The sequence below is a fragment of the Ambystoma mexicanum genome, chromosome 7p (genome assembly GCF_040938575.1).
Source record: "Ambystoma mexicanum isolate Mex_15411 chromosome 7p, UKY_AmexF1_1, whole genome shotgun sequence".
In the NCBI taxonomy this organism is placed as follows: Eukaryota; Metazoa; Chordata; class Amphibia; order Caudata; family Ambystomatidae; genus Ambystoma; species Ambystoma mexicanum.
In genome coordinates this window covers 15,295,773-15,361,871 of record NC_090939.1, presented here as the reverse complement: position 1 = coordinate 15,361,871, position 66,099 = coordinate 15,295,773, and positions in this window count along the sequence as shown.

The window sequence follows — 66,099 nt, the reverse complement described above, 5'->3', positions numbered from 1 at the left end:
CTTAAGTGCCTTCTGGCTCTGCTGCTGGAGCACCTTCTGCCTCCGCTGCTTGAGCACCTTCCAGCTCCGCTGCTGGAGTGCCTTCTGGCTCCACTGCTTGCGCCTTCCGGCTCCGCTGCTTGAGCACCTTCTGGCTCTGCTGCTTGAGCACCTTCTGGCTCTGCTTCTGGAGCGCATACTAGCTCTGCTGCTGGAGCACCTTTTGGCTGTGCTGGTGGAGCACCTTCTGGCTCCGCTGCTGGAGGGATTTCTGTTTCTGTTGCTTGAGCACCTTCTGGCTCTACTGCTTGAGTGCCTTCTGGCTCCGCTTCTTAAGCACCTTCTGGCTCCACTGCTGGAGTGCCTTCTGGCTCCGCTGCTTGAGCACCTTCTGGCTCCACTGCTTGAGCGCCTTCTGGCTCCGTTGCTTGAGCACCTTCTGGCTCCGCTGCTGGAGCGCCTTCTAGCTCTGCTGCTGGAGCACCTTTTGGCTCTGCTGCTGCAGCACCTTCTGGCTCCGCTGCTTGAGTGCCTTCTGGCACTGCTGCTGGAGTGCCTTCTAGCTCCGCTGCTGGAACGCCTTCTGGCTCCGCTGCTTGAGGACCTTCTGGCTCCGCTGCTGGAGCGCCTTCTGGCTCTGCTGCTTGAGCGCCTTCTGGCTCTGCTGCTAGAGCAGCTTCTGGCTCGACTACTTGAGCGCCTTCTGGCTCTGCTGCTTGGGCGCCTTCTGGTTCCGCTGCTTAAGTGCCTTCTGGCTCTGCTGCTGGAGCACCTTCTGCCTCTGCTGCTTGAGCGCCTTCCAGCTCCGCTGCTGGAGTGCCTTCTGGCTCCGCTGCTTGAGCCTTCCGGCTCTGCTGCTTGAGCACCTTCTGGCTCTGCTGCTTGAGCACCTTCTGGCTCTGCTGCTGGAGCGCATACTAGCTCCGCTGCTGGAGCACCTTTTGGCTGTGCTGCTGGAGGGACATCTGGCAGCGCTGCTGGAGCACCTTCTGGCTCTGCTGCTGGAGTGCCTTCTGGCTCCGCTGCTGGAGGGACATCTGGCAGCGCTGCTGGAGCACCTTCTGGCTCTGCTGCTGGAGTGCCTTCTGGCTCCGCTGCTGGAGCGCCTTCTGGCTCAGCTGCTTGAGCACCTTCTGGCTCTGCTGCTTGAGTGCCTTCTGGCTCCGCTGTTTCAGCACCTTCTGGCTCCGCTGCTGGAGCGCCTTCTAGCTCTGCTGCTGGAGCACCTTTTGGCTCCGCTGCTGCAGCACCTTCTGGCTCCGCTGCTTGAGTGTCTTCTGGCACCGCTGCTGGAGTACGTTCTAGCTCTGCTGCTGGAGCGCCTTCTGGCTCCGCTGCTTGAGGACCTTCTGGCTCTGCTGCTGGAGCGCCTTCTGGCTCGGCTGCTGGAGCACCTTCTGGCTCTGCTGGTTGAGCGCCTTCTGGCTCTGCTGCTTGGGCGCCTTCTGGCTCCGCTGCTTAAGTGCCTTCTGGCTCTGCTGCTGGAGCACCTTCTGCCTCCGCTGCTTGAGCGCCTTCCAGCTCTGCTGCTGGAGTGCCTTCTGGCTCCGCTGCTTGTGCCTTCCGGCTCCGCTGCTTGAGCACCTTCTGGCTCTGCTGCTTGAGCACCTTCTGGCTCTGCTGCTGGAGCGCATACTAGCTCCGCTGCTGGAGCACCTTTTGGCTGTGCTGGTGGAGCACCTTCTGGCTCCGCTGCTGGAGGGCCTTCTGGCAGCGCTGCTGGAGCACCGTCTAGCTCTGCTGCTGGAGAGCCTTCTGGCTCCGCTGAAGGAGCGCCTTCTGGCTCTGCTGCTTGACCACCTCTTGGCTCCACTGCTAGAGCGCCTTCTGGCTCTGCTGCTTGAGCGCCTTCTGGCTCGACTGCTGGAGAACCTTCTGGATCTGCTGCTTGAGCACCTTCTGGCTCTGCTGCTTGAGCGCCTTCTGTCTTCGATGCTTGAGTGCCTTCTGGCTCTGCTGCTGGAGCGCCTTTTAGTTCCGCTGCTGGAGCGCCTTCTAGTGCCACTGTTGGAGCACCTTCTGGCTCTGCTGCTGGAGCACCTGCTGGCTCCGCTGCTGGAGCACCTTCTGGCTCTGATGCTTGAGCACCTTCTGGCTCCGCTGCTGGAAAGCCTTCTGGCTCCACTGCTGGAGCGCCTTCTGGCTCAGCTGCTTGAGCTCCTTCTGGCTCTGCTGCTTGAGTGCCTTCTGGCTCCGCTGTTTGAGCACCTTCTGGCTCCGCTGCTGGAGCGCATTCTAGCTCTGCTGCTGGAGCACCTTTTGGCTCCGCTGCTGCAGCACCTTCTGGCTCCGCTGCTTGAGTGTCTTCTGGCACCGCTGCTGGAGTACGTTCTAGCTCCGCTGCTGGAGCATCTTCTAGTTCTGCTGCTGGAGCGCCTTCTGGCTCCGCTGCTTGAGGACCTTCTGGCTCCGCTGCTGGAGCGCCTTCTGGCTCTGCTGCTTGAGCGCCTTCTGGCTCAGCTGCTGGAGCACCTTCTGGCTCTGCTGCTTGAGCGCCTTCTAGCTCTGCTGCTTGAGCGCCTTCTGGCTCCGATACTTGAGAGCCTTCTGGCTCGGCTGCTGGAGCACCTTCTGGCTCTGCTGCTTGAGCGCCTTCTGGCTCCGCTGCTGGAAAGCCTTCTGCCTCCACTGCTTGAGCGCCTTCTGGCTCAGCTGCTAGAGCACCTTCTGGCTCCGCTGCTTGAGTGCCTTCTGGCTCCGCTGCTTGAGCACCTTCTGGCTCCGCTGCTGCAGCGCCTTCTAGCTCTGCTGCTGGAGCACCCTTTGGCTCCGCTGCTGCAGCACCTTCTGGCTCTGCTGCTGGAGCGCCTTCTAGCTCTGCTGCTGGAGCACCTTTTGGCTCCGCAGCTGCAGCACCTTCTGGCTCCGCTGCTTGAGTGTCTTCTGGCACCGCTGCTGGAGTACGTTCTAGCTCCGCTGCTGGAGCGCCTTCTGGCTCCGCTGCTTGAGCACCTTCTGGCTCCGCTGCTGGAGCGCCTTCTAGCTCTGCTGCTCGAGCACCTTTTGGCTCTGCTGCTGCAGCACCTTCTGGCTCCGCTGCTTGAGTGCCTTCTGGCACTGCTGCTGGAGTGCCTTCTAGCTCCGCTGCTGGAGCGCCTTCTGGCTCCGCTGCTTGAGGACCTTCTGGCTCCGCTCCTGGAGCGCCTTCTGGCTCTGCTGCTTGAGCGCCTTCTGGCTCGGCTGCTGGAGCACCTTCTGGCTCTGCTGCTTGAGCGCCTTCTGGCTCTGCTGCTTGGGCGACTTCTGGCTCCGCTGCTTAAGTGCCTTCTGGCTCTGCTGCTGGAGCACCTTCTGCCTCCGCTGCTTGAGCGCCTTCCAGCTCCGCTGCTGGAGTGCCTTCTGGCTCCGCTGCTTGCGCCTTCCAGCTCCGCTGCTTGAGCACCTTCTGGCTCTGCTGCTTGAGCACCTTCTGGCTCTGCTGCTGGAGCGCATACTAGCTCCGCTGCTGGAGCACCTTTTGGCTGTGCTGGTGGAGCACCTTCTGGCTCCGCTGCTGGAGGACCTTCTGGCAGCGAAGCTGGAGCATCTTCTAGCTCTGCTGCTGGAGTGCCTTCTGGCTCCGCTGCTGGAGCGCCTTCTGGCTCTGCTGCTTGCCCACCTCTTGGCTCCACTGCTAGAGCACCTTCTGGCTCTGCTGCTTGAGCGCCTTCTGGCTTTGATGCTTGAGCGCCTTCTGGCTCCGCTGCTGGAGCGCCTTTTAGTTTGGCTGCTTGAGCACCTTCTGGCTCTGCTGCTGGAGCACCTGCTGGCTCCACTGCTGGACCGCCTTCTGGCTCTGCTGCTTGAGCGCCTTCTGGCTCCGCTGCTGGAAAGCCTTCTGCCTCCACGGCTTGAGCGCCTTCTGGCTCAGCTGCTTGAGCACCTTCTGGCTCCGCTGCTTGAGTGCCTTCTGGCTCCGCTGCTTGAGCACCTTCTGGCTCCGCTGCTGCAGCGCCTTCTAGCTCTGCTGCTGGAGCTCCCTTTGGCTCCGCTGCTGCAGCACCTTCTGGCTCCGCTGCTGGAGCGCCTTCTAGCTCTGCTGCTGGAGCACCTTTTGGCTCCGCTGCTGCAGCACCTTCTGGCTCCGCTGCTTGAGTGTCTTCTGGCACCGCTGCTGGAGTACGTTCTAGCTCCGCTGCTGGAGCGCCTTCTGGCTCCGCTGCTTGAGTGCCTTCTGGCACTGCTGCTGGAGTGCCTTCTAGCTCCGCTGCTGGAGCGCCTTCTGGCTCCGCTGCTTGAGGACCTTCTGGCTCCGCTCCTGGAGCGCCTTCTGGCTCTGCTGCTTGAGCGCCTTCTGGCTCGTCTGCTGGAGCACCTTCTGGCTCTGCCGCTTGAGCGCCTTCTGGCTCTGCTGCTTGGGCGCCTTCTGGCTCCGCTGCTTCAGTGCCTTCTGGCTCTGCTGCTGGAGCACCTTCTGCCTCCGCTGCTTGAGCGCCTTCCAGCTCCGCTGCTGGAGTGCCTTCTGGCTCCGCTGCTTGCGCCTTCCGGCTCCGCTGCTTGAGCACCTTCTGGCTCTGCTGCTTGAGCACCTTCTGGCTCTGCTGCTGGAGCGCATACTAGCTCCGCTGCTGGAGCACCTTTTGGCTGTGCTGGTGGAGCACCTTCTGGCTCCGCTGCTGGAGGGCCTTCTGGCAGCGCTGCTGGAGCACCTTCTAGCTCTGCTGCTGGAGTGCCTTCTGGCTCCGCTGCTGGAGCGCCTTCTGGCTCTGCTGCTTGACCACCTCTTGGCTCCACTGCTAGAGCGCCTTCTGGCTCTGCTGCTTGAGCGCCTTCTGGCTCGACTGCTGGAGAACCTTCTGGCTCTGCTGCTTGAGCACCTTCTGGCTCTGCTGCTTGAGCGCCTTCTGTCTTCGATGCTTGAGTGCCTTCTGGCTCCGCTGCTGGAGCGCCTTTTAGTTCCGCTGCTGGAGCGCCTTCTAGCGCCACTGTTGGAGCACCTTCTGGCTCTGCTGCTGGAGCACCTTCTGGCTCTGCTGCTCTAGTGGCTTCTGGCTCCGCTGTTTGAGCACCTTCTGGCTCCGCTGCTGGAGCGCCTTCTAGCTCTGCTGCTGGAGCACCTTTTGGCTCCGCTGCTGCAGCACCTTCTGGCTCCGCTGCTTGAGTGTCTTCTGGCACCGCTGCTGGAGTACGTTCTAGCTCTGCTGCTGGAGCGCCTTCTGGCTCCGCTGCTTAAGTGCCTTCTGGCTCTGCTGCTGGAGCACCTTCTGCCTCCGCTGCTTGAGCGCCTTCCAGCTCCGCTGCTGGAGTGCCTTCTGGCTCCACTGCTTGCGCCTTCCGGCTCCGCTGCTTGAGCACCTTCTGGCTCTGCTGCTTGAGCACCTTCTGGCTCTGCTGCTGGAGCGCATACTAGCTCTGCTGCTGGAGCACCTTTTGGCTGTGCTGGTGGAGCACCTTCTGGCTCCGCTGCTGGAGGGCTTTCTGGTTCTGTTGCTTGAGCACCTTCTGGCTCTACTGCTTGAGTGCCTTCTGGCTCCGCTTCTTAAGCACCTTCTGGCTCCACTGCTGGAGTGCCTTCTGGCTCCGCTGCTTGAGCACCTTCTGGCTCCGCTGCTTGAGCGCCTTCTGGCTCCGCTGCTTGAGCACCTTCTGGCTCCGCTGCTGGAGCGCCTTCTAGCTCTGCTGCTGGAGCACCTTTTGGCTCTGCTGCTGCAGCACCTTCTGGCTCCGCTGCTTGAGTGCCTTCTGGCACTGCTGCTGGAGTGCCTTCTAGCTCCGCTGCTGGAGCGCCTTCTGGCTCCGCTGCTTGAGGACCTTCTGGCTCCGCTGCTGGAGCGCCTTCTGGCTCTGCTGCTTGAGCGCCTTCTGGCTCGGCTGCTGGAGCAGCTTCTGGCTCTGCTGCTTGAGCGCCTTCTGTCTCTGCTGCTTGGGCGCCTTCTGGTTCCGCTGCTTAAGTGCCTTCTGGCTCTGCTGCTGGAGCACCTTCTGCCTCCGCTGCTTGAGCGCCTTCCAGCTCCGCTGCTGGAGTGCCTTCTGGCTCCGCTGCTTGCGCCTTCCGGCTCCGCTGCTTGAGCACCTTCTGGCTCTGCTGCTTGAGCACCTTCTGGCTCTGCTGCTGGAGCGCATAATAGCTCCGCTGCTGGAGCACCTTTTGGCTGTGCTGGTGGAGCACCTTCTGGCTCTGCTGCTGGAGGGCCATCTGGCAGCGCTGCTGGAGCACCTTCTAGCTCTGCTGCTGGAGTGCCTTCTGGCTCCGCTGCTGGAGCACCTTCTGGCTCTGCTGCTTGACCACCTCTTGGCTCCACTGCTGGAGCACCTTCTGGCTCTGCTGCTTGAGCACCTTCTGGCTCGACTGCTGGAGAACCTTCTGGCTCTGCTGTTTGAGCACCTTCTGGCTCTGCTGCTTGAGCGCCTTCTGTCTTCGATGCTTGAGTGCCTTCTGGCTCCGCTGCTGGAGCGCCTTTTAGTTCCGCTGCTGGAGTGCCTTCTAGCACCACTGTTGGAGCACCTTCTGGCTCTGCTGCTGGAGCACCTGCTGGCTCCGCTGCTGGAGCACCTTCTGGCTCTGCTGCTTGAGCACCTTCTGGCTCCACTGCTGGAGCGCCTTCTGGCTCAGCTGCTTGAGCACCTTCTGGCTCTGCTGCTTGAGTGCCTTCTGGCTCCGCTGTTTGAGCACTTTCTGGCTCCGCTGCTGGAGCGCCTGCTAGCTCTGCTGCTGGAGCACCTTTTGGCTCTGCTGCTGCAGCACCTTCTGGCTCCGCTGCTTGAATGTCTTCTGGCACCGCTGCTGGAGTACGTTCTAGCTCTGCTGCTGGAGCGCCTTCTGGCTCCGCTGCTTGAGGACCTTCTGGCTCTGCTGCTGGAGCGCCTTCTGGCTCGGCTGCTGGAGCACCTTCTGGCTATGCTGCTTGAGCGCCTTCTGGCTCTGCTGCTTGGGCGCCTTCTGGCTCCGCTGCTTAAGTGCCTTCTGGCTCTGCTGCTGGAGCACCTTCTGCCTCCGCTGCTTGAGCGCCTTCCAGCTCTGCTGCTGGAGTGCCTTCTGGCTCTGCTGCTTGCGCCTTCCGGCTCCGCTGCTTGAGCACCTTCTGGCTCTGCTGCTTGAGCACCTTCTGGCTCTGCTGCTGGAGCGCATACTAGCTCCGCTGCTGGAGCACCTTTTGGCTGTGCTGGTGGAGCACCTTCTGGCTCCGCTGCTGGAGGGCCTTCTGGCAGCGCTGCTGGAGCACCTTCTAGCTCTGCTGCTGGAGAGCCTTCTGGCTCCGCTGAAGGAGCGCCTTCTGGCTCTGCTGCTTGACCACCTTTTGGCTCCACTGCTAGAGCGCCTTCTGGCTCTGCTGCTTGAGCGCCTTCTGGCTCGACTGCTGGAGAACTTTCTGGATCTGCTGCTTGAGCACCTTCTGGCTCTGCTGCTTGAGCGCCTTCTGTCTTCGATGCTTGAGTGCCTTCTGGCTCTGCTGCTGGAGCGCCTTTTAGTTCCGCTGCTGGAGCGCCTTCTAGCGCCACTGTTGGAGCACCTTCTGGCTCTGCTGCTGGAGCACCTGCTGGCTCCGCTGCTGGAGCACCTTCTGGCTCTGCTGCTTGAGCACCTTCTGGCTCCGCTGCTGGAAAGCCTTCTGGCTCCACTGCTGGAGCGCCTTCTGGCTCAGCTGCTTGAGCTCCTTCTGGCTCTGCTGCTTGAGTGCCTTCTGGCTCCGCTGTTTGAGCACCTTCTGGCTCCGCTGCTGGAGCGCCTTCTAGCTCTGCTGCTGGAGCACCTTTTGGCTCTGCTGCTGCAGCACCTTCTGGCTCCGCTGCTTGAGTGTCTTCTGGCACCGCTGCTGGAGTACGTTCTAGCTCCGCTGCTGGAGCGCCTTCTGGCTCCGCTACTTGAGGACATTCTGGCTCTGCTGCTGGAGCGCCTTCTGGCTCTGCTGCTTGAGCGCCTTCTGGCTCGGCTGCTGGAGCACCTTCTGGCTCTGCTGCTTGAGCGCCTTCTGGCTCTGCTGCTTGAGCGCCTTCTGGCTCCGATACTTGAGAGCCTTCTGGCTCGGCTGCTGGAGCACCTTCTGGCTCTGCTGCTTGTGCGCCTTCTGGCTCCGCTGTTGGAGCACCTTCTGGCTCTGCTGCTTGAGCACCTTCTGGCTCTGCTGCTGGAGCACCTTCTGGCTCCGCTGCTTGGGTGCCTTCTGGCTCCGCTGCTGGAGCGCCTTCCGTCTCCACTGCTTGAGCACCTTCCGGCTCTGCTGCTGGAGCGCCTTATGGCACCGCTGCTTGAGCGCCTTCTGGCTCTGCTGCTGGAGCACCTTCTGGCTCCGCTGCTTGAGCGTTTTCTGGCTCTGCTGCTTGAGCTCCTTCTGGCTCCACTGCTGGAGCACCTTCTAGCTCCGCTGCTGGAGCACCTTTTGGCTGTGCTGCTGGAGCACCTTCTGGCTCTGCTGCTTGAGCGCCTACTAGCTCCGCTGCTGGAGCACCTTTTGGCTGTGCTGGCGGAGCACCTTCTGGCTCCGCTGCTGGAGGGCCTTCTGGCACCGCTGCTGGAGCATCTTCTAGCTCTGCTGCTGGAGTGCCTTCTGGCTCCGCTGCTGGAGCGCCTTCTGGCTCTGCTGCTTGCCCACCTCTTGGCTCCACTGCTAGAGCACCTTCTGGCTCTGCTGCTTGAGCGCCTTCTGGCTTTGATGCTTGAGCGCCTTCTGGCTCCGCTGCTGGAGCGTCTTTTAGTTCGGCTGCTTGAGCGCCTTCTGGCTCTGCTGCTGGAGCACCTGCTGGCTCCACTGCTGGACCCCCTTCTGGCTCTGCTGCTTGAGCGCCTTCTGGCTCCGCTGCTGGAAAGCCTTCTGCCTCCACTGCTTGAGCACCTTCTGGCTCAGCTGCTTGAGTACCTTCTGGCTCCGCTGCTTGAGTGCCTTCTGGCTCCGCTGCTTGAGCACCTTCTGGCTCCGCTGCTGCAGCGCCTTCTAGCTCTGCTGCTGGAGCACCCTTTGGCTCCGCTGCTGCAGCACCTTCTGGCTCCGCTGCTGGAGTGCCTTCTAGCACTGCTGCTGGAGTACCTTCTATCTCTGCTGTTGGAGCGCCATCTGGCTCCGCTGCTTGAGCACCTTCTGGCTCCGCTGCTGGAGTGCCTTCTGGCTCTGCTGCTTGAGCGCCTTCTGGCTCGGCTGCTGGAGCGCCTTCTAGCTCTGCTGCTTGAGCGCCTTCTGGCTCTGATGCTTGAGAGCCTTCTGGCTCCGCTGCTGGAGCACCTTCTGGCTCTGCTGCTTGAGCGCCTTCTGGCTCTGCCGTTGGAGCACCTTCTGGCTCCGCTGCTTGGGCACCTTCTGGCTCCGCTGCTCGAGCACCTTCTGGCTCTGCTGCTTGAGCGCCTTCTGGCTCCGATGCTTGAGAGCCTTCTGGCTCTGCTGCAGGAGCACCTTCTGGCTCTGCTGCTTGAGCGCCTTCTGGCTCTGCTATTGGAGCACCCTTTGGCTCCGCTGCTTGAGCACCTACTAGCTCCGCTGCTGGAGTGCCTTCTAGCACTGCTGCTGGAGTGCCTTCTATCTCTGCTGTTGGAGCGCCTTCTGGCTCCGCTGCTTGAGCACCTTCTGGCTCCGCTGCTGTAGTGCCTTATGGCTCTGCTGCTTGAGCGCCTTCTGGCTCTGCTGCTGGAGCACCTTCTGGCTCCGCTGTTTGAGCGTTTTCTGGCTCTGCTGCTTGAGCTCCTTCTGGCTCCGCTGCTGGAGCACCTTCCAGCTCCGCTGCTGGAGCACCTTTTGGCTGTGCTGTTGGAGCACTTTCTGGCTCCGCTACTTGAGCGCCTACTAGCTCTGCTGCTGGAGCACCTTTTGGCTGTGCTGGCGGAGCACCTTCTGGCTCCGCTGCTGGAGGGCCTTCTGGCACCGCTGCTGGAGCACCTTCTAGCTCTGCTGCTGGAGTGCCTTCTGGCTCCGCTGCTGGAACGCCTTCTGGCTCTGCTGCTTGACCACCTCTTGGCTCCACTGCTAGAGCACCTTCTGGCTCTGCTGCTTGAGCGCCTTCTGGCTTTGATGCTTGAGCGCCTTCTGGCTCCGCTGCTGGAGCACCTTTTAGTTCCGCTGCTGGAGCGCCTTCTAGCTCTCCTGTTGGAGCACCTTCTGGCTCTGCTGCTGGAGCACCTGCTGGCTCCGCTGCTGGAGTGCCTTCTGGCTCTGCTGCTGGAGCGCCTTCTGGCTCTGCTGCTTGAGCACCTTCTGCCTCTGCTGCTGGAGCGCCTTCTGGTTCTGTTGCTTGAGCACCTTCTGGCTCTACTGCTTGAGCGCCTTCTGGCTCCGCTTCTTAAGCACCTTCTGGCTCCACTGCTGAAGTGCCTTCTGGCTCCGCTGCTTGAGCACCTTCTGGCTCCGCTGCTTGAGCGCCTTCTGGCTCCGCTGCTTGAGCGCCTTCTGGCTCTGCTGCTGGAGCGCCTTCTGGCTCCGCTGCTTGAGCTCCTTCTGCCTCCGCTGCTGGAGCGCCGTCTGGCTCCGCTGCTTGGGCGCCTTCTGGCTCCGCTGCTGGAGCGCCTTCTGGCTCCGCTGCTGGAGCGCCTTCTGGCTCCACTGCTTGAGCGCCTTCTGGCTCCGCTGCTGGAGCAACTTCTGGCTCTGCTGCTGGAGCACCTTCTGGCTCCTCTGCTGGAGTGCCTTCTGGCTCCGCTGCTGGATCACCTTCTGGCTCTGCTGCTGGAGCACCTTCTGGCTCTGCTGCTGGAGCACCTTCTGGCTCCGCTGCTTGAGCACCTTCTGGCTCTGCTGCTGGAGCGCCTTCTAGCTCTGCTGCTTGAGCGCCTTCTGGCTCCGCTGCTTACGCACCTTCTGGCTCCGCTGCTTGAGCACCTTCTGGCTCAGCTCCTTGAGCGCCTTCTGGCTCTGCTGCTGGAGCGCCTTCTGGTTGTGCTGCTTGAGCACCTTCTGGCTCCGCTGCTGGAGCGCCTTCTGGCTCTGCTGCTTGGGCGCCTTCTGCCTCTGCTGCTTAAGTGCCTTCTGGCTCTGCTGCTGGAGCACCTTCTGCCTCCGCTGCTTGAGCACCTTCCAGCTCCGCTGCTGGAGTGCCTTCTGGCTCCGCTGCTTGCGCCTTCCGGCTCCGCTGCTTGAGCACCTTCTGGCTCTGCTGCTTGAGCACCTTCTGGCTCTGCTGCTGGAGCGCATAGTAGCTCTGCTGCTGGAGCACCTTTTGGCTTTGCTGGTGGAGCACCTTCTGGCTCCGCTGCTGGAGGGCCTTCTGGCAGCGCTGCTGGAGCACCTTCTAGCTCTGCTGCTGGAGTGCCTTCTGGCTCCGCTGCTAGAGCGCCTTCTGGCTCTGCTGCTTGACCACCTCTTGGCTCCACTGCTAGAGCGCCTTCTGGCTTGACTGCTGGAGCACCTTCTGGCTCTGCTGCTTGAGTGCCTTCTGGCTCCGCTGCTTGAGCACCTTCTGGCTCCGCTGCTGCAGCGCCTTCTAGCTCTGCTGCTGGAGCACCTTTTGGCTTTGCTGGTGGAGCACCTTCTGGCTCCGCTGCTGGAGGGCCTTCTGGCAGCGCTGCTTGAGCACCTTCTAGCTCTGCTGCTGGAATGCCTTCTGGCTCCGCTGCTAGAGCGCCTTCTGGCTCTGCTGCTTGACCACCTCTTGGCTCCACTGCTAGAGCGCCTTCTGGCTCTGCTGCTTGAGCGCCTTCTGGCTTGACTGCTGGAGCACCTTCTGGCTCTGCTGCTTGAGCACCTTCTGGCTCTGCTGCTTGAGCGCCTTCTGGCTTCGATGCTAGGGCGCCTTCTGGCTCCGCTGCTGGAGCGCCTTTTAGTTCCGCTGCTGGAGCGCCTTCTAGCTCCGCTGTTGGAGCACCTTCTGGCTCTGCTGCTGGAGCACCTGCTGGCTCCGCTGCTGGAGCACCTTCTGGCTCTGCTGCTTGAGCACCTTCTGGCTCCGCTGCTTGAGTGCCTTCTGGCTCTGCTGTTTGAGCACCTTCTGGCTCCGCTGCTGGAGCGCCTTCTAGCTCTGCTGCTGGAGCACCTTTTGGCTCTGCTGCTTGAGCGCCTTCTGGCTCGGCTGCTGGAGCACCTTCTAGCTCTGCCTCTTGAGCGCCTTCTGGCTCTGCTGCTTGAGCGCCTGCTGGCTCCGATACTTGAGAGCCTTCTGGCTCCGCTGCTGGAGCACCTTCTGGCTCTGCTGCTTGAGCGCCTCTGGCTCCGCTGTTGGAGCACCTTCTGGCTCTGCTGCTTGAGCGCCTTCTGGCTCTGCTGCTGGAGCACCTTCTGGCTCCGCTGCTTGGGCGCCTTCTGGCTCCGCTGCTGGAGCGCCTTCCGGCTCCGCTGCTGGAGCGCCTTATGGCTCTGCTGCTTGAGCGCCTTCTGGCTCTGCTGCTGGAGCACCTTCTGGCTCCGCTGTTTGAGCGTTTTCTGGCTCTGCTGCTTGAGCTCCTTCTGGCTCCGCTGCTGGAGCACCTTCTAGCTCCGCTGCTGGAGCACCTTTTGGCTGTGCTGCTGGAGCACTTTCTGGCTCCGCTACTTGAGCGCCTACTAGCTCTGCTGCTGGAGCACCTTTTGGCTGTGCTGGCGGAGCACCTTCTGGCTCCGCTGCTGGAGGGCCTTCTGGCACCGCTGCTGGAGCACCTTCTAGCTCTGCTGCTGGAGTGCCTTCTGGCTCCGCTGCTGGAGCGCCTTCTGGCTCTGCTGCTTGACCACCTCTTGGCTCCACTGCTAGAGCACCTTCTGGCTCTGCTGCTTGAGCGCCTTCTGGCTTTGATGCTTGAGCGCCTTCTGGCTCCGCTGCTGGAGCACCTTTTAGTTCCGCTGCTGGAGCGCCTTCTAGTTCTCCTGTTGGAGCACCTTCTGGCTCTGCTGCTGGAGCACCTTCTGGCTCCGCTACTTGAGGACATTCTGGCTCTGCTGCTGGAGCGCCTTCTGGCTCTGCTGCTTGAGCGCCTTCTGGCTCGGCTGCTGGAGCACCTTCTGGCTCTGCTGCTTGAGCGCCTTCTGGCTCTGCTGCTTGAGCGCCTTCTGGCTCCGATACTTGAGAGCCTTCTGGCTCGGCTGCTGGAGCACCTTCTGGCTCTGCTGCTTGTGCGCCTTCTGGCTCCGCTGTTGGAGCACCTTCTGGCTCTGCTGCTTGAGCACCTTCTGGCTCTGCTGCTGGAGCACCTTCTGGCTCCGCTGCTTGGGTGCCTTCTGGCTCCGCTGCTGGAGCGCCTTCCGTCTCCACTGCTTGAGCACCTTCCGGCTCTGCTGCTGGAGCGCCTTATGGCACCGCTGCTTGAGCGCCTTCTGGCTCTGCTGCTGGAGCACCTTCTGGCTCCGCTGCTTGAGCGTTTTCTGGCTCTGCTGCTTGAGCTCCTTCTGGCTCCACTGCTGGAGCACCTTCTAGCTCCGCTGCTGGAGCACCTTTTGGCTGTGCTGCTGGAGCACCTTCTGGCTCTGCTGCTTGAGCGCCTACTAGCTCCGCTGCTGGAGCACCTTTTGGCTGTGCTGGCGGAGCACCTTCTGGCTCCGCTGCTGGAGGGCCTTCTGGCACCGCTGCTGGAGCATCTTCTAGCTCTGCTGCTGGAGTGCCTTCTGGCTCCGCTGCTGGAGCGCCTTCTGGCTCTGCTGCTTGCCCACCTCTTGGCTCCACTGCTAGAGCACCTTCTGGCTCTGCTGCTTGAGCGCCTTCTGGCTTTGATGCTTGAGCGCCTTCTGGCTCCGCTGCTGGAGCGTCTTTTAGTTCGGCTGCTTGAGCGCCTTCTGGCTCTGCTGCTGGAGCACCTGCTGGCTCCACTGCTGGACCCCCTTCTGGCTCTGCTGCTTGAGCGCCTTCTGGCTCCGCTGCTGGAAAGCCTTCTGCCTCCACTGCTTGAGCACCTTCTGGCTCAGCTGCTTGAGTACCTTCTGGCTCCGCTGCTTGAGTGCCTTCTGGCTCCGCTGCTTGAGCACCTTCTGGCTCCGCTGCTGCAGCGCCTTCTAGCTCTGCTGCTGGAGCACCCTTTGGCTCCGCTGCTGCAGCACCTTCTGGCTCCGCTGCTGGAGTGCCTTCTAGCACTGCTGCTGGAGTACCTTCTATCTCTGCTGTTGGAGCGCCATCTGGCTCCGCTGCTTGAGCACCTTCTGGCTCCGCTGCTGGAGTGCCTTCTGGCTCTGCTGCTTGAGCGCCTTCTGGCTCGGCTGCTGGAGCGCCTTCTAGCTCTGCTGCTTGAGCGCCTTCTGGCTCTGATGCTTGAGAGCCTTCTGGCTCCGCTGCTGGAGCACCTTCTGGCTCTGCTGCTTGAGCGCCTTCTGGCTCTGCCATTGGAGCACCTTCTGGCTCCGCTGCTTGGGCGCCTTCTGGCTCCGCTGCTCGAGCACCTTCTGGCTCTGCTGCTTGAGCGCCTTCTGGCTCCGATGCTTGAGAGCCTTCTGGCTCTGCTGCAGGAGCACCTTCTGGCTCTGCTGCTTGAGCGCCTTCTGGCTCTGCTATTGGAGCACCCTTTGGCTCCGCTGCTTGAGCACCTACTAGCTCCGCTGCTGGAGTGCCTTCTAGCACTGCTGCTGGAGTGCCTTCTATCTCTGCTGTTGGAGCGCCTTCTGGCTCCGCTGCTTGAGCACCTTCTGGCTCCGCTGCTGGAGTGCCTTATGGCTCTGCTGCTTGAGCGCCTTCTGGCTCTGCTGCTGGAGCACCTTCTGGCTCCGCTGTTTGAGCGTTTTCTGGCTCTGCTGCTTGAGCTCCTTCTGGCTCCGCTGCTGGAGCACCTTCCAGCTCCGCTGCTGGAGCACCTTTTGGCTGTGCTGTTGGAGCACTTTCTGGCTCCGCTACTTGAGCGCCTACTAGCTCTGCTGCTGGAGCACCTTTTGGCTGTGCTGGCGGAGCACCTTCTGGCTCCGCTGCTGGAGGGCCTTCTGGCACCGCTGCTGGAGCACCTTCTAGCTCTGCTGCTGGAGTGCCTTCTGGCTCCGCTGCTGGAACGCCTTCTGGCTCTGCTGCTTGACCACCTCTTGGCTCCACTGCTAGAGCACCTTCTGGCTCTGCTGCTTGAGCGCCTTCTGGCTTTGATGCTTGAGCGCCTTCTGGCTCCGCTGCTGGAGCACCTTTTAGTTCCGCTGCTGGAGCGCCTTCTAGCTCTCCTGTTGGAGCACCTTCTGGCTCTGCTGCTGGAGCACCTGCTGGCTCCGCTGCTGGAGTGCCTTCTGGCTCTGCTGCTGGAGCGCCTTCTGGCTCTGCTGCTTGAGCACCTTCTGCCTCTGCTGCTGGAGCGCCTTCTGGTTCTGTTGCTTGAGAACCTTCTGGCTCTACTGCTTGAGCGCCTTCTGGCTCCGCTTCTTAAGCACCTTCTGGCTCCACTGCTGAAGTGCCTTCTGGCTCCGCTGCTTGAGCACCTTCTGGCTCCGCTGCTTGAGCGCCTTCTGGCTCCGCTGCTTGAGCGCCTTCTGGCTCTGCTGCTGGAGCGCCTTCTGGCTCCGCTGCTTGAGCTCCTTCTGCCTCCGCTGCTGGAGCGCCGTCTGGCTCCGCTGCTTGGGCGCCTTCTGGCTCCGCTGCTGGAGCGCCTTCTGGCTCCGCTGCTGGAGCGCCTTCTGGCTCCACTGCTTGAGCGCCTTCTGGCTCCGCTGCTGGAGCAACTTCTGGCTCTGCTGCTGGAGCACCTTCTGGCTCCTCTGCTGGAGTGCCTTCTGGCTCCGCTGCTGGATCACCTTCTGGCTCTGCTGCTGGAGCACCTTCTGGCTCTGCTGCTGGAGCACCTTCTGGCTCCGCTGCTTGAGCACCTTCTGGCTCTGCTGCTGGAGCGCCTTCTAGCTCTGCTGCTTGAGCGCCTTCTGGCTCCGCTGCTTACGCACCTTCTGGCTCCGCTGCTTGAGCACCTTCTGGCTCAGCTCCTTGAGCGCCTTCTGGCTCCGCTGCTGGAGCGCCTTCTGGTTGTGCTGCTTGAGCACCTTCTGGCTCCGCTGCTGGAGCGCCTTCTGGCTCTGCTGCTTGGGCGCCTTCTGCCTCTGCTGCTTAAGTGCCTTCTGGCTCTGCTGCTGGAGCACCTTCTGCCTCCGCTGCTTGAGCACCTTCCAGCTCCGCTGCTGGAGTGCCTTCTGGCTCCGCTGCTTGCGCCTTCCGGCTCCGCTGCTTGAGCACCTTCTGGCTCTGCTGCTTGAGCACCTTCTGGCTCTGCTGCTGGAGCGCATAGTAGCTCTGCTGCTGGAGCACCTTTTGGCTTTGCTGGTGGAGCACCTTCTGGCTCCGCTGCTGGAGGGCCTTCTGGCAGCGCTGCTGGAGCACCTTCTAGCTCTGCTGCTGGAGTGCCTTCTGGCTCCGCTGCTAGAGCGCCTTCTGGCTCTGCTGCTTGACCACCTCTTGGCTCCACTGCTAGAGCGCCTTCTGGCTTGACTGCTGGAGCACCTTCTGGCTCTGCTGCTTGAGTGCCTTCTGGCTCCGCTGCTTGAGCACCTTCTGGCTCCGCTGCTGCAGCGCCTTCTAGCTCTGCTGCTGGAGCACCTTTTGGCTTTGCTGGTGGAGCACCTTCTGGCTCCGCTGCTGGAGGGCCTTCTGGCAGCGCTGCTTGAGCACCTTCTAGCTCTGCTGCTGGAATGCCTTCTGGCTCCGCTGCTAGAGCGCCTTCTGGCTCTGCTGCTTGACCACCTCTTGGCTCCACTGCTAGAGCGCCTTCTGGCTCTGCTGCTTGAGCGCCTTCTGGCTTGACTGCTGGAGCACCTTCTGGCTCTGCTGCTTGAGCACCTTCTGGCTCTGCTGCTTGAGCGCCTTCTGGCTTCGATGCTAGGGCGCCTTCTGGCTCCGCTGCTGGAGCGCCTTTTAGTTCCGCTGCTGGAGCGCCTTCTAGCTCCGCTGTTGGAGCACCTTCTGGCTCTGCTGCTGGAGCACCTGCTGGCTCCGCTGCTGGAGCACCTTCTGGCTCTGCTGCTTGAGCACCTTCTGGCTCCGCTGCTTGAGTGCCTTCTGGCTCTGCTGTTTGAGCACCTTCTGGCTCCGCTGCTGGAGCGCCTTCTAGCTCTGCTGCTGGAGCACCTTTTGGCTCTGCTGCTTGAGCGCCTTCTGGCTCGGCTGCTGGAGCACCTTCTAGCTCTGCCTCTTGAGCGCCTTCTGGCTCTGCTGCTTGAGCGCCTGCTGGCTCCGATACTTGAGAGCCTTCTGGCTCCGCTGCTGGAGCACCTTCTGGCTCTGCTGCTTGAGCGCCTCTGGCTCCGCTGTTGGAGCACCTTCTGGCTCTGCTGCTTGAGCGCCTTCTGGCTCTGCTGCTGGAGCACCTTCTGGCTCCGCTGCTTGGGCGCCTTCTGGCTCCGCTGCTGGAGCGCCTTCCGGCTCCGCTGCTGGAGCGCCTTATGGCTCTGCTGCTTGAGCGCCTTCTGGCTCTGCTGCTGGAGCACCTTCTGGCTCCGCTGTTTGAGCGTTTTCTGGCTCTGCTGCTTGAGCTCCTTCTGGCTCCGCTGCTGGAGCACCTTCTAGCTCTGCTGCTGGAGCACCTTTTGGCTGTGCTGCTGGAGCACTTTCTGGCTCCGCTACTTGAGCGCCTACTAGCTCTGCTGCTGGAGCACCTTTTGGCTGTGCTGGCGGAGCACCTTCTGGCTCCGCTGCTGGAGGGCCTTCTGGCACCGCTGCTGGAGCACCTTCTAGCTCTGCTGCTGGAGTGCCTTCTGGCTCCGCTGCTGGAGCGCCTTCTGGCTCTGCTGCTTGACCACCTCTTGGCTCCACTGCTAGAGCACCTTCTGGCTCTGCTGCTTGAGCGCCTTCTGGCTTTGATGCTTGAGCGCCTTCTGGCTCCGCTGCTGGAGCACCTTTTAGTTCCGCTGCTGGAGCGCCTTCTAGCTCTCCTGTTGGAGCACCTTCTGGCTCTGCTGCTGGAGCACCTGCTGGCTCCGCTGCTGGAGTGCCTTCTGGCTCTGCTGCTGGAGCGCCTTCTGGCTCTGCTGCTTGAGCACCTTCTGCCTCTGCTGCTGGAGCGCCTTCTGGTTCTGTTGCTTGAGCACCTTCTGGCTCTACTGCTTGAGCGCCTTCTGGCTCCGCTTCTTAAGCACCTTCTGGCTCCACTGCTGAAGTGCCTTCTGGCTCTGCTGCTTGAGCACCTTCTGGCTCCGCTGCTTGAGCGCCTTCTGGCTCCGCTGCTTGAGCGCCTTCTGGCTCTGCTGCTGGAGCGCCTTCTGGCTCCGCTGCTTGAGCTCCTTCTGCCTCCGCTGCTGGAGCGCTGTCTGGCTCCGCTGCTTGGGCGCCTTCTGGCTCCGCTGCTGGAGCGCCTTCTGGCTCTGCTGCTGGAGCGCCTTCTGGCTCCACTGCTTGAGCGCCTTCTGGCTCCGCTGCTGGAGCAACTTCTGGCTCTGCTGCTGGAGCACCTTCTGGCTCCTCTGCTGGAGTGCCTTCTGGCTCCGCTGCTGGATCACCTTCTGGCTCCGCTGCTGGAGCACCTTCTGGCTCTGCTGCTGGAGCACCTTCTGGCTCCGCTGCTTGAGCACCTTCTGGCTCTGCTGCTGGAGCGCCTTCTAGCTCTGCTGCTTGAGCGCCTTCTGGCTCCGCTGCTTACGCACCTTCTGGCTCCGCTGCTTGAGCACCTTCTGGCTCAGCTCCTTGAGCGCCTTCTGGCTCCGCTGCTGGAGCGCCTTCTGGTTGTGCTGCTTGAGCACCTTCTGGCTCCGCTGCTGGAGCGCCTTCTGGCTCTGCTGCTTGGGCGCCTTCTGGCTCCGCTGCTTAAGTGCCTTCTGGCTCTGCTGCTGGAGCACCTTCTGCCTCCGCTGCTTGAGCGCCTTCCAGCTCCGCTGCTGGAGTGCCTTCTGGCTCCGCTGCTTGCGCCTTCCGGCTCCGCTGCTTGAGCACCTTCTGGCTCTGCTGCTTGAGCACCTTCTGGCTCCGCTGCTGGAGCGCCTTCTAGCTCTGCTGCTGGAGCACCTTTTGGCTCTGCTGCTTGAGCGCCTTCTGGCTCGGCTGCTGGAGCACCTTCTAGCTCTGCTGCTTGAGCGCCTTCTGGCTCTGCTGCTTGAGCGCCTGCTGGCTCCGATACTTGAGAGCCTTCTGGCTCCTCTGCTGGAGCACCTTCTGGCTCTGCTGCTTGAGCGCCTCTGGCTCTGCTGTTGGAGCACCTTCTGGCTCTGCTGCTTGAGCGCCTTCTGGCTCTGCTGCTGGAGCACCTTCTGGCTCCGCTGCTTGGGCGCTTTCTGGCTCCGCTGCTGGAGCGCCTTCCGGCTCCGCTGCTGGAGCGCCTTATGGCTCTGCTGCTTGAGCGCCTTCTGGCTCTGCTGCTGGAGCATCTTCTGGCTCCGCTGTTTGAGCGTGTTCTGGCTCTGCTGCTTGAGCTCCTTCTGGCTCCGCTGCTGGAGCACCTTCTAGCTCCGCTGCTGGAGCACCTTTTGGCTGTGCTGCTGGAGCACTTTCTGGCTCCGCTACTTGAGCGCCTACTAGCTCTGCTGCTGGAGCACCTTTTGGCTGTGCTGGCGGAGCACCTTCTGGCTCCGCTGCTGGAGGGCCTTCTGGCACCGCTGCTGGAGCACCTTCTAGCTCTGCTGCTGGAGTGCCTTCTGGCTCCGCTGCTGGAGCGCCTTCTGGCTCTGCTGCTTGACCACCTCTTGGCTCCACTGCTAGAGCACCTTCTGGCTCTGCTGCTTGAGCGCCTTCTGGCTTTGATGCTTGAGCGCCTTCTGGCTCCGCTGCTGGAGCACCTTTTAGTTCCGCTGCTGGAGCGCCTTCTAGCTCTCCTGTTGGAGCACCTTCTGGCTCTGCTGCTGGAGCACCTGCTGGCTCCGCTGCTGGAGTGCCTTCTGGCTCTGCTGCTGGAGCTCCGTCTGGCTCTGCTGCTTGAGCACCTTCTGCCTCTGCTGCTGGAGCGCATTCTGGTTCTGTTGCTTGAGCACCTTCTGGCTCTACTGCTTGAGCGCCTTCTGGCTCCGCTTCTTAAGCACCTTCTGGCTCCACTGCTGAATTGCCTTCTGGCTCCGCTGCTTGAGCACCTTCTGGCTCCGCTGCTTGAGCGCCTTCTGGCTCCACTGCTTGAGCGCCTTCTGGCTCTGCTGCAGGAGCGCCTTCTGGCTCCGCTGCTTGAGCTCCTTCTGCCTCCGCTGCTGGAGCGCCGTCTGGCTCCGCTGCTTGGGCGCCTTCTGGCTCCGCTGCTGGAGCGCCTTCTGGCTCCGCTGCTGGATCGCCTTCTGGCTCCACTGCTTGAGCGCCTTCTGCCTCCGCTGCTGGAGCAACGTCTGGCTCTGCTGCTGGAGCACCTTCTGGCTCCTCTGCTGGAGTGCCTTCTGGCTCCGCTGCTGGATCACCTTCTGGCTCCGCTGCTGGAGCACCTTCTGGCTCTGCTGCTGGAGCACCTTCTGGCTCCGCTGCTTGAGCACCTTCTGGCTCTGCTGCTGGAGCGCCTTCTAGCTCTGCTGCTTGAGCGCCTTCTGGCTCCGCTGCTTACGCACCTTCTGGCTCCGCTGCTTGAGCACCTTCTGGCTCAGCTCCTTGAGCGCCTTCTGGCTCCGCTGCTGGAGCGCCTTCTGGTTGTGCTGCTTGAGCACCTTCTGGCTCCGCTGCTGGAGCGCCTTCTGGCTCTGCTGCTTGGGCGCCTTCTGGCTCTGCTGCTTAAGTGCCTTCTGGCTCTGCTGCTGGAGCACCTTCTGCCTCCGCTGCTTGCGCACCTTCCAGCTCCGCTGCTGGAGTGCCTTCTGGCTCCGCTGCTTGCGCCTTCCGGCTCCGCTGCTTGAGCACCTTCTGGCTCTGCTGCTTGAGCACCTTCTGGCTCCGCTGCTGGAGGGCCTTCTGGCAGCGCTGCTGGAGCACCTTCTAGCTCTGCTGCTGTAGTGCCTTCTGGCTCCGCTGCTAGAGCGTCTTCTGGCTCTGCTGCTTGACCACCTCTTGGCTCCACTGCTAGAGCGCCTTCTGGCTCTGCTGCTTGAGCGCCTTCTGGCTCTGCTGCTTGAGCGCCTTCTGGCTTCGATGCTAGGGCGCCTTCTGGCTCCGCTGCTGGAGCGCCTTTTAGTTCCGCTGCTGGAGCGCCTTCTAGCTCCGCTGTTGGAGCAGCTTCTGGCTCTGCTGCTGGAGCACCTGCTGGCTCCGCTGCTGGAGCACCTTCTGGCTCTGCTGCTTGAGCACCTTCTGGCTCCGCTGCTGGAAAGCCTTCTGGCTCCACTGCTGGAGCGCCTTCTGGCTCAGCTGCTTGAGCACCTTCTGGCTCTGCTGCTTGAGTGCCTTCTGGCTCTGCTGTTTGAGCACCTTCTGGCTCCGCTGCTGGAGCGCCTTCTAGCTCTGCTGCTGGAGCACCTTTTGGCTCTGCTGCTGCAGCACCTTCTGGCTCCGCTGCTTGAGTGCCTTCTGGCACCGCTGCTGGAGTGCCTTCTAGCTCCGCTGCTGGAGCACCTTCTGGCTCCGCTGCTTGAGCACCTTCTGGCTCCGCTGCTGGAGCGCCTTCTGGCTCTGCTGCTTGAGCACCTTCTGGCTCGGCTGCTGGAGCACCTTCTGGCTCTGCTGCTTGAGCGCCTTCTGGCTCTGCTGCTTCAGCGCCTTCTGGCTCTGATACTTGAGAGCCTTCTGGCTCCGCTGCTGGAGCACCTTCTGGCTCTGCTGCTTGAGCGCCTTCTGGCTCCGCTGTTGGAGCACCTTCTGGCTCTGCTAGTTGAGCGCCTTCTGGCTCTGCTGCTGGAGCACCTTCTGGCTCCGCTGCTTGGGCGCCTTCTGGCTCCGCTGCTGTAGCGCCTTCCGGCTCCGCTGCTTGAGTGCCTTCTGGCACCGCTGCTGGAGTGCCTTCTAGCTCCGCTGCTGGAGCACCTTCTGGCTCCGCTGCTTGAGCACCTTCTGGCTCCGCTGCTGGAGCGCCTTCTGGCTCTGCTGCTTGAGCGCCTTCTGGCTCGGCTGCTGGAGCATCTTCTGGCTCTGCTGCTTGAGCGCCTTCTGGCTCTGCTGCTGGAGCACCTTCTGGCTCTGCTGCTTGAGCACCTTCTGGCTCCGCTGTTGGAGCACCTTCTGGCTCCGCTGCTTGAGCGCCTTCTGGCTCTGCTGCTGGAGCACCTTCTGGCTCCGCTGCTTGAGCGCCTTCTGGCTCTGCTGCTGGAGCACCTTCTGGCTCTGCTGCTGGAGCGCATACTAGCTCCGCTGCTGGAGCACCTTTTGGCTTTGCTGGTGGAGCACCTTCTGGCTCCGCTGCTGGAGGGCCTTCTGGCAGCGCTGCTGGAGCACTTTCTAGCTCTGCTGCTGGAGTGTCTTCTGGCTCCGCTGCTGGAGCACCTTCTGGCTCTGCTGCTTGAGCACCTTCTGGCTCCGCTGTTGGAGCACCTTCTGGCTCCGCTGCTTGAGCGCCTTCTGGCTCTGCTGCTGGAGCACCTTCTAGCTCAGCTGCTGGTGCACCTTTTGGCTTTGCTGGTGGAGCACCTTCTGGCTCCGCTGCTGGAGGGCCTTCTGGCAGCACTGCTGGAGCACCTTCTAGCTCTGCTGCTGGAGTGCCTTCTGGCTCCGCTGCTGGAGCACCTTCTGGCTCTGCTGTTTGAGCACCTTCTGGCTCCGCTGTTGGAGCACCTCCTGGCTCCGCTGCTTGAGCGCCTTCTGGCTCTGCTGCTGGAGCACCTTCTGGCTCGGCTGCTTGGGTGCCTTCTGGCTCCGCTGCTGGAGCGCCTTCCGGCTCCGCTGCTTGAGCACCTTCCGGCTCTGCTGCTGGAGCGCCTTATGGCTCCGCTGCTTGTGCGCCTTCTGGCTCTGCTGCTGGAGCTCCTTCTGGCTCCGCTGCTGGAGCACCTTCTAGTTCAGCTGCTGGTGCACCTTTTGGCTGTGCTGCTGGAGCACCTTCTGGCTCCGCTGCTTGAGTGCCTACTAGCTCCGCTGCTGGAGCACCTTTTGGCTGTGCTGGCGGAGAACCTTCTGGCTCTGCTGCTGGAGGGCCTTCTGGCACCACTGCTGGAGCACCTTCTTGCTCTGCTGCTGGAGTGCCTTCTGGCTCCGCTGCTGGAGTGCCTTCTGGCTCTGCTGCTTGACCACCTCTTGGCTCCACTGCTAGACCACCTTCTGGCTCTGCTGCTTGAGCGCCTTCTGGCTTTGATGCTTGAGCGCCTTCTGGCTCCACTGCTGGAGCGCCTTTTAGTTCCGCTGCTGGAGCGCCTTCTAGCTCTGCTGTTGGAGCACCTTCTGGCTCTGCTGCTGGAGCACCTGCTGGCTCCGCTGCTGGAGCGCCTTCTGGCTCTGCTGCTTGAGCGCCTTCTGGCTCCTCTGCTGGAGAGCCTTCTGGCTCCACTGCTTGAGCGCCTTCTGGCTCAGCTGCTTCAGCACCTTCTGGCTCCGCTGCTTGAGTGCCTTCTGGCTCTGCTGCTTGAGCACCTTCTGGCTCCGCTGCTGCAGCGCCTTCTAGCTCTGCTGCTGGAGCACCCTTTGGCTCCGCTGCTTAAGCACCTTCTGGCTCCGCTGTTGTAGTGCCTTCTGGCACCGCTGCTGGAGTGCCTTCTATCTCCGCTGCTGGAGCGCCTTCTGGCTCCGCTGCTTGAGCACCTTCTGGCTCCGCTGCTGGAGTGCCTTCTGGCTCTGCTGCTTGAGCGCCTTCTGGCTCCGATGCTTGAGAGCCTTCTGTCTCTGCTGCTGGAGCACCTTCTGGCTCTGCTGCTTGAGCGCCTTCTGGCTCTGCTGTTGGAGCACCTTCTGGCTCCGCTGCTTGGGCGCCTTCTGGCTCCTCTGCTGGAGCGCCTTCCGGCTCCTCTGCTTGAGCACCTTCCGGCTCTGCTGCTGGAGCGCCTTATGGCTCCGCTGCTTGAGCGCCTTCTAGCTCTGCTGCTGGAGTGCCTTCTGGCTCTGCTGCTTGAGCACCTTCTGGCACCGCTGCTGGAGCGCCTTCTGGCTCTGCTGCTTGGGTGCCTTCTGGCTCTGCTGCTGGAGCACCTTCTAGCTCCGCTGCTGGAGCACCTTTTGGCTGTGCTGCTGGAGCACCTTCTGGCTCTGCTGCTTGAGCGCCTACTAGCTCCGCTGCTGGAGCACCTTTTGGCTGTGCTGGCGGAGCACTTTCTGGCTCCGCTGCTGGAGGGCCTTCTGGCACCGCTGCTGGAGCACCTTCTGGCTCCGCTGCTGGAGTGCCTTCTGGCTCCACTGCTTGAGCGCCTTATGGCTCTGCTGCTTGAGCACCTTCTGGCTCTGCTGCTTGAGCACCTTCTGGCTCAGCTGCTTGAGCGCCTTCTGGCTCCGCTGCTGGAGCGCCTTCTGGTTGTGCTGCTTGAGCACCTTCTGGCTCCGCTGCTGGAGCGCCTTCTGGCTCCGCTGCTTAAGTGCCTTCTGGCTCTGCTGCTGGAGCACCTTCTGCCTCCGCTGCTTGAGCGCCTTCCAGCTCCGCTGCTGGAGTGCCTTCTGGCTCCGCTGCTTGCGCCTTCCGGCTCCGCTGCTTGAGCACCTTCTGGCTCTGCTGCTTGAGCACCTTCTGGCTCTGCTGCTGGAGCGCATACTAGCTCTGCTGCTGGAGCACCTTTTGGCTGTGCTGGTGGAGCACCTTCTGGCTCCGCTGCTGGAGGGCTTTCTGGTTCTCTTGCTTGAGCACCTTCTGGCTCTACTGCTTGAGCGCCTTCTGGCTCCGCTTCTTAAGCACCTTCTGCTGCTGGAGTGCCTTCTGGCTCCGCTGCTTGAGCACCTTCTGGCTCCGCTGCTTGAGCGCCTTCTGGCTCCGCTGCTTGAGCACCTTCTGGCTCCGCTGCTGGAGCACCTTCTAGCTCTGCTGCTGGAGCACCTTTTGGCTCCGCTGCTGCAGCACCTTCTGGCTCCACTGCTTGAGTGCCTTCTGGCACCGCTGCTGGAGTGCCTTCTAGCTCCGCTGCTGGAGCGTCTTCTGGCTCCGCTGCTTGAGGACCTTCTGGCTCCGCTGCTGGAGCGCCTTATGGCTCCGCTGCTTGAGCGCCTTCTAGCTCTGCTGCTGGAGTGCCTTCTGGCTCCGCTGCTTGAGCATCTTCTGGCACCGCTGCTGGAGCGCCTTCTGGCTCTGCTGCTTGGGTGCCTTCTAGCTCAGCTGCTGGAGCACCTTCTGGCTCTGCTGCTGGAGCACCTTCTAGCTCCGCTGCTGGAGCACCTTTTTGCTGTGCTGCTGGAGCACCTTCTGGCTCTGCTGCTTGAGCGCCTACTAGCTCCGCTGCTGGAGCACCTTTTGGCTGTGCTGGCGGAGCACTTTCTGGCTCCGCTGCTGGAGGGCCTTCTGTCACCGCTGCTGGAGCACCTTCTGGCTCCGCTGCTGGAGTGCCTTCTGGCTCCACTGCTTGAGCGCCTTATGGCTCTGCTGCTTGAGCACCTTCTGGCTCCGCTGCTTGAGCACCTTCTGGCTCAGCTGCTTGAGCGCCTTCTGGCTCCGCTGCTGGAGCGCCTTCTGGTTGTGCTGCTTGAGCACCTTCTGGCTCCGCTGCTGGAGCGCCTTCTGGCTCCGCTGCTTAAGTGCCTTCTGGCTCTGCTGCTGGAGCACCTTCTGCCTCCGCTGCTTGAGCGCCTTCCAGCTCCGCTGCTGGAGTGCCTTCTGGCTCCGCTGCTTGCGCCTTCCGGCTCCGCTGCTTGAGCACCTTCTGGCTCTGCTGCTTGAGCACCTTCTGGCTCTGCTGCTGGAGCGCATACTAGCTCTGCTGCTGGAGCACCTTTTGGCTGTGCTGGTGGAGCACCTTCTGGCTCCGCTGCTGGAGGGCTTTCTGGTTCTCTTGCTTGAGCACCTTCTGGCTCTACTGCTTGAGCGCCTTCTGGCTCCGCTTCTTAAGCACCTTCTGCTACTGGAGTGCCTTCTGGCTCCGCTGCTTGAGCACCTTCTGGCTCCGCTGCTTGAGCGCCTTCTGGCTCCGCTGCTTGAGCACCTTCTGGCTCCGGTGCTGGAGCGCCTTCTAGCTCTGCTGCTGGAGCACCTTTTGGCTCCGCTGCTGCAGCACCTTCTGGCTCCACTGCTTGAGTGCCTTCTGGCACCGCTGCTGGAGTGCCTTCTAGCTCCGCTGCTGGAGCGTCTTCTGGCTCCGCTGCTTGAGGACCTTCTGGCTCTGCTGCTGGAGCGCCTTCTGGCTCTGCTGCTGGAGCACCTTCTGGCTCTGCTGCTTGAGCGCCTTCTGGCTCTGCTGCTTGGGCGCCTTCTGGCTCTGCTGCTTAAGTGCCTTCTGGCTCTGCTGCTGGAGCACCTTCTGCCTCCGCTGCTTGAGCGCCTTCCAGCTCCGCTGCTGGAGTGCCTTCTGGCTCTGCTGCTTGCGCCTTCCGGCTCCGCTGCTTGAGCACCTTCTGGCTCTGCTGCTTGAGCACCTTCTGGCTCTGCTGCTGGAGGGCCTTCTGACTCTGCTGCTTGAGCACCTTCTGGCTCCGCTGCTGGAGTGCATTATGGCTCCGCTGCTGGAGGGCCTTATAGCTCCGCTGCTGGAGCACCTTCTGGCTCCGTTGCTTGAGCACCTTCGGGCTCTGCTGCTGGAGTGCCTTCTGGCTCTGCTGCTGGAGCGCCTTCTGGCTCCGCTGCTGGAGCGCCTTCTGGCTCTGCTGCTTGAGCACCTTCTGCCTCTGCTGCTGGAGCGCCTTCTGGTTCTGTTGCTTGAGCACCTTCTGGCTCTACTGCTTGAGCGCCTTCTGGCTCCGCTTCTTAAGCACCTTCTGGCTCCACTGCTGGAGTGCCTTCTGGCTCCGCTGCTTGAGCACCTTCTGGCTCCGCTGCTTGAGCGCCTTCTGGCTCCGCTGCTTGAGCTCCTTCTGCCTCTGCTGCTGGAGCGCCTTCTGGCTCCGCTGCTTGGGCGCCTTCTGGCTCCGCTGCTGGAGCGGCTTCTGGCTCCGCTGCTGGAGCGCCTTCTGGCTCCGTGGCTTGAGCGCCTTCTGGCTCCGCTGCTGGAGCAATTTCTGGCTCCGCTGCTGGAGCACCTTCTGGCTCCGCTGCTGGAGTGCCTTCTGGCTCCGCTGCTGGAGCACCTTCTGGCTCCGCTGCTGGAGCGCCTTCTGGCTCTGCTGCTGGAGCGCCTTCTGGCTCAGCTGCTTGAGCACCTTCTGGCTCTGCTGCTGGAGCGCCTTCTGGCTCTGCTGCTTGAGCGCCTTCTGGCTCTGCTGCTTAAGCACCTTCTGGCTCCGCTGCTGGAGTGCCTTCTGACTCCTCTGCTTGAGCGCCTTATGGCTCTGCTGCTTGAGCACCTTCTGGCTCTGCTGCTTGAGCACCTTCTGGCTCAGCTGCTTGAGCGCCTTCTGGCTCCGCTGCTGGAGCGCCTTCTGGTTGTGCTGCTTAAGCACCTTCTGGCTCCGCTGCTGGAGCGCCTTCTGGCTCCGCTGCTTAAGTGCCTTCTGGCTCTGCTGCTAGAGCACCTTCTGCCTCCGCTGCTTGAGCGCCTTCCAGCTCCGCTGCTGGAGTGCCTTCTGGCTCCGCTGCTTGCGCCTTCCGGCTCCGCTGCTTGAGCACCTTCTGGCTCTGCTGCTTGAGCACCTTCTGGCTCTGCTGCTGGAGCGCATACTAGCTCTGCTGCTGGAGCACCTTTTGGCTGTGCTGGTGGAGCACCTTCTGGCTCCGCTGCTGGAGGGCTTTCTGGTTCTGTTGCTTGAGCACCTTCTGGCTCTACTGCTTGAGCGCCTTCTGGCTCCGCTTCTTAAGCACCTTCTGGCTCCACTGCTGAAGTGCCTTCTGGCTCTGCTGCTGGAGCACCTGCTGGCTCCGCTGCTGGAGCACCTTCTGGCTCTGCTGCTTGAGCACCTTCTGGCTCCGCTGCTGGAAAGCCTTCTGGCTCCACTGCTGGAGCGCCTTCTGGCTCAGCTGCTTGAGCACCTTCTGGCTCCGCTGCTTGATTGCCTTCTGGCTCCGCTGTTTGAGCACCTTCTGGCTCCGCTGCTGGAGCGCCTTCTAGCTCTGCTGCTGGAGCACCTTTTGGCTCTACTGCTGCAGCACCTTCTGGCTCCGCTGCTTGAGTGCCTTCTGGCACCGCTGCTGGAGTGCCTTCTAGCTCCGCTGCTGGAGCACCTTCTGGCTCCGCTGCTTGAGCACCTTCTGGCTCTGCTGCTTGAGCGCCTTCTGGCTCTGCTGCTGGAGCACCTTTTGGCTCCGCTGCTGCAGCACCTTCTGGCTCCGCTGCTTGAGTGCCTTCTGGCACCGCTGCTGGAACGCCTTCTAGCTCTGCTGCTGGAGCGCCTTCTGGCTCTGCTGCTGGAGCACCTTTTGGCTCCGCTGCTGCAGCACCTTCTGGCTCCGCTGCTTGAGTGCCTTCTGGCACCGCTGCTGCAGCACCTTCTAGCTCTGCTGCTGGAGCGCCTTCTGGCTCTGCTGCTGGAGCACCTTTTGGCTCCGCTGCTGCAGCACCTTCTGGCTCCGCTGCTTGAGTGCCTTCTGGCACCGCTGCTGCAGCACCTTCTAGCTCTGCTGCTGGAGCGCCTTCTGGCTCCGCTGCTTGAGCACCTTTGGCTCCGCTGCTGGAGCGCCTTCTGGCTCTGCTGCTTGAGCGCCTTCTGGCTCTGCTGCTTGAGCTCCTTCTGGCTCCACTGCTGGAGCACCTTCTAGCTCCGCTGCTGGAGCACCTTTTGGCTGTGCTGGCGGAGCCCCTTCTGGCTCCGCTGCTGGAGGGCCTTCTAGCACCGCTGCTGGAGCACCTTCTAGCTCTGCTGCTTGAGTGCCTTCTGGCTCCGCTGCTGGAGTGCCTTCTGACTCTGCTGCTTGACCACCTTTTGGCTACACTGCTAGAGCACCTTCTGGCTCTGCTGCTTGAGCGCCTTCTGGCTTTGATGCTTGAGCGCCTTCTGGCTCCACTGCTGGAGCTCCTTTTAGTTCCGCTGCTGGAGCGCCTTCTCGCTCTCCTGTTGGAGCACCTTCTGGCTCTGCTGCTGGAGCACCTGCTGGCTCCACTGCTGGAGCACCTTCTGGCTCTGCTGCTTGAGCGCCTTCTGGCTCCGGTGCTGGAGAGCCTTCTGGCTCCACTGCTTGAGCGCCTTCTGGCTCAGCTGCTTGAGCACCTTCTGGCTCCGCTGCTTGAGTGCCTTCTGGCTCCGCTGCTTGAGCACCTTCTGGCTCCGCTGCTGCAGCACGTTCTAGCTCTGCTACTGGAGCACTCTTGGGCTCCGCTGCTGGAGCACATTCTGGCTCTGCTGCTGGAGTGCCTTCTGGCACCGCTGCTGGAGTGCCTTCTATCTCCGCTGCTGGAGCGCCTTCTGGCTCTGCTGCTTGAGCTCCTTCTGGCTCCGCTGCTGGAGCACCTTCTAGCTCCGCTGCTGGAGCGTCTACTAGCTCTGCTGCTGGAGCACGTTTTGGCTGTGCTGTTGGAGCATCTTCTGGCTCCACTGCTTGAGCGCCTACTAGCTCCGCTGCTGGAGCACGTTTTGGCTGTGCTGGCGGAGCACCTTCTGGCTCCGTTGCTTGAGCACCTTCGGGCTCTGCTGCTGGAGTGCCTTCTGGCTCTGCTGCTGGAGCGCCTTCTGGCTCTGCTGCTTGAGCACCTTCTGCCTCTACTGCTTGAGCACCTTCTGCCTCTGCTGCTGGAGCGCCTTCTGGTTCTGTTGCTTGAGCACCTTCTGGCTCTACTGCTTGAGCGCCTCCTGGCTCCGCTTCTTAAGCACCTTCTGGCTCCACTGCTGGAGTGCCTTCTGGCTCCGCTGCTTGAGCACCTTCTGGCTCCGCTGCTTGAGCGCCTTCTGGCTCCGCTGCTTGAGCTCCTTCTGCCTCTGCTGCTGGAGCACCTACTGGCTCCGCTGCTTGGGCGCCTACTGGCTCCGCTGCTGGAGCGGCTTCTGGCTCCGCTGCTGGAGCGCCTTCTAGCTCCGTGGCTTGAGTGCCTTCTGGCTCCGCTGCTGGAGCAATTTCTGGCTCCGCTGCTGGAGCACCTTCTGGCTCCGCTGCTGGAGTGCCTTCTGGGTCCGCTGCTGGAGCACCTTCTGGCTCCGCTGCTGGAGCGCCTTCTGGCTCTGCTGCTGGAGCGCCTTCTGGCTCTGCTGCTTGAGCACCTTCTGGCTCTGCTGCTGGAGCGCCTTCTGGCTCTGCTGCTTGAGCGCCTTCTGGCTCTGCTGCTTAAGCACCTTCTGGCTCCGCTGCTGGAGTGCCTTCTGACTCCACTGCTTGAGCGCCTTATGGCTCTGCTGCTTGAGCACCTTCTGGCTCCCCTGCTTGAGCACCTTCTGGCTCAGCTGCTTGAGCGCCTTCTGGCTCCGCTGCTGGAGCGCCTTCTGGTTGTGCTGCTTAAGCACCTTCTGGCTCCGCTGCTGGAGCGCCTTCTGGCTCCACTGCTTAAGTGCCTTCTGGCTCTGCTGCTGGAGCACCTTCTGCCTCTGCTGCTTGAGCGCCTTCCAGCTCCGCTGCTGGAGTGCCTTCTGGCTCCACTGCTTGCGCCTTCCGGCTCCGCTGCACCTTCTGGCTCTGCTGCTGGAGCGCATACTAGCTCTGCTGCTGGAGCACCTTTTGGCTGTGCTGGTGGAGCACCTTCTGGCTCCGTTGCTGGAGGGCTTTCTGGTTCTGTTGCTTGAGCACCTTCTGGCTCTACTGCTTGAGCGCCTTCTGGCTCCGCTTCTTAAGCACCTTCTGGCTCCACTGCTGAAGTGCCTTCTGGCTCTGCTGCTGGAGCACCTGCTGGCTCCGCTGCTGGAGCACCTTCTGGCTCTGCTGCTTGACCACCTTCTGGCTCCGCTGCTGGAAAGCCTTCTGGCTCCACTGCTGGAGCGCCTTCTGGCTCAGCTGCTTGAGCACCTTCTGGCTCCGCTGCTTGAGTGCCTTCTGGCTCCGCTGTTTGAGCACCTTCTGGCTCCGCTGCTGGAGCGCCTTCTAGCTCTGCTGCTGAAGCACCTTTTGGCTCTACTGCTGCAGCACCTTCTGGCTCCGCTGCTTGAGTGCCTTCTGGCACCGCTGCTGGAGTGCCTTCTAGCTCTGCTGCTGGAGCACCTTCTGGCTCCGCTGCTTGAACACCTTCTGGCTCCGCTGCTGGAGTGCCTTTTGGCTCTGCTGCTTGAGCGCCTTCTGGCTCGGCTGCTGGAGCACCTTCTGGCTCTGCTGCTTGAGCGCCTTCTGGCTCTGCTGCTTGAGCGCGTTCTGGCTCTGATACTTGAGAGCCTTCTGGCTCCGCTGCTGGAGCACCTTCTGGCTCTGCTGCAAGAGCGCCTTCTGGCTCCGCTGTTGGAGCACCTTCTGGCTCTGCTAGTTGAGCGCCTTCTGGCTCTACTGCTGGAGCACCTTCTGGCTCCGCTGCTTGGGCGCCTTCTGGCTCCGCTGCTGGAGCGCCTTCCGGCTCCGCTGCTTGAGTGCCTTCTGGCACCGCTGCTGGCGTGCCTTCTAGCTCCGCTGCTGGAGCACCTTCTGGCTCCGCTGCTTGAGCACCTTCTGGCTCCGCTGCTGGAGCGCCTTCTGGCTCTGCTGCTTGAGCGCCTTCTGGCTCGGCTGCTGGAGCACCTTCTGGCTCTGCTGCTTGAGCGCCTTCTGGCTCTGCTGCTTGAGCGACTTCTGGCTCTGCTGCTTGAGCACCTTCTGGCTCTGCTGCTGGAGCGCATACTAGCTCCGCTGCTGGAGCACCTTTTGGCTTTGCTGGTGGAGCACCTTCTGGCTCTGCTGCTTGAGCGCCTTCTGGCTTCGATGCTTGGGCGCCTTCTGGCTCCGCTGCTGGAGCGCCTTTTAGTTCCGCTGCTGGAGCACCTTCTAGCTCCGCTGTTGGAGCACCTTCTGGCTCTGCTGCTGGAGCACCTGCTGGCTCCGCTGCTGGAGCACCTTCTGGTTCTGCTGCTTGAGCACCTTCTAGCTCCGCTGCTGGAAAGCCTTCTGGCTCCACTGCTGGAGCGCCTTCTGGCTCAGCTGCTTGAGCACCTTCTGGCTCCGCTGCTTGAGTGCCTTCTGGCTCCGCTGTTTGAGCACCTTCTGGCTCCGCTGCTGGAGCGCCTTCTAGCTCTGCTGCTGGAGCACCTTTTGGCTCTGCTGCTGCAGCACCTTCTGGCTCCACTGCTTGAGTGCCTTCTGGCACCGCTGCTGGAGTGCCTTCTAGCTCCACTGCTGGAGCACCTTCTGGCTCCGCTGCTTGAGCACCTTCTGGCTCCGCTGCTGGAGCGCCTTCTGGCTCTGCTGCTTGAGCACCTTCTGGCTCTGCTGCTTGAGCGCCTTCTGGCTCTGCTGCTTGAGCGCCTTCTGGCTCTGATACTTGAGAGCCTTCTTGCTCCGCTGCTGGAGCACCTTCTGGCTCTGCTGCTTGAGCGCCTTCTGGCTCCGCTGTTGGAGCACCTTCTGGCTCTGCTAGTTGAGCGCCTTCTGGCTCTGCTGCTGGAGCACCTTCTGGCTCCGCTGATTGGGCGCCTTCTGGCTCCGCTGCTGGAGTGCCTTCTGACTCCACTGCTTGAGCGCCTTATGGCTCTGCTGCTTGAGCACCTTCTGGCTCCGCTGCTTGAGCACCTTCTGGCTCAGCTGCTTGAGCGCCTTCTAGCTCCGCTGCTGGAGCGCCTTCTGGTTGTGCTGCTTAAGCACCTTCTGGCTCCGCTGCTGGAGCGCCTTCTGGCTCCGCTGCTTAAGTGCCTTCTGGCTCTGCTGCTGGATCACCTTCTTCCTCTGCTGCTTGAGCGCCTTCCAGCTCTGCTGCTGGAGTGCCTTCTGGCTCCGCTGCTTGCGCCTTCTGGCTCCGCTGCTTGAGCACCTTCTGGCTCTGCTGCTTGAGCACCTTCTGGCTCTGCTGCTGGAGCGCATACTAGCTCTGCTGCTGGAGCACCTTTTGGCTGTGCTGGTGGAGCACCTTCTGGCTCCGCTTCTTAAGCACCTTCTGGCTCCACTGCTGAAGTGCCTTCTGGCTCTGCTGCTGGAGCACCTGCTGGCTCCGCTGCTGGAGCACCTTCTGGCTCTGCTGCTGGAGCACCTTCTGGCTCCGCTGCTGGAAAGCCTTCTGGCTCTACTGCTGGAGCGCCTTCTGGCTCAGCTGCTTGAGCACCTTCTGGCTCCGCTGCTGGAGCGCCTTCTGGCTCTGCTGCTTGAGCGCCTTCTGGCTAGGCTGCTGAGCACCTTCTGGCTCTGCTGCTTGAGCGCCTTCTGGCTCTGCTGCTTGAGCGCCTTCTGGCTCTGCTGCTTGAGCACCTTCTGGCTCTGCTGCTGGAGCGCATACTAGCTCCGCTGCTGGAGCACCTTTTGGCTTTGCTGGTGGAGCACCTTCTGGCTCTGCTGCTTGAGCACCTTCTGGCTTGACTGCTGGAGCACCTTCTGGATCTGCTGCTTGAGCACCTTCTGGCTCTGCTGCTTGAGCGCCTTCTGGCTTCGATGCTTGGGCGCCTTCTGGCTCCGCTGCTGGAGCGCCTTTTAGTTCCGCTGCTGGAGTACCTTCTAGCTCCGCTGTTGGAGCACCTTCTGGCTCTGCTGCTGGAGCACCTGCTGGCTCCGCTGCTGGAGCACCTTCTGGCTCTGCTGCTTGAGCACCTTCTGGCTCCGCTGCTGGAAAGCCTTCTGGCTCCACTGCTGGAGCGCCTTCTGGCTCAGCTGCTTGAGCACCTTCTGGCTCCGCTGCTTGAGTGCCTTCTGGCTCCGCTGTTTGAGCACCTTCTGGCTCCGCTGCTGAAGCGCCTTCTAGCTCTGCTGCTGGAGCACCTTTTGGCTCTGCTGCTGCAGCACCTTCTGGCTCCGCTGCTTGAGTGCCTTCTGGCACCGCTGCTGGAGTGCCTTCTAGCTCCGCTGCTTGAGCACCTTCTGGCTCCGCTGCTGGAGCGCCTTCTGGCTCTGCTGCTTGAGCCCCTTCTGGCTCTGCTGCTTGAGCGCCTTCTGGCTCTGCTGCTTGAGCGCCTTCTGGCTCTGATACTTGAGAGCCTTCTTGCTCTGCTGCTGGAGCATCTTCTGGCTCTGCTGCTTGAGCGCCTTTTGGCTCCGCTGTTGGAGCACCTTCTGGCTCTGCTAGTTGAGCGCCTTCTGGCTCTGCTGCTGGAGCACCTTCTGGCTCCGCTGCTTGGGCGCCTTCTGGCTTGACTGCTGGAGCACCTTCTGGATCTGCTGCTTGAGCACCTTCTGGCTCTGCTGCTTGAGCGCCTTCTGGCTTCGATGCTTGGGCGCCTTCTGGCTCCGCTGCTGGAGCGCCTTTTAGTTCCGCTGCTGGAGTACCTTCTAGCTCCGCTGTTGGAGCACCTTCTGGCTCTGCTGCTGGAGCACCTGCTGGCTCCGCTGCTGGAGCACCTTCTGGCTCTGCTGCTTGAGCACCTTCTGGCTCCGCTGCTGGAAAGCCTTCTGGCTCCACTGCTGGAGCGCCTTCTGGCTCAGCTGCTTGAGCACCTTCTGGCTCCGCTGCTTGAGTGCCTTCTGGCTCCGCTGTTTGAGCACCTTCTGGCTCCGCTGCTGAAGCGCCTTCTAGCTCTGCTGCTGGAGCACCTTTTGGCTCTGCTGCTGCAGCACCTTCTGGCTCCGCTGCTTGAGTGCCTTCTGGCACCGCTGCTGGAGTGCCTTCTAGCTCCGCTGCTTGAGCACCTTCTGGCTCCGCTGCTGGAGCGCCTTCTGGCTCTGCTGCTTGAGCCCCTTCTGGCTCTGCTGCTTGAGCGCCTTCTGGCTCTGCTGCTTGAGCGCCTTCTGGCTCTGATACTTGAGAGCCTTCTTGCTCTGCTGCTGGAGCATCTTCTGGCTCTGCTGCTTGAGCGCCTTTTGGCTCCGCTGTTGGAGCACCTTCTGGCTCTGCTAGTTGAGCGCCTTCTGGCTCTGCTGCTGGAGCACCTTCTGGCTCCGCTGCTTGGGCGCCTTCTGGCTCCACTGCTGGAGCGCCTTCCGGCTCCGCTGCTTGAGTGCCTTCCGGCACCGCTGCTGGAGTGCCTTCTAGCTCCGCTGCTGGAGCACCTTCTGGCTCCGCTGCTTGAGCACCTTCTGGCTCCGCTGCTGGAGCGCCTTCTGGCTCTGCTGCTTGAGCGCCTTCTGGTTCGGCTGCTGGAGCACCTTCTGGCTCTGCTGCTTGAGCGCCTTCTGGCTCTGCTGCTTGAGCGCCTTCTGGCTCCGATACTTGAGAGCCTCCTGGCTCCGCTGCTGGAGCGCCTTCTGGCTCCGCTGTTGGAACACCTTCTGGCTCTGCTAGTTGAGCACCTTCTGGCTCTGCTGCTGGAGCACCTTCTGGCTCCGCTGCTTGGGTGCCTTCTGGCTCCGCTGCTGGAGCGCCTTCCGGCTCTGCTGCTTGAGCACCTTCCGGCTCTGCTGCTGGAGCGCCTTATGGCTCCGCTGCTTGAGCACCTTCTGGCTCTGCTGCTGGAGCACCTTCTGGCTCCGCTGCTTGAGCGTTTTCTGGCTCTGCTGCTTGAGCTCCTTCTGGCTCCGCTGCTGGAGCACCTTCTAGCTCCGCTGCTGGAGCACCTTTTGGCTGTGCTGCTGGAGCACCTTCTGGCTCTGCTGCTTAAGAGCCTACTAGCTCCGCTGCTGGAGCACCTTTTGGCTGTGCTGGCGGAGCACCTTCTGGCTCCGCTGCTGGAGGGCCTTCTGGCACCGCTGCTGGAGCATCTTCTAGCTCTGCTGCTGGAGTGCCTTCTGGCTCCGCTGCTGGAGCGCCTTTTGGCTCTGCTGCTTGACCACCTCTTGGCTCCACTGCTAGAGCACCTTCTGGCTCTGCTGCTTGAGCGCCTTCTGGCTTTGATGCTTGAGCGCCTTCTGGCTCCGCTGCTGGAGCGTCTTTTAGTTCCGCTGCTGGATCGCCTTCTAGCTCTGCTGTTGGAGCACCTTCTGGCTCTGCTGCTAGAGCACCTGCTGGCTCCGCTGTTGGCCTGCCTTCTGGCTCTGCTGCTTGAGCGCCTTCTGGCTCCGCTGCTGGAGAGCCTTCTGGCTCCACTGCTTGAGCGCCTTCTGGCTCAGCTGCTTGAGCACCTTCTGGCTCTGCTGCTTGAGTGCCTTCTGGCTCCGCTGCTTGAGCACCTTCTGGCTCCGCTGCTGCAGCGCCTTCTAGCTCTGCTGCTGGAGCACCCTTTGGCTCCGCTGCTGCAGCACCTTCTGGCTCCGCTGCTGGAGTGCCTTCTGGCACCGCTGCTGGAGTGCCTTCTATCTCCGCTGCTGGAGCGCCTTCTGGCTCCGCTGCTTGAGCACCTTCTGGCTCTGCTGCTGGAGTGCCTTCTGGCTCTGCTGCTTGAGTGCCTTCTGGCTCGGCTGCTGGAGCGCCTTCTGCCTCTGCTGCTTGAGCGCCTTCTGGCTCCGATGCTTGAGAGCCTTCTGGCTCCGCTGCTGGAGCACCTTCTGGCTCTGCTGCTTGAGCGCCTTCTTGCTCTGCTGTTGGAGCACCTTCTGGCTCCGCTGCTTGGGTGCCTTCTGGCTCCGCAGCTCGAGCGCCTTCCGGCTCCGCTGCTTGAGCACCTTCCGGCTCTGCTGCTGGAGCGCCTTATGGCTCCGCTGCTTGAGAGCCTTCTAGCTCCGCTGCTGGAGCGCCTTATGGCTCCGCTGCTTGAGCACCTTCTGGCTCCGCTGCTGGAGTGCCTTCTGGCTCTGCTGCTTGAGCGCCTTCTGGCTCCGCTGCTGGAGCACCTTCTAGCTCTGCTGCTGGAGCACCTTCTAGCTCCGCTGCTGCAGCACCTTTTGGCTGTGCTGCTGGAGCACCTTCTGGCTCCGCTGCTTGAGCGCCTACTTGCTCCGCTGCTGGAGCACCTTTTGTCTGTGCTAGCGGAGCACCTTCTGGCTCCGCTGCTGGAGGGCCTTCTGGCACCGCTGCTGGAGCACCTTCTATCTCTGCTGCTGGAGTGCCTTCTGGCTCCGCTGCTGGAGCGCCTTCTGGCTCTGCTGCTTGACCACCTCTTGGCTCCACTGCTAGAGCACCTTCTGGCTCTGCTGCTTGAGCGCCTTCTGGCTCTGCTGCTGGAGCACCTTTTGGCTCTGCTGCTGCAGCACCTTCTGGCTCCGCTGCTTGAGTGCCTTCTGGCACCGCTGCTGGAGCGCCTTCTAGCTCTGCTGCTGGAGCACCTTCTGGCTCTGCTGCTGGAGCACCTTTTGGCTCCGCTGCTGCAGCACCTTCTGGCTCTGCTGCTTGAGTGCCTTCTGGCACCGCTGCTGGAGCACCTTCTAGCTCTGCTGCTGGAGCGCCTTCTGGCTCCGCTGCTTGAGCACCTTCTGGCTCCGCAGCTGGAGCGCCTTCTGGCTCTGCTGCTTGAGCGCCTTCTGGCTCTGCTGCTTGAGCTCCTTCTGGCTCCACTGCTGGAGCATCTTCTAGCTCCGCTGCTGGAGCATCTTTTGGCTGTGCACCTTCTGGCTCCGCTGCTTGAGCGCCTACTAGCTCTGCTGCTGGAGCACCTTTTGGCTGTGCTGGCGGAGCACCTTCTGGCTCCGCTGCTGGAGGGCCTTCTAGCACCGCTGCTGGAGCACCTTCTAGCTCTGCTGCTTGAGTGCCTTCTGGCTCCGCTGCTGGAACGCCTTCTGACTCTGCTTCTTGACCACCTCTTGGCTACACTGCTAGAGCACCTTCTGGCTCTGCTGCTTGAGCGCCTTCTGGCTTTGATGCTTGAGCGCCTTCTGGCTCCGCTGCTGGAGCTCCTTTTAGTTCCGCTGCTGGAGCGCCTTCTAGCTCTCCTGTTGGAGCACCTTCTGGCTCTGCTGCTGGAGCACCTGCTGGCTCCACTGCTGGAGCGCCTTCTGGCTCTGCTGCTTGAGCGCCTTCTGGCTCCGGTGCTGGAGAGCTTTCTGGCTCCACTGCTTGAGCGCCTTCTGGCTCAGCTGCTTGAGCACCTTCTGGCTCCGCTGCTTGAGTGCCTTCTGGCTCCGCTGCTTGAGCACCTTCTGGCTCCGCTGCTGCAGCACGTTCTAGCTCTGCTGCTGGAGCACTCTTGGGCTCCGCTGCTGGAGCACATTCTGGCTCTGCTGCTGGAGTGCCTTCTGGCACCGCTGCTGGAGTGCCTTCTATCTCTGCTGCTGGAGCGCCTTCTGGCTCTGCTGCTTGAGCTCCTTCTGGCTCCGCTGCTGGAGCACCTTCTAGCTCCGCTGCTGGAGCGTCTACTAGCTCTGCTGCTGGAGCACGTTTTGGCTGTGCTGTTGGAGCATCGTCTGGCTCCTCTGCTTGAGCGCCTACTAGCTCCGCTGCTGGAGCACGTTTTGGCTGTGCTGGCGGAGCACCTTCTGGCTCTGCTGCTGGAGGGCCTTCTGGCACCGCTGGTGGAGCACCTTCTAGCTCTGCTGCTGGAGTGCCTTCTGGCTCCGCTGCTGGAGTGCCTTCTGGCTCTGCTGCTTGACCACCTCTTGGCTCCACTGCTAGAGCACCTTCTGGCTCTGCTGCTTGAGCGCCTTCTGGCTTTGATGCTTGAGCGCCTTCTGGCTCCGCTGCTGGAGCGCCTTTTAGTTCCGCTGCTGGAGCGTCTTCTAGCTCTGCTGTTGGAGCACCTTCTGGCTCTGCTGCTGGAGCACCTGCTGGCTCCGCTGCTGGAGCGCCTTCTGGCTCTGCTGCTTGAGCGCCTCTGGCTCCGCTGCTGGAGAGCCTTCTGGCTCTGCTGCTTGAGCACCTTCTGGCTCCGCTGCTGGAGTGCCTTCTGGCTCTGCTGCTTGAGCGCCTTCTGGCTCGGCTGCTGGAGCGCCTTCTGGCTCTGCTGCTTGAGCGCCTTCTGGCTCCGATGCTTGAGCGCCTTCTTGCTCTGCTGTTGGAGCACCTTCTGGCTCCGCTGCTAGGGTGCCTTCTGGCTCCGCTGCTCGAGCGCCTTCCGGCTCCGCTGCTTGAGCACCTTCCGGCTCTGCTGCTGGAGCGCCTTATGGCTCCGCTGCTTGAGAGCCTTCTAGCTCCGCTGCTGGAGCGCCTTATGGCTCCGCTGCTTAAGCACCTTCTGGCTCCGCTGCTGGAGTGCCTTCTGGCTCTGCTGCTTGAGCGCCTTCTGGCTCCGCTGCTGGAGCACCTTCTAGCTCTGCTGCTGGAGCACCTTCTAGCTCCGCTGCTGGAGCACCTTTTGGCTGTGCTGCTGGAGCACCTTCTGGCTCCGCTGCTTGAGCGCCTACTTGCTCCGCTGCTGGAGCACCTTTTGTCTGTGCTAGCGGAGCACCTTCTGGCTCCGCTGCTGGAGGGCCTTCTGGCACCGCTGCTGGAGCACCTTCTATCTCTGCTGCTGGAGTGCCTTCTGGCTCCGCTGCTGGAGTGCCTTCTGGCACCGCTGCTGGAGTGCCTTCTGGCTCTGCTGCTGGAGCGCCTTCTGGCTCTGCTGCTTGAGCTCCTTCTGGCTCCGCTGCTGGAGCACCTTCTAGCTCCGCTGCTGGAGCGTCTACTAGCTCTGCTGCTGGAGCACGTTTTGGCTGTGCTGTTGGAGCATCGTCTGGCTCCGCTGCTTGAGCGCCTACTAGCTCCGCTGCTGGAGCACGTTTTGGCTGTGCTGGCGGAGCACCTTCTGGCTCTGCTGCTGGAGGGCCTTCTGGCACCGCTGCTGGAGCACCTTCTAGCTCTGCTGCTGGAGTGCCTTCTGGCTCTGCTGCTGGAGTGCCTTCTGGCTCTGCTGCTTGACCACCTCTTGGCTCCACTGCTAGAGCACCTTCTGGCTCTGCTGCTTGAGCGCCTTCTGGCTTTGATGCTTGAGCGCCTTCTGGCTCCGCTGCTGGAGCGCCTTTTAGTTCCGCTGCTGGAGCGTCTTCTAGCTCTGCTGTTGGAGCACCTTCTGGCTCTGCTGCTGGAGCACCTGCTGGCTCCGCTGCTGGAGCGCCTTCTGGCTCTGCTGCTTGAGCGCCTTCTGGCTCCGCTGCTGGAGAGCCTTCTGGCTCCACTGCTTGAGCGCCTTCTGGCTCAGCTGCTTGAGCACCTTCTGGCTCCGCTGCTTGAGTGCCTTCTGGCTCCGCTGCTTGAGCACCTTCTGGCTCCGCTGCTGCAGCACCTTCTAGCTCTGCTGCTGGAGCACCCTTTGGCTCCGCTGCTGCAGCACCTTCTGGCTCCGCTGTTGTAGTGCCTTCTGGCACCGCTGCTGGAGTACCTTCTATCTCCACTGCTGGAGCGCCTTCTGGCTCCGCTGCTTGAGCACCTTCTGGATCCGCTGCTGGAGTGCCTTCTGGCTCTGCTGCTTGAGCGCCTTCTGGCTCGGCTGCTGGAGCGCCTTCTGGCTCTTCTGCTTTTGAGCACCTTCTGGCTCTGCTGCTTGAGCGCCTTCTGGCTCCGATGCTTGAGAGCCTTCTGGCTCCGCTGTTGGAGCACCTTCTGGCTCCGCTGCTTGGGCGCCTTCTGGCTCCGCTGCTGGAGCGCCTTCCGGCTCTGATGCTTTAGCATCTTCCGGCTCTGCTGCTGGAGCACCTTATGGCTCCGCTGCTTGAGCGCCTTCTAGCTCCGCTGCTGGAGCGCCTTCTGGCTCCGCTGCTTGAGCACCTTCTGGCTCCGCTGCTGGAGCGCCTTCTGGCTCTGCTGCTTGGGTGCCTTCTGGCTCGGCTGCTGGAGCACCTTCTGGCTCTGCTGCTGGAGCACCTTCTAGCTCCACTGCTTGAGCACCTTTTGGCTGTGCTGCTGGAGCACCTTCTGGCTCCGCTGCTTGAGCGCCTACTAGCTCCGCTGCTGGAGCACCTTTTGGCTGTGCTGGCTGAGCACTTTCTGGCTCCGCTGCTGGAGGGCCTTCTGGCACCGCTGCTGGAGCACCTTCTAGCTCTGCTGCTGGAGTGCCTTCTGGCTCCGCTGCTGGAGCACCTTCTGGCTCTGCTGTTGGAGCACCTTTTGGCTGTGCTGCTGGAGCACCTTCTGGCTCCGCTGCTGGAGCGCATTCTGGCACCGCTGCTGGAGCACCTTCTAGCTCTGCTGCTCGAGTGCCTTCTGGCTCCGCTGCTGGAGCGCCTTCTGGCTCCGATGCTTGAGTGCCTTCTGGCTCTGCTGCTGGAGCGCTTTCTGGCTCTGCTGCTTGAGCGCCTTCTGGCACCACTGCTGGAGCGCCTTCTGGCTCTGCTGCTTGAGCACCTTTTGGCTCCCCTGCTAGAGCGCCTTATGGCTCCGCTGCTTGAGCGCCTTCTGGCTCCGCTGCTGGAGCGCATTCTGGCACCGCTGCTGGAGCACCTTCTAGCTCTGCTGCTCGAGTGCCTTCTGGCTCCGCTGCTGGAGCGCCTTCTGGCTCCGATGCTTGAGTGCCTTCTGGCTCTGCTGTTGGAGCGCCTTCTGGCTCTGCTGCTTGAGCGCCTTCTGGCACCACTGCTGGAGCGCCTTCTGGCTCCGCTGCTTGAGCACCTTTTGGCTCCGCTGCTAGAGCGCCTTATGGCTCCGCTGCTTGAGCGCCTTCTGGCTCCGCTGCTTGAGCGCCTTCTGGCTCCACTACTTGAGTGCCTTCTGGTTTCGCTGCTTGAGCACCTTCTGGCTCCGCTGCTGGAGCACCTTCTATCTCCACTGCTTGGGCGCCTTCTAGCTCTGCTGCTGGAGCGCCTTCTGGCTCCGCTGCTTGAGCACCTTCTGGCTCCGCTGCTGGAGCGCCTTCTGGCTCTGCTGCTTGAGCGCCTTCTGGCTCTGCTGCTTGAGCTCCTTCTGGCTCCACTGCTGGAGCACCTTCTAGCTCCGCTGCTGGAGCATGTTTTGGCTGTGCACCTTCTGGCTCCGCTGCTTGAGCGCCTGCTAGCTCTGCTGCTGGAGCACCTTTTGGCTGTGCTGGCGGAGCACCTTCTGGCTCCGCTGCTGGAGGGCCTTCTAGCACCGCTGCTGGAGCACCTTCTAGCTCTGCTGCTTGAGTGCCTTCTGGCTACGCTGCTGGAACGCCTTCTGACTCTGCTGCTTGACCACCTCTTGGCTACACTGCTAGAGCACCTTCTGGCTCTGCTGCTTGAGCGCCTTCTGGCTTTGATGCTTGAGCGCCTTCTGGCTCCGCTGCTGGAGCTCCTTTTAGTTCCGCTGCTGGAGCGCCTTCTAGCTCTCCTGTTGGAGCACCTTCTGGCTCTGCTGCAGGAGCACCTGCTGGCTCCATTGCTGGAGCGCCTTCTGGCTCTGCTGCTTGAGCGCCTTCTGGCTCCGGTGCTGGAGAGCTTTCTGGCTCCACTGCTTGAGCGCCTTCTGGCTCAGCTGCTTGAGCACCTTCTGGCTCCGCTGCTTGAGTGCCTTCTGGCTCCGCTGCTTGAGCACCTTCTGGCTCCGCTGCTGCAGCACGTTCTAGCTCTGCTGCTGGAGCACTCTTGGGCTCCGCTGCTGGAGCACATTCTGGCTCCGCTGCTGGAGCGTCTACTAGCTCTGCTGCTGGAGCACGTTTTGGCTGTGCTGTTGGAGCATCGTCTGGCTCCGCTGCTTGAGCGCCTACTAGCTCCGCTGCTGGAGCACGTTTTGGCTGTGCTGGCGGAGCACCTTCTGGCTCTGCTGCTGGAGGGCCTTCTGGCACCGCTGCTGGAGCACCTTCTAGCTCTGCTGCTGGAGCGCCTTCTGGCTCTGCTGCTTGAGCTCCTTCTGGCTCCGCTGCTGGAGCACCTTCTAGCTCCGCTGCTGGAGCGTCTACTAGCTCTGCTGCTGGAGCACGTTTTGGCTGTGCTGTTGGAGCATCGTCTGGCTCCGCTGCTTGAGCGCCTACTAGCTCCGCTGCTGGAGCACGTTTTGGCTGTGCTGGCGGAGCACCTTCTGGCTCTGCTGCTTGAGCACCTTCTGGCTCCGCTGCTGCAGCACCTTCTAGCTCTGCTGCTGGAGCACCCTTTGGCTCCGCTGCTGCAGCACCTTCTGGCTCCGCTGTTGTAGTGCCTTCTGGCACCGCTGCTGGAGTACCTTCTATCTCCACTGCTGGAGCGCCTTCTGGCTCCGCTGCTTGAGCACCTTCTGGCTCCGCTGCTGGAGTGCCTTCTGGCTCTGCTGCTTGAGCGCCTTCTGGCTCGGCTGCTGGAGCGCCTTCTGGCTCTTCTGCTTGAGCACCTTCTGGCTCTGCTGCTTGAGCGCCTTCTTGCTCCGATGCTTGAGAGCCTTCTGGCTCCGCTGCTGGAGCACCTTCTGGCTCTGCTGCTTGAGCGCCTTCTGGCTCTGCTGTTGGAGCACCTTCTGGCTCCGCTGCTTGGGCGCCTTCTGGCTCCGCTGCTGGAGCGCCTTCCGGCTCCGATGCTTGAGCACCTTCCGGCTCTGCTGCTGGAGCACCTTATGGCTCCGCTGCTTGAGCGCCTTCTAGCTCCGCTGCTGGAGCGCCTTCTGGCTCCGCTGCTTGAGCACCTTCTGGCTCCGCTGCTGGAGCGCCTTCTGGCTCTGCTGCTTGTGTGCCTTCTGGCTCGGCTGCTGGAGCACCTTCTGGCTCTGCTGCTGGAGCACCTTCTAGCTCTGCTGCTGGAGTGCCTTCTGGCTCCGCTGCTGGAGCACCTTCTGGCTCTGCTGTTGGAGCACCTTTTGGCTGTGCTGCTGGAGCACCTTCTGGCTCCGCTGCTGGAGCGCATTCTGGCACCGCTGCTGGAGCACCTTCTAGCTCTGCTGCTCGAGTGCCTTCTGGCTCCGCTGCTGGAGCGCCTTCTGGCTCCGATGCTTGAGTGCCTTCTGGCTCTGCTGCTGGAGCGCTTTCTGGCTCTGCTGCTTGAGTGCCTTCTGGCACCACTGCTGGAGCGCCTTCTGGCTCCGCTGCTTGAGCACCTTTTGGCTCCCCTGCTAGAGCGCCTTATGGCTCCGCTGCTTGAGCGCCTTCTGGCTCCGCTGCTGGAGCGCATTCTGGCACCGCTGCTGGAGCACCTTCTAGCTCTGCTGCTCGAGTGCCTTCTGGCTCCGCTGCTGGAGCGCCTTCTGGCTCCGATGCTTGAGTGCCTTCTGGCTCTGCTGTTGGAGCGCCTTCTGGCTCTGCTGCTTGAGCGCCTTCTGGCACCACTGCTGGAGCGCCTTCTGGCTCCGCTGCTTGAGCACCTTTTGGCTCCGCTGCTAGAGCGCCTTATGGCTCCGCTGCTTGAGCGCCTTCTGGCTCCGCTGCTTGAGCGCCTTCTGGCTCCACTACTTGAGTGCCTTCTGGTTTCGCTGCTTGAGCACCTTCTGGCTCCGCTGCTGGAGCACCTTCTATCTCCACTGCTTGGGCGCCTTCTAGCTCTGCTGCTGGAGCGCCTTCTGGCTCCGCTGCTTGAGCACCTTCTGGCTCCGCTGCTGGAGCGCCTTCTGGCTCTGCTGCTTGAGCGCCTTCTGGCTCTGCTGCTTGAGCTCCTTCTGGCTCCACTGCTGGAGCACCTTCTAGCTCCGCTGCTGGAGCATCTTTTGGCTGTGCACCTTCTGGCTCCGCTGCTTGAGCGCCTGCTAGCTCTGCTGCTGGAGCACCTTTTGGCTGTGCTGGCGGAGCACCTTCTGGCTCCGCTGCTGGAGGGCCTTCTAGCACCGCTGCTGGAGCACCTTCTAGCTCTGCTGCTTGAGTGCCTTCTGGCTACGCTGCTGGAACGCCTTCTGACTCTGCTGCTTGACCACCTCTTGGCTACACTGCTAGAGCACCTTCTGGCTCTGCTGCTTGAGCGCCTTCTGGCTTTGATGCTTGAGCGCCTTCTGGCTCCGCTGCTGGAGCTCCTTTTAGTTCCGCTGCTGGAGCGCCTTCTAGCTCTCCTGTTGGAGCACCTTCTGGCTCTGCTGCTGGAGCACCTGCTGGCTCCATTGCTGGAGCGCCTTCTGGCTCTGCTGCTTGAGCGCCTTCTGGCTCCGGTGCTGGAGAGCTTTCTGGCTCCACTGCTTGAGCGCCTTCTGGCTCAGCTGCTTGAGCACCTTCTGGCTCCGCTGCTTGAGTGCCTTCTGGCTCCGCTGCTTGAGCACCTTCTGGCTCCGCTGCTGCAGCACGTTCTAGCTCTGGTGCTGGAGCACTCTTGGGCTCCGCTGCTGGAGCACATTCTGGCTCCGCTGCTGGAGCGTCTACTAGCTCTGCTGCTGGAGCACGTTTTGGCTGTGCTGTTGGAGCATCGTCTGGCTCCGCTGCTTGAGCGCCTACTAGCTCCGCTGCTGGAGCACGTTTTGGCTGTGCTGGCGGAGCACCTTCTGGCTCTGCTGCTGGAGGGCCTTCTGGCACCGCTGCTGGAGCACCTTCTAGCTCTGCTGCTGGAGCGCCTTCTGGCTCTGCTGCTTGAGCTCCTTCTGGCTCCGCTGCTGGAGCACCTTCTAGCTCCGCTGCTGGAGCGTCTACTAGCTCTGCTGCTGGAGCACGTTTTGGCTGTGCTGTTGGAGCATCGTCTGGCTCCGCTGCTTGAGCGCCTACTAGCTCCGCTGCTGGAGCACGTTTTGGCTGTGCTGGCGGAGCACCTTCTGGCTCTGCTGCTGGAGGGCCTTCTGGCACCGCTGCTGGAGCACCTTCTAGCTCTGCTGCTGGAGTGCCTTCTGGCTCTGCTGCTGGAGTGCCTTCTGGCTCTGCTGCTTGACCACCTCTTGGCTCCACTGCTAGAGCACCTTCTGGCTCTGCTGCTTGAGCGCCTTCTGGCTTTGATGCTTGAGCGCCTTCTGGCTCCGCTGCTGGAGCGCCTTTTAGTTCCGCTGCTGGAGCGTCTTCTAGCTCTGCTGTTGGAGCACCTTCTGGCTCTGCTGCTGGAGCACCTGCTGGCTCCGCTGCTGGAGCGCCTTCTGGCTCTGCTGCTTGAGCGCCTTCTGGCTCCGGTGCTGGAGAGCTTTCTGGCTCCACTGCTTGAGCGCCTTCTGGCTCAGCTGCTTGAGCACCTTCTGGCTCCGCTGCTTGAGTGCCTTCTGGCTCCGCTGCTTGAGCACCTTCTGGCTCCGCTGCTGCAGCACGTTCTAGCTCTGCTGCTGGAGCACTCTTGGGCTCCGCTGCTGGAGCACATTCTGGCTCCGCTGCTGGAGCGTCTACTAGCTCTGCTGCTGGAGCACGTTTTGGCTGTGCTGTTGGAGCATCGTCTGGCTCCGCTGCTTGAGCGCCTACTAGCTCCGCTGCTGGAGCACGTTTTGGCTGTGCTGGCGGAGCACCTTCTGGCTCTGCTGCTGGAGGGCCTTCTGGCACCGCTGCTGGAGCACCTTCTAGCTCTGCTGCTGGAGCGCCTTCTGGCTCTGCTGCTTGAGCTCCTTCTGGCTCCGCTGCTGGAGCACCTTCTAGCTCCGCTGCTGGAGCGTCTACTAGCTCTGCTGCTGGAGCACGTTTTGGCTGTGCTGTTGGAGCATCGTCTGGCTCCGCTGCTTGAGCGCCTACTAGCTCCGCTGCTGGAGCACGTTTTGGCTGTGCTGGCGGAGCACCTTCTGGCTCTGCTGCTGGAGGGCCTTCTGGCACCGCTGCTGGAGCACCTTCTAGCTCTGCTGCTGGAGTGCCTTCTGGCTCTGCTGCTGGAGTGCCTTCTGGCTCTGCTGCTTGACCACCTCTTGGCTCCACTGCTAGAGCACCTTCTGGCTCTGCTGCTTGAGCGCCTTCTGGCTTTGATGCTTGAGCGCCTTCTGGCTCCGCTGCTGGAGCGCCTTTTAGTTCCGCTGCTGGAGCGTCTTCTAGCTCTGCTGTTGGAGCACCTTCTGGCTCTGCTGCTGGAGCACCTGCTGGCTCCGCTGCTGGAGCGCCTTCTGGCTCTGCTGCTTGAGCGCCTTCTGGCTCCGCTGCTGGAGAGCCTTCTGGCTCCACTGCTTGAGCACCTTCTGGCTCAGCTGCTTGAGCACCTTCTGGCTCCGCTGCTTGAGTGCCTTCTGGCTCCGCTGCTTGAGCACCTTCTGGCTCCGCTGCTGCAGCACCTTCTAGCTCTGCTGCTGGAGCACCCTTTGGCTCCGCTGCTGCAGCACCTTCTGGCTCCGCTGTTGTAGTGCCTTCTGGCACCGCTGCTGGAGTACCTTCTATCTCCACTGCTGGAGCGCCTTCTGGCTCCGCTGCTTGAGCACCTTCTGGCTCCGCTGCTGGAGTGCCTTCTGGCTCTGCTGCTTGAGCACCTTCTGGCTCTGCTGCTTGAGCGCCTTCTTGCTCCGATGCTTGAGAGCCTTCTGGCTCCGCTGCTGGAGCACCTTCTGGCTCTTCATCTTGAGCACCTTCTGGCTCTGCTGCTTGAGCGCCTTCTTGCTCCGATGCTTGAGAGCCTTCTGGCTCCGCTGCTGGAGCACCTTCTGGCTCTGCTGCTTGAGCGCCTTCTGGCTCTGCTGTTGGAGCACCTTCTGGCTCCGCTGCTTGGGCGCCTTCTGGCTCCGCTGCTGGAGCGCCTTCCGGCTCCGATGCTTGAGCACCTTCCGGCTCTGCTGCTGGAGCACCTTATGGCTCCGCTGCTTGAGCGCCTTCTAGCTCCGCTGCTGGAGCGCCTTCTGGCTCCGCTGCTTGAGCACCTTCTGGCTCCGCTGCTGGAGCGCCTTCTGGCTCTGCTGCTTGTGTGCCTTCTGGCTCGGCTGCTGGAGCACCTTCTGGCTCTGCTGCTGGAGCACCTTCTAGCTCCGCTGCTGGAGCACCTTTTGGCTGTGCTGCTGGAGCACCTTCTGGTTCCGCTGCTTGAGCGCCTACTAGCTCCGCAGCTGGAGCACCTTTTGGCTGTGCTGGCGGAGCACTTTCTGGCTCCGCTGCTGGAGGGCCTTCTGGCACCGCTGCTGGAGCACCTTCTAGCTCTGCTGCTGGAGTGCCTTCTGGCTCCGCTGCTGGAGCACCTTCTGGCTCTGCTGTTGGAGCACCTTTTGGCTGTGCTGCTGGAGCACCTTCTGGCTCCGCTGCTGGAGTGCATTCTGGCACCGCTGCTGGAGCACCTTCTAGCTCTGCTGCTCGAGTGCCTTCTGGCTCCGCTGCTGGAGCACCTTCTGGCTCCGATGCTTGAGTGCCTTCTGGCTCTGCTGCTGGAGCGCCTTCTGGCTCTGCTGCTTGAGCGCCTTCTGGCACCACTGCTGGAGCGCCTTCTGGCTCCGCTGCTTGAGCACCTTTTGGCTCCCCTGCTAGAGCGCCTTATGGCTCCGCTGCTTGAGCGCCTTCTGGCTCCGCTGCTGGAGCGCATTCTGGCACCGCTGCTGGAGCACCTTCTAGCTCTGCTGCTCGAGTGCCTTCTGGCTCCGCTGCTGGAGCGCCTTCTGGCTCCGATGCTTGAGTGCCTTCTGGCTCTGCTGCTGGAGCACCTTCTGGCTCTGCTGCTTGAGCGCCTTCTGGCACCACTGCTGGAGCGCCTTCTGGCTCCGCTGCTTGAGCACCTTTTGGCTCCGCTGCTAGAGCGCCTTATGGCTCCGCTGCTTGAGCGCCTTCTGGCTCCGCTGCTTGAGCGCCTTCTGGCTCCGCTACTTGAGTGCCTTCTGGTTTCGCTGCTTGAGCACCTTCTGGCTCCGCTGCTGGAGCACCTTCTATCTCCACTGCTTGGGCGCCTTCTGGCTCCGCTGCTTGGGCGCCTTATGGCTCCGCTGCTTGAGCACCTTCTGGCTCCGCTGCTTGAGCGCCTTCTGGCTCCGCTGCTCGAGCTCTTTCTGGTTGTGCTGCTCGAGTGCCTTTTGGCTCTGCTGCTTGGGCGCTTTCTGGCTCCACTGCTGGAGCGCCTTCTGGCTCCACTGCTTGAGCTCCTTCTGGCTCTGCTGCTTGGGCGCTTCCTTGCTCCACTGCTGGAGCGCCTTCTGGCTCCACTGCTTGAGCTCCTTCTGGCTCCGCTGCTGGCACGCTTTCTGGCTCTGCTGCTGGAGCGCCTTCTGGCTCTGCTGCTTGGGTGCCTTCTGGCTCCGCTGCTGGAGCGCCTTCTGCTCTGCTGCTTGAGTGCCTTCTGGCTTGGCTGCTGGAGAGCCTTCTGGCTCTGCTACTTGAGCGCCTTCTGGCTCTGCTGCTGGAGCACCTGCTGGTTCCGCTGCTGGAGCGCCTTCTGGCTCTGCTGCTTGAGCACCTTCTGGCTCCGCTGCTGGAAAGCCTTCTGGCTCTGCTGCTGGAGCACCTTCTAGCTCCGCTGCTGGAGCACCTTTTGGCTGTGCTGCTGGAGCACCTTCTGGCTCCGCTGCTTGAGCGCCTACTAGCTCCGCTGCTGGAGCACATTTTGGCTGTGCTGGCGGAGCACTTTCTCGCTCTGCTGCTGGAGTGCCTTCTGGCTCTGCTGGTGGAGCGCCTTCTGGCTCTGCTGTTGGAGCACCTTTTGGCTGTGCTGATGGAGCACCTTCTGGCTCCGCTGCTGGAGCGCATTCTGGCACCGCTGCTGGAGCACCTTCTAGCTCTGCTGCTCGAGTGCCTTCTGGCTCCGCTGCTGGAGCGCCTTCTGGCTCCGATGCTTGAGTGCCTTCTGGCTCTGCTGCTGGAGCGCCTTCTGGCACCGCTGCTGGAGCGCCTTCTGGCTCCGCTGCTTGAGCACCTTTTGGCTCCGCTGCTAGAGCACCTTATGGCTCCGCTGCTTGAGCGCCTTCTGGCTCCGCTGCTTGAGCACCTTCTGGCTCCGCTGCTTGAGTGCCTTCTGGTTCCGCTGCTTGAGCACCTTCTGGCTCCGCTGCTGGAGCACCTTCTAGCTCCACTGCTTGGGCGCCTTCTGGCTCCGCTGCTTGGGCGCCTTATGGCTCCGCTGCTTGAGCACCTTCTGGCTCCGCTGCTTGAGCGCCTTCTGGCTCCACTGCTTGAGCTCCTTCTGGTTGTGCTGCTCGAGTGCCTTCTGGCTCTGCTGCTTGGGCGCTTTCTGGCTCCACTGCTGGAGCGCCTTCTGGCTCCACTGCTTGAGCTCCTTCTGGCTCCGCTGCTGGCATGCTTTCTGGCTCTGCTGCTGGAGCGCCTTCTGGCTCTGCTGCTTGGGTGCCTTCTGGCTCCGCTGCTGGAGCGCCTTCTGCTCTGCTGCTTGAGTGCCTTCTGGCTCGGCTGCTGGAGAGCCTTCTGGCTCTGCTACTTGAGCGCCTTCTGGCTCTGCTGCTGGAGCACCTGCTGGTTCCACTGCTGGAGCGCCTTCTGGCTCTGCTGCTTGAGCGCCTTCTGGCTCCGCTGCTGGAAAGCCTTCTGGCTCCACTGCTGGAGCGCCTTCTGGCTCAGCTGCTTGAGCACCTTCTGGCTCTGCTGCTTGAGTGCCTTCTGGCTCTGCTGCTTGAGCTCCTTCTGGCTCCACTGCTGGAGCGCCTTCTAGCTCTGCTGCTGGAGCACCTTTTGGCTCTGCTGCTGCAGCACCTTCTGGCTCTGCTGCTTGAGCGCCTTCTGGCTCTGCTGCTGGAACACCTTCTGGCTCCGCTGCTTGAGCACCTTCTGGCTCCGCTGCTGGAGCGCCTTCTGGCTCTGCTGCTTGAGTGCCTTCTGGCTCGGCTGCTGGAGCACCTTCTGGCTCTGCTGCTTGAGCGCCTTCTGGCTCCGATACTTGAGAGCCTTCTGGCTCCGCTGCTGGAGCACCTTCTGGCTCTGCTGCTTGAGCACCTTCTGGCTCCGCTGTTGGAGCACCTTCTGGCTCCGCTGCTTGAGCGCCTTCTGGCTCTGCTGCTGGAGCACCTTCTGGCTCCGCTGCTTGGGCGCCTTCTGGCTCTGCTGCTGGAGCGCCTTCCGGCTCCGCTGCTTGAGCACCTTCCGGCTGTGCTGCTGGAGCGCCTTATGGCTCTGCTGCTTGAGCGCCTTCTGGCTCTGCTGCTGGAGCTCCTTCTGGCTCCGCTGCTGGAGCACCTTCTAGCTCCGCTGCTGGAGTGCCTTCTGGCTCTGCTGCTGGAGCGCCTTCTGGCTCTCCTATTGGAGCACCTTTTGGCTGTGCTGCTGGAGCACCTTCTGGCTCCGCTGCTGGAGCGCATTCTGGCACCGCTGCTGGAGCACTTCTAGCTCTGCTGCTCGAGTGCCTTCTGGCTCCGCTGCTGGAGCGCCTTCTGGCTCCAATGCTTGAGTGCCTTCTGGCTCTGCTGCTGGAGCGCCTTCTGGCTCTGCTGCTTGAGCGCCTTCTGGCACCGCTGCTGGAGCGCCTTCTGGCTCCGCTGCTTGAGCACCTTTTGGCTCCGCTGCTAGAGCACCTTATGGCTCTGCTGCTTGAGCGCCTTCTGGCTCCGCTGCTTGAGCACCTTCGGGCTCCGCTGCTTGAGTGCCTTCTGGTTCCGCTGCTTGAGCACCTTCTGGCTCCGCTGCTGGAGCACCTTCTAGCTCCACTGCTTGGGCGCCTTCTGGCTCCGCTGCTTGGGCGCCTTATGGCTCCGCTGCTTGAGCACCTTCTGGCTCCGCTGCTTGAGCGCCTTCTGGCTCCACTGCTTGAGCTCCTTCTGGTTGTGCTGCTTGAGTGCCTTCTGGCTCTGCTGCTTGGGCACTTTCTGGCTCCACTGCTGGAGCGCCTTCTGGCTCCACTGCTTGAGCTCCTTCTGGCTCTGCTGCTTGGGCACTTTCTGGCTCCACTGCTGGAGCGCCTTCTGGCTCCACTGCTTGAGCGCCTTCTGGCTCCACTGCTTGAGCTCCTTCTGGCTCCGCTGCTGGCGTGCTTTCTGGCTCTGCTGCTGGAGCACCTTCTGGCTCTGCTGCTTGGGTGCCTTCTGGCTCCGCTGCTGGAGCGCCTTCTGCTCTGCTGCTTGAGTGCCTTCTGGCTCGGCTGCTGGAGAGCCTTCTGGCTCTGCTACTTGAGCGCCTTCTGGCTCTGCTGCTGGAGCACCTGCTGGTTCCTCTGCTGGAGCGCCTTCTGGCTCTGCTGCTTGAGCGCCTTCTGGCTCTGCTGCTGGAGCGCCTTCTGGCTCAGCTGCTTGAGCACCTTCTGGCTCCGCTGCTTGAGTGCCTTCTGGCTCTGCTGCTTGAGCTCCTTCTGGCTCCACTGCTGGAGCGCCTTCTAGCTCTGCTGCTGGAGCACCTTTTGGCTCTGCTGCTGCAGCACCTTCTGGCTCTGCTGCTTGAGTGCCTTCTGGCTCTGCTGCTTGAGCTCCTTCTGGCTCCACTGCTGGAGCGCCTTTTAGTTCCGCTGCTGGAGCGCCTTCTAGCTCTGCTGTTGGAGCACCTTCTGGCTCTGCTGCTGGAGCACCTGCTGGCTCCGCTGCTGGAGCGCCTTCTGGCTCTGCTGCTTGAGCGCCTTCTGGCTCCTCTGCTGGAGAGCCTTCTGGCTCCACTGCTTGAGCGCCTTCTGGCTCAGCTGCTTGAGCACCTTCTGGCTCCGCTGCTTGAGTGCCTTCTGGCTCCGCTGCTTGAGTGCCTTCTGGTTCCGCTGCTTGAGCACCTTCTGGCTCCGCTGCTGGAGCACCTTCTAGCTCCACTGCTTGGGCGCCTTCTGGCTCCGCTGCTTGGGCGCCTTATGGCTCCGCTGCTTGAGCACCTTCTGGCTCCGCTGCTTGAGCACCTTCTGGCTCCACTGCTTGAGCTCCTTCTGGTTGTGCTGCTCGAGTGCCTTCTGGCTCTGCTGCTTGGGCGCTTTCTGGCTCCACTGCTGGAGCGCCTTCTGGCTCCACAGCTTGAGCTCCTTCTGGCTCTGCTGCTTGGGCGCTTCCTGGCTCCACTGCTGGAGCGCCTTCTGGCTCCACTGCTTGAGCTCCTTCTGGCTCCGCTGCTGGCGTGCTTTCTGGCTCTGCTGCTGGAGCGCCTTCTGGCTCTGCTGCTTGGGTGCCTTCTGGCTCCGCTGCTGGAGCGCCTTCTGCTCTGCTGCTGCAGCACCTTCTGGCTCTGCTGCTTGAGCGCCTTCTGGCTCTGCTGCTGGAACACCTTCTGGCTCCGCTGCTTGAGCACCTTCTGGCTCCGCTGCTGGAGCGCCTTCTGGCTCTGCTGCTTGAGTGCCTTCTGGCTCGGCTGCTGGAGCACCTTCTGGCTCTGCTGCTTGAGCGCCTTCTGGCTCCGATACTTGAGAGCCTTCTGGCTCCGCTGCTGGAGCACCTTCTGGCTCTGCTGCTTGAGCACCTTCTGGCTCCGCTGTTGAAGCACCTTCTGGCTCCGCTGCTTGAGCGCCTTCTGGCTCTGCTGCTGGAGCACTTTCTGGCTCCGCTGCTTGGGCGCCTTCTGGCTCCGCTGCTGGAGCGCCTTCCGGCTCCGCTGCTTGAGCACCTTCCGGCTCTGCTGCTGGAGCGCCTTATGGCTCTGCTGCTTGAGCGCCTTCTGGCTCTGCTGCTGGAGCTCCTTCTGGCTCCGCTGCTGGAGCACCTTCTAGCTCCGCTGCTGGAGCACCTTTTGGCATGTGCTGCTGGAGCACCTTCTGGCTCCGCTGCTTGAGCGCCTACTAGCTCCGCTGCTGGAGCACCTTTTGGCTGTGCTGGCGGAGCACCTTCTAGCTCTGCTGCTAGAGGGCCTTCTGGAACTGCTGCTGGAGCACCTTCTAGCTCTGCTGCTGGAGTGCCTTCTGGCTCCGCTGCTGGAGTGCCTTCTGGCTCTGCTGCTTGACCACCTCTTGGCTCCACTGGTAGAGCACCTTCTGGCTCTGCTGCTTGAGCACCTTCCGGCTCTGCTGCTGGAGCGCCTTATGGCTCTGCTGCTTGAGCGCCTTCTGGCTCTGCTGCTGGAGCTCCTTCTGGCTCCGCTGCTGGAGCACCTTTTGGCTGTGCTGCTGGAGCACCTTCTGGCTCCACTGCTGGAGCGCCTTTTAGTTCTGCTGCTGGAGCGCCTTCTAGCTCTGCTGTTGGAGCACCTTCTGGCTCTGCTGCTGGAGCACCTGCTGGCTCCGCTGCTGGAGTGCCTTCTGGCTCTGCTGCTTGAGCGCCTTCTGGCTCTGCTGCTTGGGCGCCTTCTGGCTCCGCTGCTTAAGTGCCTTCTGGCTCTGCTGCTGGAGCACCTTCTGCCTCTGCTGCTTGAGCGTCTTCCAACTCCGCTGCTGGAGTGCCTTCTGGCTCCGCTGCTTGCGCCTTCCGGCTCCGCTGCTTGAGCACCTTCTGGCTCTGCTGCTTGAGCACCTTCTGGCTCTGCTGCTGGAGCGCATACTAGCTCCGCTGCTGGAGCACCTTTTGGCTGTGCTGGTGGAGCACCTTCTGGCTCCGCTGCTGGAGGGCCTTCTGGCAGCGCTGCTGGAGCACCTTCTAGCTCCTGCTGCTGGAGTGCCTTCTGGCTCCACTGCTGGAGCGCCTTCTGGCTCTGCTGCTTGACCACCTCTTGGCTCCACTGCTAGAGCGCCTTCTGGCTCTGCTGCTTGAGCGCCTTCTGGCTCGACTGCTGGAGAACCTTCTGGCTCTGCTGCTTGAGCACCTTCTGGCTCTGCTGCTTGAGCGCCTTCTGTCTTCGATGCTTGAGTGCCTTCTGGCTCCGCTGCTGGAGCGCCTTTTAGTTCCGCTGCTGGAGCGCCTTCTAGCGCCACTGTTGGAGCACCTTCTGGCTCTGCTGCTGGAGCACCTGCTGGCTCCGCTGCTGGAGCACCTTCTGGCTCTGCTGCTTGAGCACCTTCTGGCTCCGCTGCTGGAAAGCCTTCTGGCTCCACTGCTGGAGCGCCTTCTGGCTCAGCTGCTTGAGCACCTTCTGGCTCTGCTGCTTGAGTGCCTTCTGGCTCCGCTGTTTGAGCACCTTCTGGCTCCGCTGCTGGAGCGCCTTCTAGCTCTGCTGCTGGAGAACCTTTTGGCTCCGCTGCTGCAGCACCTTCTGGCTCCGCTGCTTGAGTGTTTTCTGGCACCGCTGCTGGAGTACGTTCTAGCTCCGCTGCTGGAGCGCCTTCTGGCTCCGCTGCTTGAGGACCTTCTGCCTCTGCTGCTGGAGCGCCTTCTGGCTCTGCTGCTTGAGCGCCTTCTGGCTCGGCTGCTGGAGCACCTTCTGGCTCTGCTGCTTGAGCACCTTCTGGCTCTGCTGCTTGAGCGCCTTCTGGCTCCGATACTTGAGAGCCTTCTGGCTCGGCTGCTGGAGCACCTTCTGGCTCTGCTGCTTGTGCGCCTTCTGGTTCTGCTGTTGGAGCACCTTCTGGCTCTGCTCTTGAGCGCCTTCTGGCTCTGCTGCTGGAGCACCTTCTGGCTCCGCTGCTTGGGTGCCTTCTGGCTCCGCTGCTGGAGCGCCTTCCGTCTCCGCTGCTTGAGCACCTTCCGGCTCTGCTGCTGGAGCGCCTTATGGCACCGCTGCTTGAGCGCCTTCTGGCTCTGCTGCTGGAGCACCTTCTGGCTCCGCTGCTTGAGCGTTTTCTGGCTCTGCTGCTTGAGCTCCTTCTGGCACCACTGCTGGAGCACCTTCTAGCTCCGCTGCTGGAGCACCTTTTGGCTGTGCTGCTGGAGCACCTTCTGGCTCTGCTGCTTGAGCGCCTACTAGCTCCGCTGCTGGAGCACCTTTTGGCTGTGCTGGCGGAGCACCTTCTGACTCCGCTGCTGGAGCGCCTTCTAGCTCTGCTGCTGGAGCACCTTTTGGCTCCGCTGCTGCAGCACCTTCTGGCTCTGCTGCTTGAGTGTCTTCTGGCACCGCTGCTGGAGTACGTTCTAGCTCCGCTGCTGGAGCGCCTTCTGGCTCCGCTGCTTGAGGACCTTCTGCCTCTGCTGCTGGAGCGCCTTCTGGCTCTGCTGCTTGAGCGCCTTCTGGCTCGGCTGCTGGAGCACCTTCTGGCTCTGCTGCTTGAGCGCCTTCTGGCTCTGCTGCTTGAGCGCCTTCTGGCTCCGATACTTGAGAGCCTTCTGGCTCGGCTGCTGGAGCACCTTCTGGCTCTGCTGCTTGTGCGCCTTCTGGTTCTGCTGTTGGAGCACCTTCTGGCTCTGCTCTTGAGCGCCTTCTGGCTCTGCTGCTGGAGCACCTTCTGGCTCTGCTGCTTGAGTGCCTTCTGGCTCCGCTGCTGGAGCGCCTTCCGTCTCCGCTGCTTGAGCACCTTCCGGCTCTGCTGCTGAAGCGCCTTCTGGCTCTGCTGCTTGAGCGCCTTCCGTCTCCGCTGCTTGAGCACCTTCCGGCTCTGCTGCTGGAGCGCCTTATGGCACCGCTGCTTGAGCGCCTTCTGGCTCTGCTGCTGGAGCACCTTCTGGCTCCGCTGCTTGAGCTTTTTCTGGCTCTGCTGCTTGAGCTCCTTCTGGCTCCACTGCTGGAGCACCTTCTAGCTCCGCTGCTGGAGCACCTTTTGGCTGTGCTGCTGGAGCACCTTCTGGCTCTGCTGCTTGAGCGCCTACTAGCTCCGCTGCTGGAGCACCTTTTGGCTCTGCTGCTGGAGCGCCTTATGGCACCGCTGCTTGAGCGCCTTCTGGCTCTGCTGCTGGAGCACCTTCTGGCTCCGCTGCTGGAGGGCCTTCTGGCACCGCTGCTGGAGCATCTTCTAGCTCTGCTGCTGGAGTGCCTTCTGGCTCCGCTGCTGGAGCGACTTCTGGCTCTGCTGCTTGACCACCTCTTGGCTCCACTGCTAGAGCACCTTCTGGCTCTGCTGCTTGAGCGCCTTCTGGCTTTGATGCTTGAGCGCCTTCTGGCTCCACAGCTGGAGCGCCTTTTAGTTCCGCTGCTGGAGCGCTTTCTAGCTCTGCTGTTGGGGCACCTTCTGGCTCTGCTGCTGGAGCACCTGCTGGCTCCACTGCTGGACCGCCTTCTGGCTCTGCTGCTTGAGCGCCTTCTGGCTCCGCTGCTGGAAAGCCTTCTGCCTCCACTGCTTGAGCGCCTTCTGGTTCAGCTGCTTGAGCACCTTCTGGCTCCGCTGCTTGAGTGCCTTCTGGCTCCGCTGCTTGAGCACCTTCTGGCTCCGCTGTTGCAGCGCCTTCTAGCTCTGCTGCTGGAGCACCCTTTGGCTCCGCTGCTGCAGCACCTTCTGGCTCCGCTGCTGGAGTGCATTCTAGCACCCCTGCCGGAGTGCCTTCTATCTCTGCTGTTGGAGCGCCTTCTGGCTCCGCTGCTTGAGCACCTTCTGGCTCCGCTGCTGGAGTGCCTTCTGGCTCTGCTGCTTGAGCGCCTTCTGGCTCGGCTGCTGGAGCGCCTTCTAGCTCTGCTGCTTGAGCGCCTTCTGGCTCCGATGCTTGAGAGCCTTCTGGCTCCGCTGCTGGAGCACCTTCTGGCTCTGCTGCTTGAGCGCCTTCTGGCTCTGCCGTTGGAGCACCTTCTGGCTCCGCTGCTTGGGCGCCTTCTGGCTCCGCTGCTCGAGCGCCTTCTGGCTCTGCTGCTTGAGCGCCTTCTGGCTCCGATGCTTGAGAGCCTTCTGGCTCTGCTGCTGGAGCACCTTCTGGCTCTGCTGCTTGAGCGCCTTCTGGCTCTGCTATTGGAGCACCCTTTGGCTACGCTGCTTGAGCACCTACTAGCTTCGCTGCTGGAGTGCCTTCTAGCACTGCTGCTGGAGTGCCTTCTATCTCTGCTGTTGGAGCGCCTTCTGGCTCCGCTGCTTTAGCACCTTCTGGCTCTGCTGCTGGAGTGCCTTTTGGCTCTGCTGCTTGAGCGCCTTCTGGCTCGGCTGCTGGAGCGCCTTCTAGCTCTGCTGCTTGAGCGCCTTCTGGCTCCGATGCTTGAGAGCCTTCTGGCTCCGCTGCTGGAGCACCTTCTGGCTCTGCTGCTTGAGCGCCTTCTGGCTCCGATGCTTGAGAGCCTTCTGGCTCTGCTGATGGAGCACCTTCTGGCTCTGCTGCTTGAGCGCCTTCTGGCTCTGCTATTGGAGCAACTTCTGGCTCCGCTGCTTGAGCACCTACTAGCTCCGCTGCTCGAGCGCCTTCTGGCTCTGCTGCTTGAGCGCCTTCTGGCTCCGATGCTTGAGAGCCTTCTGGCTCTGCTGATGGAGCACCTTCTGGCTCTGCTGCTTGAGCGCCTTCTGGCTCTGCTATTGGAGCACCTTCTGGCTCCGCTGCTTGAGCACCTACTAGCTCCGCTGCTGGAGCACCTTTTGTCTGTGCTGGCGGAGCACCTTCTGGCTCCGCTGCTGGAGGGCCTTCTGGCACTGCTGCTGGAGCACCTTCTATCTCGGCTGCTGGAGTGCCTTCTGGCTCCGCTGCTGGAGCGCCTTCTGGCTCTGCTGCTTGACCACCTCTTGGCTCCACTGCTAGAGCACCTTCTGGCTCTGCTGCTTGAGCGCCTTCTGGCTTTGATGCTTGAGCGCCTTCTGGCTCCGCTGCTGGAGCGCCTTCTAGCTCCGCTGCTTGAGCGCCTTCTGGCTTTGATGCTTGAGCGCCTTCTGGCTCCGCTGCTGGAGCGCCTCCTAGCTCCGCTGCTTGAGTGCCTTCTGGCACCGCTGCTGAAGCGCCTTCTAGCTCTGCTGCTGGAGCGCCTTCTGGCTCCGCTGCTTGAGCACCTTCTGGCTCCGCTGCTGGAGCTCCTTCTGGCACTGCTGCTTGAGCGCCTTCTGGCTCGGCTGCTGGAGCACCTTCTAGCTCTGCTGCTTGAGCGCCTTCTGGCTCTGCTGCTTGAGCGCCTGCTGGCTCCGATACTTGAGAGCCTTCTGGCTCCGCTGCTGGAGCACCTTCTGGCTCTGCTGCTTGAGCGCCTCTGGCTCTGCTGTTGGAGCACCTTCTGGCTCTGCTGCTTGAGCGCCTTCTGGCTCTGCTGCTGGAGCACCTTCTGGCTCCGCTGCTTGGGCGCCTTCTGGCTCTGCTGCTGGAGCGCCTTCCGGCTCCGCTGCTGGAGCGCCTTATGGCTCTGCTGCTTGAGCGCCTTCTGGCTCTGCTGCTGGAGCACCTTCTTGCTCCGCTGCTTGAGCGTTTTCTGGCTCTGCTGCTTGAGCTCCTTCTAGCTCCGCTGCTGGAGCACCTTCTAGCTCCGCTGCTGGAGCACCTTTTGGCTGTGCTGCTGGAGCACCTTCTGGCTCCGCTACTTGAGCGCCTACTAGCTCTGCTGCTGGAGCACCTTTTGGCTGTGCTGGCGGAGCACCTTCTGGCTCTGCTGCTTGAGCGCCTTCTGGCTCCGATGCTTGAGAGCCTTCTGGCTCTGCTGATGGAGCACCTTCTGGCTCTGCTGCTTGAGCGCCTTCTGGCTCTGCTATTGGAGCAACTTCTGGCTCCGCTGCTTGAGCACCTACTAGCTCCGCTGCTCGAGCGCCTTCTGGCTCTGCTGCTTGAGCGCCTTCTGGCTCCGATGCTTGAGAGCCTTCTGGCTCTGCTGATGGAGCACCTTCTGGCTCTGCTGCTTGAGCGCCTTCTGGCTCTGCTATTGGAGCACCTTCTGGCTCCGCTGCTTGAGCACCTACTAGCTCCGCTGCTGGAGCACCTTTTGTCTGTGCTGGCGGAGCACCTTCTGGCTCCGCTGCTGGAGGGCCTTCTGGCACTGCTGCTGGAGCACCTTCTATCTCGGCTGCTGGAGTGCCTTCTGGCTCCGCTGCTGGAGCGCCTTCTGGCTCTGCTGCTTGACCACCTCTTGGCTCCACTGCTAGAGCACCTTCTGGCTCTGCTGCTTGAGCGCCTTCTGGCTTTGATGCTTGAGCGCCTTCTGGCTCCGCTGCTGGAGCGCCTTCTAGCTCCGCTGCTTGAGCGCCTTCTGGCTTTGATGCTTGAGCGCCTTCTGGCTCCGCTGCTGGAGCGCCTCCTAGCTCCGCTGCTTGAGTGCCTTCTGGCACCGCTGCTGAAGCGCCTTCTAGCTCTGCTGCTGGAGCGCCTTCTGGCTCCGCTGCTTGAGCACCTTCTGGCTCCGCTGCTGGAGCTCCTTCTGGCACTGCTGCTTGAGCGCCTTCTGGCTCGGCTGCTGGAGCACCTTCTAGCTCTGCTGCTTGAGCGCCTTCTGGCTCTGCTGCTTGAGCGCCTGCTGGCTCCGATACTTGAGAGCCTTCTGGCTCCGCTGCTGGAGCACCTTCTGGCTCTGCTGCTTGAGCGCCTCTGGCTCTGCTGTTGGAGCACCTTCTGGCTCTGCTGCTTGAGCGCCTTCTGGCTCTGCTGCTGGAGCACCTTCTGGCTCCGCTGCTTGGGCGCCTTCTGGCTCTGCTGCTGGAGCGCCTTCCGGCTCCGCTGCTGGAGCGCCTTATGGCTCTGCTGCTTGAGCGCCTTCTGGCTCTGCTGCTGGAGCACCTTCTTGCTCCGCTGCTTGAGCGTTTTCTGGCTCTGCTGCTTGAGCTCCTTCTAGCTCCGCTGCTGGAGCACCTTCTAGCTCCGCTGCTGGAGCACCTTTTGGCTGTGCTGCTGGAGCACCTTCTGGCTCCGCTACTTGAGCGCCTACTAGCTCTGCTGCTGGAGCACCTTTTGGCTGTGCTGGCGGAGCACCTTCTGGCTCCGCTGCTGGAGGGCCTTCTGGCACCGCTGCTGGAGCACCTTCTAGCTCTGCTGCTGGAGTGCCTTCTGGCTCCGCTGCTGGAGCGCCTTCTGGCTCTGCTGCTTGACCACCTCTTGGCTCCACTGCTAGAACACCTTCTGGCTCTGCTGCTTGAGCGCCTTCTGGCTTTGATGCTTGAGCGCCTTCTGGCTCCGCTGCTGGAGCACCTTTTAGTTCCGCTGCTGGAGCGCCTTCTAGCTCTCCTGTTGGAGCACCTTTTGGCTCTGCTGCTGGAGCACCTGCTGGCTCCGCTGCTGGAGTGCCTTCTGGCTCTGCTGCTGGAGCGCCTTCTGGCTCTGCTGCTTGAGCACCTTCTGCCTCTGCTGCTGGAGCGCCTTCTGGTTCTGTTGCTTGAGCACCTTCTGGCTCTACTGCTTGAGCGCCTTCTGGCTCCGCTTCTTAAGCACCTTCTGGCTCCACTGCTGAAGTGCCTTCTGGCTCTGCTGCTTGAGCACCTTCTGGCTCCGCTGCTTGAGCGCCTTCTGGCTCCGCTGCTTGAGCGCCTTCTGGCTCTGCTGCTGGAGCGCCTTCTGGCTCCGCTGCTTGAGCTCCTTCTGCCTCCGCTGCTGGAGCGCCGTCTGGCACCGCTGCTTGGGCGCCTTCTGGCTCCGCTGCTGGAGCGCCTTCTGGCTCCGCTGCTGGAGCGCCTTCTGGCTCCACTGCTTGAGCGCCTTCTGGCTCCGCTGCTGGAGCAACTTCTGGCTCCGCTGCTGGAGCACCTTCTGGCTCCTCTGCTGGAGTGCCTTCTGGCTCCGCTGCTGGAGCACCTTCTGGCTCTGCTGCTGGAGCGCCTTCTGGCTCTGCTGCTGGAGCACCTTCTGGCTCCGCTGCTTGAGCACCTTCTGGCTCTGCTGCTGGAGCGCCTTCTAGCTCTGCTGCTTGAGCGCCTTCTGGCTCCGCTGCTTACGCACCTTCTGGCTCCGCTGCTTGAGCACCTTCTGGCTCAGCTCCTTGAGCGCCTTCTGGCTCCACTGCTGGAGCGCCTTCTGGTTGTGCTGCTTGAGCACCTTCTGGCTCCGCTGCTGGAGCGCCTTCTGGCTCTGCTGCTTGGGCGCCTTCTGGCTTTGCTGCTTAAGTGCCTTCTGGCTCTGCTGCTGGAGCACCTTCTGCCTCCGCTGCTTGAGCACCTTCCAGCTCCGCTGCTGGAGTGCCTTCTGGCTCCGCTGCTTGCGCCTTCCGGCTCCGCTGCTTGAGCACCTTCTGGCTCTGCTGCTTGAGCACCTTCTGGCTCTGCTGCTGGAGCGCATACTAGCTCCGCTGCTGGAGCACCTTTTGGCTTTGCTGGTGGAGCACCTTCTGGCTCCGCTGCTGGAGGGCCTTCTGGCAGCGCTGCTGGAGCACCTTCTAGCTCTGCTGCTGGAGTGCCTTCTGGCTCTGCTGCTGGAGCGCCTTCTGGCTCTGCTGCTTGACCACCTCTTGGCTCCACTGCTAGAGCGCCTTCTGGCTCTGCTGCTTGAGCGCCTTCTGGCTTGACTGCTGGAGCACCTTCTGGCTCTGCTGCTTGAGCGCCTTCTGGCTTCGATGCTTGGGCGCCTTCTGGCTCCGCTGCTGGAGCGCCTTTTAGTTCCGCTGCTGGAGCGCCTTCTAGCTCCGCTGTTGGAGCACCTTCTGGCTCTGCTGCTGGAGCACCTGCTGGCTCCGCTGCTGGAGCACCTTCTGGCTCTGCTGCTTGAGCACCTTTTGGCTCCGCTGCTGGAAAGCCTTCTGGCTCCACTGCTGGAGCGCCTTCTGGCTCAGCTGCTTGAGCATCTTCTGGCTCCGCTGCTTGAGTGCCTTCTGGCTCCGCTGTTTGAGCACCTTCTGGCTCCGCTGCTGGAGCGCCTTCTAGCTCTGCTGCTGGAGCACCTTCTGGCTCCGCTGCTTGAGCGTTTTCTGGCTCTGCTTCTTGAGCTCCTTCTGGCTCCGCTGCTGGAGCACCTTCTAGCTCCGCTGCTGGAGCACCTTTTGGCTGTGCTGCTGGAGCACCTTCTGGCTCCGCTACTTGAGCGCCTACTAGCTCTGCTGCTGGAGCACCTTTTGGCTGTGCTGGCGGAGCACCTTCTGGCTCCGCTGCTGGAGGGCCTTCTGGCACCGCTGCTGGAGCACCTTCTAGCTCTGCTGCTGGAGTGCCTTCTGGCTCCGCTGCTGGAGCGCCTTCTGGCTCTGCTGCTTGACCACCTCTTGGCTCCACTGCTAGAGCACCTTCTGGCTCTGCTGCTTGAGCGCCTTCTGGCTTTGATGCTTGAGCGCCTTCTGGCTCCGCTGCTGGAGCACCTTTTAGTTCCGCTGCTGGAGCGCCTTCTAGCTCTCCTGTTGGAGCACCTTCTGGCTCTGCTGCTGGAGCACATGTTTGCTCCGTTGCTGGAGTGCCTTCTGGCTCTGCTGCTGGAGCGCCTTCTGGCTCTGCTGCTTGAGCACCTTCTGCCTCTGCTGCTGGAGCGCCTTCTGGTTCTGTTGCTTGAGCACCTTCTGGCTCTACTGCTTGAGCGCCTTCTGGCTCCGCTTCTTAAGCACCTTCTGGCTCCACTGCTGAAGTGCCTTCTGGCTCCGCTGCTTGAGCACCTTCTGGCTCCGCTGCTTGAGCGCCTTCTGGCTCCGCTGCTTGAGCGCCTTCTGGCTCTGCTGCTGGAGCGCCTTCTGGCTCCGCTGCTTGAGCTCCTTCTGCCTCCGCTGCTGGAGCGCCGTCTGGCTCCGCTGCTTGGGCGCCTTCTGGCTCCGCTGCTGGAGCGCCTTCTGGCTCCGCTGCTGGAGCGCCTTCTGGCTCCACTGCTTGAACGCCTTCTGGCTCCGCTGCTTGAGCTCCTTCTGGTTGTGCTGCTGGAGTGCCTTCTGTCTCTGCTGCTTGGGCGCTTTCTGGCTCTACTTCTGGAGCACCTTCTGGCTCTGCTGCTGGAGCGCCTTCTGACTCTGCTGCTTGAGCACCTTCTGGCTCCGCTGCTGGAGTGCATTATGGCTCCGCTGCTGGAGGGCCTTATAGCTCCGCTGCTGGAGCACCTTCTGGCTCCGTTGCTTGAGCACCTTCGGGCTCTGCTGCTGGAGTGCCTTCTGGCTCTGCTGCTTGAGTGCCTTCTGGCTCGGCTGCTGGAGCACCTTCTGGCTCTGCTGCTTGAGCACCTTCTGCCTCTGCTGCTGGAGCGCCTTCTGGTTCTGTTGCTTGAACACCTTCTGGCTCTACTGCTTGAGCGCCTTCTGGCTCCGCTTCTTAAGCACCTTCTGGCTCCACTGCTGGAGTGCCTTCTGGCTCCGCTGCTTGAGCACCTTCTGGCTCCGCTGCTTGAGCGCCTTCTGGCTCCGCTGCTGGAGTGCCTTCTGGCTCCGCTGCTTGAGCACCTTCTGCCTCTGCTGCTGGAGCGCCTTCTGGCGCCGCTGCTTGGGCGCCTTCTGGCTCCGCTGCTGGAGCGGCTTCTGGCTTCGCTGCTGGAGCGCCTTCTGGCTCCGTGGCTTGAGCGCCTTCTGGCTCCGCTGCTGGAGCAATTTCTGGCTCCGCTGCTGGAGCACCTTCTGGCTCCGCTGCTGGAGTGCCTTCTGGCTCCGCTGCTGGAGCACCTTCTGGCTCTGCTACTGGAGCGCCTTCTGGCTCTGCTGCTGGAGCGCCTTCTGGCTCCGCTGCTTGAGCACCTTCTGGCTCTGCTGCTGGAGCACCGTCTGGCTCTGCTGCTTGAGCGCCTTCTGGCTCTGCTGCTTAAGCACCTTCTGGCTCCTCTGCTGGAGTGCCTTCTGGCTCCACTGCTTGAGCGCCTTATGGCTCTGCTGCTTGAGCACCTTCTGGCTCTGCTGCTTGAGCACCTTCTGGCTCAGCTGCTTGAGCGCCTTCTGGCTCCGCTGCTGGAGCGCCTTCTGGTTGTGCTGCTTGAGCACCTTCTGGCTCCGCTGCTGGAGCGCCTTCTGGCTCCGCTGCTTAAGTGCCTTCTGGCTCTGCTGCTGGAGCACCTTCTGCCTCCGCTGCTTGAGCGCCTTCCAGCTCCGCTGCTGGAGTGCCTTCTGGCTCCGCTGCTTGCGCCTTCCGGCTCCGCTGCTTGAGCACCTTCTGGCTCTGCTGCTTGAGCACCTTCTGGCTCTGCTGCTGGAGCGCATACTAGCTCTGCTGCTGGTGCACCTTTTGGCTGTGCTGGTCCAGCTCCGCTGCTGGAGTGCCTTCTGGCTCCGCTGCTTGCGCCTTCCGGCTCCGCTGCTTGAGCACCTTCTGGCTCTGCTGCTTGAGCACCTTCTGGCTCTGCTGCTGGAGCGCATACTAGCTCTGCTGCTGGTGCACCTTTTGGCTGTGCTGGTGGAGCACCTTCTGGCTCCGCTGCTGGAGGGCTTTCTGGTTCTGTTGCTTGAGCACCTTCTGGCTCTACTGCTTGAGCGCCTTCTGGCTCCGCTTCTTAAGCACCTTCTGGCTCCGCTGCTGGAGCGCCTTCTGGCTCTGCTGCTTGAGCGCCTTCTGGCTCGGCTGCTGGAGCACCTTCTGGCTCTGCTGCTTGAGCGCCTTCTGGCTCTGCTGCTTGGGCGCCTTCTGGCTCCGCTGCTTAAGTGCCTTCTGGCTCTGCTGCTGGAGCACCTTCTGCCTCCGCTGCTTGAGCGCCTTCCAGCTCCGCTGCTGGAGTGCCTTCTGGCTCCGCTGCTTGCGCCTTCCGGCTCCGCTGCTTGAGCACCTTCTGGCACCGCTGCTGGAGTGCCTTCTAGATCCGCTGCTGGAGTGCCTTCTGGCTCCGCTGCTTGAGGACCTTCTGGCTCCGCTGCTGGAGCGCCTTCTGGCTCTGCTGCTTGAGCGCCTTCTGGCTCGGCTGCTGGAGCACCTTCTGGCTCTGCTGCTTGAGCGCCTTCTGGCTCTGCTGCTTGGGCGCCTTCTGGCTCCGCTGCTTAAGTGCCTTCTGGCTCTGCTGCTGGAGCACCTTCTGCCTCCGCTGCTTGAGCGCTTTCCAGCTCCGCTGCTGGAGTGCATTATGGCTCCGCTGCTGGAGGGCCTAATAGCTCCGCTGCTGGAGCATCTTCTGGCTCCGTTGCTTGAGCACCTTCGGGCTCTGCTGCTGGAGTGCCTTCTGGCTCTGCTGCTGGAGCGCCTTCTGGCTCCGCTGCTGGAGCGCCTTCTGGCTCTGCTGCTTGAGCACCTTCTGCCTCTGCTGCTGGAGCGACTTCTGGTTCTGTTGCTTGAGCACCTTCTGGCTCTACTGCTTGAGCGCCTTCTGGCTCCGCTTCTTAAGCACCTTCTGGCTCCACTGCTGGAGTGCCTTCTGGCTCCGCTGCTTGAGCACCTTCTGGCTCCGCTGCGTGAGCGCCTTCTGGCTCCGCTGCTTGAGCTCCTTCTGCCTCTGCTGCTGGAGCGTCTTCTGGCTCCGCTGCTTGGGCGCCTTCTGGCTCCGCTGCTGGAGCGGCTTCTGGCTCCGCTGATGGAGCGCCTTCTGGCTCCGTGGCTTGAGCGCCTTCTGGCTCCGCTGCTGGAGCAATTTCTGGCTCTGCTGCTGGAGCACCTTCTGGCTCCGTTGCTGGAGTGCCTTCTGGCTCCGCTGCTGGAGCACCTTCTGGCTCCACTGCTGGAGCGCCTTCTGGCTCTGCTGCTGGAGCGCCTTCTGGCTCCGCTGCTTGAGCACCGTCTGGCTCTGCTGCTGGAGCGCCTTCTGGCTCTGCTGCTTGAGCGCCTTCTGGCTCTGCTGCTTAAGCACCTTCTGCCTCCGCTGCTGGAGTGCCTTCTGGCTCCACTGCTTGAGCGCCTTATGGCTCTGCTGCTTGAGCACCTTCTGGCTCCGCTGCTTGAGCACCTTCTGGCTCAGCTGCTTGAGCGCCTTCTGGCTCCGCTGCTTGAGCGCCTTCTGGTTGTGCTGCTTGAGCACCTTCTGGCTCCGCTGCTGGAGCGGCTTCTGGCTCCGCTGCTTAAGTGCCTTCTGGCTCTGCTTCTGGAGCACCTTCTGCCTCCGCTGCTTGAGCGCCTTCCAGCTCCGCTGCTGGAGTGCCTTCTGGCTCCACTGCTTGCGCCTTCCAGCTCTGCTGCTTGAGCACCTTCTGGCTCTGCTGCTTGAGCACCTTCTGGCTCTGCTGCTGGAGCGCATACTAGCTCTGCTGCTGGAGCACCTTTTGGCTGTGCTGGTGGAGCACCTTCTGGCTCCGCTGCTGGAGGGCTTTCTGGTTCTGTTGCTTGAGCACCTTCTGGCTCTACTGCTTGAGCGCCTTCTGGCTCCGCTTCTTAAGCACCTTCTGGCTCCACTGCTGGAGTGCCTTCTGGCTCCGCTGCTTGAGCACTTCTGGCTCCGCTGCTTGAGCGCCTTCTGGCTCCGCTGCTTGAGCACCTTCTGGCTCCGCTGCTGGAGCGCCTTCTAGCTCTGCTGCTGGAGCACCTTTTGGCTCTGCTGCTGCAGCACCTTCTGGCTCCGCTGCTTGAGTGCCTTCTGGCACTGCTGCTGGAGTGCCTTCTAGCTCCGCTGCTGGAGCGCCTTCTGGCTCCGCTGCTTGAGGACCTTCTGGCTCCGCTCCTAGAGCGCCTTCTGGCTCTGCTGCTTGAGCGCCTTCTGGCTCGGCTGCTGGAGCACCTTCTGGCTCTGCTGCTTGAGCGCCTTCTGGCTCTGCTGCTTGGGCGCCTTCTGGCTCCGCTGCTTAAGTGCCTTCTGGCTCTGCTGCTGGAGCACCTTCTGCCTCCGCTGCTTGAGCGCCTTCCAGCTCTGCTGCTGGAGTGCCTTCTGGCTCCGCTGCTTGCGCCTTCCGGCTCCGCTGCTTGAGCACCTTCTGGCTCTGCTGCTTGAGCACCTTCTGGCTCTGCTGCTGGAGCGCATACTAGCTCCGCTGCTGGAGCACCTTTTGGCTGTGCTGGTGGAGCACCTCCTGGCTCCGCTGCTGGAGGGCCTTCTGGCAGCGCTGCTGGAGCGCCTTCTGGCTCTGCTGCTTGACCACCTCTTGGCTCCACTG